Raw genomic sequence first — 60,948 nt, 5'->3', positions numbered from 1 at the left:
TAGAAAACGCATCAAGCAGGTAAAACATTATAAATACCAAAATGGCGGATAGCCTACGTAGCCGAATGGTGGTGATACGACGACAGAAGGCCGGGTGCTCCGTCAACGCCGTTCAAGAGCTATCGGCCGTGTCTTATAATAACTAGACACTCAATGACATGCTGAAGATGGACACGAAGATTGGCTTCCTTGCCTTCCCGTTCACTTAAATCTAAATCTTCATTAATCACTTTTTTCATATCCAGGCTTGCGCCTAGTCGTTGAAGATTTACATTAAGTGGACTGGAAGGCAAAGAAGCCGATCTTCGTGTCGACCTTGAGGCACGTATTTAAGAGTCATGCCAAAGACACAGCCACGTGCTCTTGAGCGGTGTCGAACCGGCGCTCTTTCGAGAGTCGTACAATGGTTCTCACCACTCGGCAGTGCGTCAACCTGTCCAGAAACTGGGTACGACGAAAAAAAAACAAAGCCAAAGAAAAAATGTCAAAAGTGAAGGTTATGGCTTGTAAATGGAATCGTTGAAACGTAAACTGAATTGTTTGAACAAAAATAAAGCTTTTGCAGAACCTTAGTATTCAAGTAAGCTAGTTCTCAATCTCGTACGTTATGTAAGTAACCCAGTAAATTGGTTAAAATACACTGTTACAGTTTTACTGCCTACATTGTATTTGCAATAAATGATTTTATGGTTTGCACACAAGTTGAACGTTTGTGTTAGGGCATTTAAACAATCGACTACTCACTTTTTATGATAGGTTTTAACTGGTACTTAAAAGTTTAATAAACATAGACAAAGTTTAATAGCTGTTTCGATTATTGCGGCGTAGGCTACTACAGTACAACGTGAAGCCTATCGTAAGTTTGCACAAGTGTGCCTACTTATTAGAAACAATTTTTTTTATGATGTACAAATAAACTACAAGTCAACACTTCACAACACAAATACATTACAACTTTTATTTTCAAAACTGCTTTAAAGTTGCATAAATACAATGCTTCTCTTTGTGTAATACTCGATTTGTGTTTCAAAGCAGATAGTATTGTGTGGTGTTCAGATTCTGGTTTGCATTGTTCCACTTTGAACGCTGAACTTTAAACGCAGGCTGTAGCCTACGTATAGTCGGAAAACATGGGAAAAAGTTAAAAAAATTATCAAAGTTCAATTTGAAATTGATTATTTGTATTTATAATTTCTTACTAGGTTTGCAAAGAAACAACTTTTTTGTGCATTGAGTTTTGAGTTATAGCCTTGGAACAACAAAAAATTTGACGAATTGAAATTCTCCTTGTAGAAATGAGACCTCGAAGAATTCTGTATCTGAAATGTATATGCTTTAAAATTAGTTGCAGATGCAGGTAGAACAAGAAGTGGAAAAAGTGAAACGGTCCGATACTTATGGAAGTTTTAGTTAAAGAAGCCCAAAATTAACCTCGGAAAAAATTCATGAAAGAAACTCGAAAAAAAAACAATTCTGTTTTCAATTATATTATCTTTAAATCAAAGATAGTTATTAGGCTACTCTCTAAACCCTTGACAGCCTGAGCACTTTTTGTAGTATTAATAGTATTTATTGTTTATATTATTTTTAAATGTTGATACGTTTAAAAACGTTTGACATTTATTTTATTTCAGGGATATCAAAAAATTACAACTTTGACCTCAATTTTATTTTGAAAAAAAAAAAGTTAGAAACTTTAAAGTGGAAGTCTAATTAAATCGGGAAAAATTCAGACAAACTTTGAAACAACGTTTTTGGATTTGGCGAAAGGTGAGGTATTATTTGGTTCTTGAATCTTTATCCTCGGACTGACAAAGCCTTGACAGGTTATTCTTAGTAGTTTTGCATACTTGTGGAGGATTTTGACGTCCTGACGCAGGGCCGGTTGCCGAGATTTACAGAGTAAAGTTTCCGATTGTTAAAGTGTTGTTGCCGGGGAATTATTCCACCCATTAGGTGCCGCTGAATGAAGAAATAGAATGCGTTGCTCAAGCGCACACTCCGAGAATGGAACCAGCGCCGCTTGATTTTGAAGTTTCTTCGTTCACGAATTTTTTTTTCGTTCACGAAGTCACACGCTATCTAACCTACCGAGCTATCGAGGCAAACAAGCTACTTGCCATCAAAGCGAGGAAGACTTTCTTCCACAGATTGCTACTGGAGGGGACAATTTTTAGATTTTATTTTTTTTTTGAAAATATTTAGATCATATGAGAAAGATTTATTTGCATGGTCTTTAACAGAGATCCATACTGTCCATAAATATGTGGGTCTTGCAACTGACAGATTACAAATACTGCTTTTAAACAAACTAAAAGATTTCAATCACTCTGCGTTCTGTTTACGAGCGCACAGTTCTAATCAAAGCACTCGGTTTTTATCATTTTCAGAGAACGATCATGCCGCTAAAAGCAAAACTCAATCTATTACACAAAACTACTTTGTTGTAACAAGATAAAGGGCCTGAAGTATATTATAGATGACACTAAAGTAAATCTGCTATAAAGAAACTAATAATGGAGGTTACAACCCCCCCCCCCCCCTTTGGCACGCGTGTGACGTCACGATATTGAGAATGATGCTTTCAGTCTAAAAAAAATTGCCTAATTTTAAACAAAATTGCATTGAAAGAGCGAGTTTTGCCAATACCAAACATTCAAAGATCTCAGCCAGGAATTAGCAACAAGAAAACACAGAGACTTAGCTTTATTTCCGAAAAATGCCGAAGAAAACATGATCTTATCCTTTTGCTATGCTACCGGACAGCACCATGTTACAGGAATATTCGTACCCACATTTTTGTTGAAAATGCTCTCAGAATGCACCAAATTCAAAGTAATTCTTCAAAATGCTTGTCAAAAAGGCAGCCATGAAGCTCACCAGGAGGCAATAGATCGGCTGCCCAACTGTAAATATTTGTTTTTTACTCAAAGCTAGGTGGCTTTTGCCGTTGCGTTGATTGACAGCTTGCGATAAAATGTTAAAAATTTGTGTGATTGAGCTTGAGCATCATGATCACAAACCAGCTCAGTGGCCGATGGGTTTCGCCTTTCGCTTTGCTGCTGGTAGATCTGAGATCGATTCCAGGTCGGGTCATACTAAAAACTTTCAAAACGGTACCAATTGTGTTCTTTTTGTATAACGCAGTAAGGATACGTCGGGTAATAATGTAATGACATTGTAAATCTGCCATAAAATCAAAAATGAGCCCTGTCGCTATAAGACCTTAGCAGTTGTAGAGCGACAATAAATAAACCATAACATTTTTGTTTCAGATGGGGAGCAAAAAATGTTGTTGTGGTGTTAAAGGGTCTTTGCTTACGGTTGGGGTAGTTGGTGCAATTCTTGTCATCCTCGGAGGAATATCTGTGGCAGTGTTTGACATTATTTTCCGGAATGTTCTTGTAAAGGTGGGTGATCATATTTTCGTGATTATGCAAACATTTACATTCAAAAAGCCATATCGTCATTTCCCTTGTGATGTGATCGGCTACAATGGAACTAAATGACACGATACGCTCTTCTACCAGAAAGTCTTTCAGGTGATAACCTGCACGTATTCCGACGTTTCGTCAATCAGACACGACTGTCTTCTTTAGGGGGGCTAGATCAAATAATGACGATCCATCTGGCATGGCAAAACACAGGATCGTATTGCTGTAAAACAACTAAACATTCAGAGCAACATGGTCCTGTATTACGGGTAAACTTTAGCTGACCCTGCCCCTTAAAGAAGTCAGTCATTTGATTGACAAAAAGTTAGAATATAAGCAAATCACCACCCGAAACAGTTTGTGATAGTTTAGCTCACTTCACACCAGAAGAACGTAGCTGCTCGGTGGCTGAGTGGTTATTGCCTTTGACTCTTGAGCTGGTAGTTCTGAAATCGATTCCAGGTCTGATCAAACCGAAGACTTCAAAAAACGGTACCAATTGTGTTCTTTCTTGCATAACGCAGTGAGAATAAATCGGGTATAATGTGGTGATATCGCAAAGCCGATATAAATTAAAAATCGAGCCATGTCGCTAAAAGACCTTAGCAGTCGTAAAGATACAATAAATAAAACCATAACATTATTACTATTACCAGAAGAATGTATCATGATCATTGAACTAAATGTCTGGTGAACAGCCTCATTTAATTTTTAACAACAGAGTTACGTTTGTATCAGCGTTTTAGGTGGTTCATCCTTGGCAAGTTTTCAGGGATCATAAAAATGGGTCGCATTTGGCCCTGACTTCCTTAAATAATTGCACAGGTTTTCGCATAGTTGTTTTTGCGAATCTCTACAACTCCTAAATAAGCCCACGTTTTCAACTTTGTATCTTTGTTGTACAGTAGGTATTTGGTGACTTTCGCACACACCAGTGAGAGCAAGCATAGGTAATTTTAAAAGTATGACATATCTTAATAAAGACACGTCGTTCATATGACATCAGTAAGAAAAAAATAAAAAGGATAAGTGATAAAAAGTCTCAGGTGTTGTTTGGTAGCAAAAATACGATGTTTTTATGTTTCAGGAAGGGACTATAAAAGAAGGAACGATCATGTATGATCAGTGGATTGAGGTAACAACACCAACTTATTTGTCTTATTATTTCTACAATGTCACAAATCCAGAAGAATTCCTGAATCAAGAACCGGGTAAATACGTTCCTCCAAATCTCCAAGAGCTCGGTCCATACACTTTCCGGTTAGTAAAGTATTAAATATCGGGTCAAAAAGCCACTTATTTTTGCATTGATTCAACGTTGGCAAACGTAAAATCAATGCAAAAATGACTGACTTGTTGGCTGGGTTTGAATGTACCAGAAAGAGACCACTCTCGATTTTAAATATCTAACAGGCAAAAGAAAAGCATTCTTTTTGCATCTAAAGGTTGTTATATGCGAACCCGTTCTTCTGCCATTTCTATCTTGTTTTTGTATTCTTTTTGTTGTGTTGATCAGGGATATGTGTTGATTGGTTGCTTCCAAGTTTTGCATTGCCTCTAACCTGTTACCTTGTTTGTTTTTTTACATTCACCCATAGTCTGCAGGCGTTGAATTACATGCTAAAAAGGACTGTCTTCTGTGCAAGGGATTATACTAGAACTAACTTAGCTCACAAGGTAGCACAAATAATTGCATTCAGTTAACAAACGTTTTCAACACGCTTTCACAGGCAATATCTTGCTAAGGATGAAGTTGAATTTTTGACCCATCTTGACCCCGAAGAAGTTTTTTACAGACAAAAGACGACTTTGTACTATGAACCTTCGCTGTCTAAAGGCAGCTTGGAGGACAATATTACAACCATCAATATCATTGGCGCAGTAAGAAATTTGTAATATTTATATAAGTTAATTCTTTTGACTTCAAAGGACGATTTCCCCAATTTGCAAGTGTCAAAAGGAACGATTACCAAGGGTTATTGAGCAATATTTGTTACCAGCAGGCCGATATTCCTTAATTGCCTGAGTGAAAATATTTAATAAAAATATTTATTATTGTTGACAAATAAAACCTAACAATCAAACGGCATTTAACATAATAACATGAAAATAAACTAAAAATTACAAACGTTTTCGGCCATACTCATTTTCGTAATTTTTAGTTCATTTTCATGTTACTATGCCGTCGGGTTGTTATGTTTTATTTGTCTATGGTTAAAAAAAATCACCTCTCTACCAAAATTGTATTATTTATTCTTGCTGTACAATTGCTAAGGTCTTTTTGTGACAGCTCTCTTTGTCAAATTTTTGTCAAACTTATGATGTCACTACATTGTTACCCTGCCCATCCTCGCTGCGTTATGTAAGACAGTCCTCCATCGATACCATGTTAAAGTCAAGTGGTCCGACCTGGAATCGAACTCAGACCTACCCACCAAACCATGACCAACACTCCTTGATGAAGATTATATGGCCCATAACCGTATTGCTTGTTGAAATAACTTACGTGTAGCAGCTGAACGTAATGCGTTGGAGAAGCAAAAACCCAGCTAGCAAATTTATTTTATTTTAACGTCGTTTCAACGGTTAATGAAGTTGAAACAATACAAAATAAAGAGCAACATGGCAGTAGCTAGGACTTGGAAATTTGAGCCAAAAGTTTAAAAAGAGAAGATTGCTGGTTGGTTTCTTGCAGAAGCGATTCGACCAGAATTGCATTGATCATGAACACGATCACCAGTTTTTCAACCAGCTCAGTGGTCGAGTGATTATTGTTTTCGGTTCTAGTGCTGGTAGGTCTGGGTTCGATTTCAGGTCGGGTTATAATAAATACTTTAAAAACGGTATCCATTGTGTTCTTCGGTGCATAAAGGTGTGAGGATAAGTCCAATAATAATGTGATGACATACAATTAAAATTTAGATATATGTCGCCAAAAGACCTTAGCAGTTTTAAAGCGACAATAAATAAGCCACAACCAGTTTTGCTCGAACTGAGTACGAATGGTAGAAGTGGAATGTACTACAGTTCCCAGAACTAAGCCATGAAATGAGGAAAAATTCAGACGAATATTTTATAGCTTCACTGACATTTCGTACTATGTGGAGATACGTATCTTCAGAGCAGGCAACACGATAACAAAACAAGGTTATGATGGAGATCTTCTTTGGTGTCATAATAGCAATTGTTATTTATGGTGCAGAGCGTTGTCAGAATTCTGGAATATCAACTGGAAAAACTTAATCGAACTATTTCAAGACCAATATACAGACAAATCAATCAGCTGTATACGAATACTGGCACAGAGCTGCTCTTTACACAATCTGTCAACGACCTTCTGTTTGGATTTGAGGATGCTTTGTATGAGAGAATAGTGGATCTATTTGCTGGTCTTGGCGTTATCATACCTCCAACTTTCGGGTTATTTACTACAGTAAGTACATATAGGCTACAATATTGTAGTTTCTATCTATCTTTAATAACAGTTTGAACCCAACTTGACCAGATTGCCATAATAAAGTACATACAATGATCCCTGGAAAAGATACCCATACACAATTTAAATTTTTTTTCTATTAGCTTACATAAGCTTATATCACCGGTTCGACACCGCTCAAGAGCATGCGGCTGTGTCTTGACAGGGCACTTAAAGGCATGCCTGAAGGTGGATACGAAGATTGGCTTCCTTGCCTTCCCGCCCACTTAATTTAAATCTTCAACCACAGTGTGTAAGCCTGGATACGACACAAAAAAAAGCTTATATAATACGGGAAGGGTATACCCATCACAGGCATGTGTTCTTCCCAGCGCTTTCCAAAGCAAACAATTTGAGCGTAGCTATTTAGAGGAGCAGCCGAGTACATTATTACCGTGAATGAGGGGTTCTCAAATCTTGGGTCGCCGCTTAAATTTGTGTCAGGATTAAATTTGGGCCACTAGCCTTTCATTCCAAGAGATTCGTAGGGGAACTACAAGGGAGGCAAGAGAACTTTCAATCATTTCAGCATAAAAAAAAAATTAGCCGCAGTAAAAACGACTTAAAACACTCCCCTAGACCCATTTCCTCAATGCAGAATGCTAAGTGGGAACGCAATTTACAGCAATTATTTAAAAAATTTTTTGAAAGCTCGACAGGGTGCATCCAATCTCCTTCTAATAGCAAAAATATGGTGAATGATTCTTGTCGCATAACCTTAATGTACCCTGTTTTAAACCCCTGCTTTCACTAACCTTGAGACTAACCAGAAACTCTAGCCTTAAATGGGTAGCTTATGTTGAAAGCTGAATAGGTTTTGTGAAGTCATCATTTTAATGGCAGCTACTTTACAACCATAGAAGAGGCATGCTACACATGTCATCACCAAAAAACTTTCAAAAGTTTTAAGTCCATTTGTTTGCTTTGCAAACTGAGTGTACTTTCAAATTTTAGCAATAAAACGTTTTCAAAGCCCACATAAACTTTAAGAGTTATTTTACGCTGTTTTACGAGGTATGTTTTACAGACAAACACATCGGCCGGTTGGTTCACCTACCAAGCATACACTGGATACAAACGACCGGATTTGATAAACATTTTGACTCGTTACGAAAACTTGACGTAAGCATGAATTGTTTCCTTGACCAGTATGAACCGGTTCTATCGGGATCTTAAACCACAGCTTTTGAGATTGTTTCATTAATCGGTTGCATCATGCGTCACAGTATCAACTGATCAACATACAGATGGAACTACAAAACGCGTCAATTGACGCATTTGCTTCCCAACAATTTCCCAGCTGTCACTATTTTCTGCCAAAATCTTTTTATAAGATTGTATTGCTATACACTCTATTTAAGCAAGAACTGACTCGTGTGAAAATAAACTTCTTTGCACTGTATTTAAGTCATCTCACATGGATGTGACTTTTGAGAAATCCATATTAAAATTCTGAGTTTCATCCTACAATATTTTTCCTAACTTAAGTAGTTATGCAGCCTATACACGACCATGAAGTATCAGGTAGATTTAATTGTCGAATGATTCATTTTGCAATAACAGAAACAATGAACATAGCTTTTCTGTTTATTCAGTATACTGTAGCCTATGACAAGGGGACTTTGAAAAGTGTTGATATGTGATTTGAATGATTGTCCCAAGAAATTCTTTGTCATTAAAGCAAGTATTTAAATTCAAACGTCGCATCAAGACATACTGTAGTTGAATATATAGCGTTGCAGTCAAAAACTCTGAGCTCCATCCAAGTATCCCATACATGTCCAATGACAGCGAAATGCTACTTCCGCCTGTTGCAATGTAACTTTAAGCTATGTCTGTAAAATGTAGCTCGTTTCGAAACTTTCCGAACATGCTTAACCAAAGGTCGAAACGAAGATTGGCTTCCTTGCATTCCCATTCACTTAATTTACAACTTCAGCCATCGGGTATGAGCCACAATACAAACAAGTGACATAATTAGCAAGGGTCTATTAAATGGGGCTTCACACTACGTGGTTAGACGTCATGCATTATGTACTTGGACGTTTTTTTATTGTTTTGCAGTAAACTGGATTATTGGAGCACAGAAGAATGCAACATGATCAACGGAACAGGTTAGTAGGCTACTACGTACTTTCAAATATGATAGTGATTGCACAGAAATAATTCACGTAATGTGCATCAAACAACCTATTAAAACAATTCATTTCTCTACCTTATAGACATTAGTTAGTTGTAATTCAATTGTCCGTAAATGTGTTTATTTGCTACATCAAAAAAGTGGGTAAGCTTTTTTGTGCCCTTTCCATTCGATTGAGGTTGATTTAAAGCAGAGGTGACGAACCTGCGGCCCGCGGGCCGCATGCGGCCCGTCAAAAAAATTTGTGCGGCCCGCAAAACAATTTGACAATCGCTCATGCATTAAAGACAAAAGACATCTCAAAGCTGTTTTGATGATGATGATGATGTTCGCCCTTTGTTTCCGAAGATGGTCAATGAGACTGAGATCAAACTTTTTTAGTGTGGGCTTTAGTCAGTGAAGGCTACATGAGTGCGGAGATGGCTGATGAGGCCTATCTGTGCGGTGAAGCTTCTACTGCAGGATGGACATTGGAAGGATGGTTGGCTAGGACCAGGGTTGTTTGATTTATGCCTTTACTGGTACACCTTTCTTTTGCTACAGGTCGAGGCTGACAGATGAAAATTCTAATGTGCACTTGAGAGTTGCCACATCGTCTGTTTGACTTAATATTGAACGCTCAGTCAAGCAAAAAAGTTTCCAAAAATCCCACTTAGCAAAACAAATTAATGCTTCAATGTTATTTTTCTATATTTTATGCTTCAATGCTACATTAGATAGCTTTAGCTGTACGATTCGCATTGGCTTTTGTTTGTGGTTTGAAAAAGAAATTTCATTAACTGATTTGTTGTTTCGGAGCATAATGGTCGAAACATTTCGTCAACTTGAGCAAAAAAGATAGAGCCAAACAAAAAAGAAATCATACTCATATGAAAGCAAACGCTTAAACTTGAAAATTAAACTTAGAAAAACAAACTATCTTCAGTGCAAATACTGTTGCTCTATCTTTTTTGCTCAAGTTAATTTGTTTTTATTTTTACTGTTGTATGTTTCGATTCTGCGTAAGATAATTTCAACTGTGTGGGTTTTATTACTTTCATTTGTCGTTTGCTACTTTTCATGAATAATATCTTGAGTCGCTTCTAAAAGATTTCATAGCAGGTTATGATTAAAAAGTTGTGTGGCCCGATAAGTCATGTGTAATTGACAAAGTGGCCTGCGACCGCAAAAAGGTTCGTCACCCCTGATTTAAAGTCACTAAACTTGAATGTAAAACAAAACTGCTTCATAAATCAATATAATACCAAAGTCTGCATTTTTATAAAAGAATCAAAGGGGGTTTAGGAAGTACTTTTGAACTCGTGCTCGGGATCTTCAAGGGTTTGGAAACCTTTATGGGGCTGGGATTAAATAAAAACACTCGATTCTTCTCTCTTTTTGCTGAAGTGAGCTTCCGAGAGAGAAAGCTGTTTTTTAGAAGGTATTTTTTAGAGGTGCCTGTTTTTTTAAGTGCATAATTATATTGACTTAATAATCATATAGTTTCATTAGTGTTATTTGAATTATTCTTTCTTTTCAAACAAGTTCAGTAATTGTACAAAGCCAGAGTAGAAAGCTTCTAGTGGACAATTTTGCTTTAGTGTTATCCCTCTGCAAATTATTTGTTTTGCCTCTTCTATTTGCGTCTCTGTAACAGTAGTCTATTATAACAAACCGCTAACCATGCCATTCTTGAGTGTTAAGTTTAAGCTGACAGGACAACAAATTTCATGCATGATAGAATTACTATTGGAAGAAACTTTCCTGACTTCGCTTGCCAGCCCCGCCCTGAAATTAAAAAACAGATATTCGACAAAATAAACACAGCTTATTTTAATTAAAACAGGCATGCTTTGATAATACGCACATTGTCATTAAAGACTGTTGGCGTTAGAAGGAAATCACGTACAAAATAATTCAATATTAAATGTCTGAAATTAACACTTAAATTTTAGTGAATACTTGAGACGTCTAATTGGAGGCTTTTGAAAATTTGGTTCGTCTTTGAGGATTTTTAGAAAATCATTGCATGAAACCACTCTCTCGTCACAAAAACGTTTACCAAAACCACTTGCTTTTGTATGCTTTATTGTGATTGTGTATAGACCAATACAACTTTGTAATTTACATGATCATCCTGATTTGAAGTGGCGTATTGCGCTTGAAAGCTATGAACATGCGCATGAATAGAATGAGAAGTGCGACCCGACCTAGAATCGGACAAAACTTACCTGTGCTTTGTTATCTTTAAGCTTAAGACAAAGATTCTTTGCTTTTAATTGATAGGTCCAGGTTCGATTGTAGGTTAATGATTTGCGAAAAGTTTCGCAATAATCATTCCGGTTGTGTGAAGAGAGGGGCGTTCTTCCCGGCTATCAGCACAAGGCTGAGCACTCGCTAGTACAGCGAGCAGCTGCGATTCGCTAACCATAACGGTGTAGCTTCCACACAAGCCATTCAGACTTTCCAATCAACGATATGTTTCTCGGCAGCCGATTTGTAGCAAGAATTGACAGCGATAGACACCGTTATGGTTAGCGAATCGCAGCTGCTCGCTGTACTATAGCGAGTGCTCAGCCTTGTGCTGATAGCCGGGAAGAACGCCCCTCTCTTCACATGTCCTCTGCCCTGGCGCCTGCTGGTTTTGTTGGCTCTTTCTTTGTTTCCACAAAGATAAGAGTTAAACTGACTCTGTGCCTCTGGTTTCGATCGCTAGCCTCCCCGACCCAGCTGGGCGCTGCCTCAACGTCTGGCCAGTGCACATCCGTGCTCGCCGAATGAAAGCTTACTCTTCTCCAGTGAGTATTAATTACACTCCCACCTATATATATATTTTTTTGATTACAGTATATTGATTCATCGAGCCTCTGCTCCACATTTTTATTGAATATTCGTCTGCCACGAGAGCCAAATTATCCTTAAATGGTTCGACTCTCTTCCTCGTGGGAGACCCCAATTTTATCCGCTCTGCCTACTGGCAGACCGGGTATAAGAGTCAAAGTACCTGCGCGAGGACGCGTGAAGGAGACGTGGGCGCTGCCCGGCGGTCAATTACTGCCGGTTCCAGCGTCCACACGCGACGGGTCGCCCGGTCCGTCGCAGGGCTTCTTTCTGGGCTATGCAGAAAGAGCCTGTCTCCCTGGCCCGCTCCGCCATTCTAAATTTGCGGACGGGCCATATAGTGTTTCGATCCACACTCTCCCTCCACAGGTACCTCGACTCCCCAGCCTGGGCCCTCGCGACCTAAACTGGTGGACTTAACCCTCCGGGTGCATCGTCACCCCATAAATCACGCCGCTCCCCGCCGCCGCGGGGTGTGGCAGGCCGGTTTCCTAAAGTCTTCGACCTGGCTATGTTTGTTTGTACTCTCTCACCGTGTCAATCTTTTGTACCGTGAGCTACTGATGCGAATAAAACAGTTCAACACTAGTGGTGCGATACTGACGAGCCCAGCCTCATGGGCGAAACACGGTGTCTATCGCTGTCAATTCTTGCTACAAATCGGCTGCCGAGAAACAAATCATTCCGGTTGTTGTATCATCGCAGATATGATGCAAAATATAAAAACTGTAGTCGGTAAAAGACCTTACCGGTTACAGAGCGACAAGAAATTTAAAGATAGCCAAACTTAAGTGACAGATCATGATAAAAATTAACACTAACCAGCAGTTGGATATACTAAAGTCCATTGACTTAACTTATCACGGGAAGCTGGGTATGGTTGTCTTAAATAGCCTAATCATTGCGTTTTCCTACAGATGGTACTACCACCCCTCCGTTCATGAAAAAGGAAGATAGAGTATATTTTTTCATTGATGATGTTTGCAGGTGAGATTAAAGAGTCAGATTTAATATTTATTGGAGTATTTTTTTTACAAAGTAACATGCTAAGACAAATTAGATTATGCAAGATTTTAAATTTTCTCACGGCCACGCCCACTAATAATTGAAAAGAATTTTGTGCTAAGAATGTCCTCTCAAAGTGAACTAAAATAGCTTAGATATATTAAAACCGAAATACTGTAGCCTACTAACACAGTAAAAAAGAAACATTAAATTTTTGATTGTTTATTCACTTCATGCTTTGCAAAATTTTCACTTTCTAAAGATAGTTGACTCCAATTATTTTATTCTATAATGTTGTATTAAAAAGTGAACAAGACTCTCTATAACCTACGATATGTTACGCAATAGTACAACACATGATCATGAACGACCAACTAATGAGCCAGCTATATGGCACAGTAACGCATATTCGTCCGTTTGAAAAAAAATTGGAAACAAACTGTAAAAGCTAAATCTTCAACTTCATCAATCGAAAGAGTTGTTGGCTTTTTGCTGCTTGACGAAGTTGCACAAGACAGATTACCGCGGATAGAATAATAAATCATTGGATAAGACCAAGTCAAGTTAATCTATTGCTTCAATAGCGCCACGTATAAACAAACAAGTAGAGAAAATGTAAAGTAAAAACAATGCATTGTAAGTTACAGCTGTTGCTTAGATTATGGCGCAATTAGAATGGTAGCGAAAGATCATAAACGATCATCTAGTATTCTAGTCAGTCACCACCCATAACAATAAATTTCACTACACATTCATACACACTGGTGTGCAGAGGTAGACATACTACTTCATTAAATAAAAAGGTTTAGCCACTGATATTAAAAAACAGCTGCTGTTAGTTTAAATCTCCATCCTCAGACTGAAAAAGCCGATAAAGATTCAAACCAGCAATAAAATACTTCAAATTGTCAGATCTGGTCACATTATGCCAGAACATGTCACCTGCAATGTAGTTCGTAATTTGAGTTTGTAACTATTTAGACCAAATATGTTCAATGTAATGATACAGAGACTCATATTTTCTATTCCGGCTTCTCGGTGTTAGGCTACCTAGAATTGCACGTTAGCCTATACAGTAAGTTTTAATTTTATAAACCCACCTCTGGACCGAACGATTTTAGGCTTATTAAGCGGTGAGCCCATTAAGCGGGATGCATTTCTGCCAATCCTATGAATAGAAGCAATGCCGGACCGGACCACGATAGGCTTTATAACCGGGTGGGCCCATTAACCGTGGGCTTAATAACCGTGGACTACTAAATCCATCCACTGTTTAGATCTCTTTATGCCACTTATCAAGAGGAGGTGGAAGTAAAACGTGTTCCGGGTTGGAGTTACTCCGTTCCTCCTGAAGTGTTTCAAGCTCCCACCATAAACCTTGATAATGAATGTTTTTGTGCCTATCCAGATCAACCACTGTGCCAACACAGTGGAGCTATCCTAATTGAATCATGCTCAGCAGGTTTGTCTTGTACCAACCCAGGCAACAAAATCCATCATTTGTAGCTTGGTTTGGTTTTGAATCTTTATCCTCAGACTGACAAAACCTTGATAGGTTATTCCTGGTAGTTTCGCATACTTGTAGAGGTTCTTGACGCAGGACCGGTTACCGAGATTGATAGAGTGAAGTTTCCGTTTGTTGAAATATTTTTGCCAGAGAACTATTCCATTCACTAGATGCCGCTGAATGGAAAGCAGTCCTGAAATGCGTTGCTCAAGCGCACAACCCGAGAGTCGAACCCGCGCCGCGTGATCTTTGAATCGGGCGCTTAACCACTGAGCTAACGGGCGGATGATTCAACGTCTGCAGACGTTGAATCAACGAATAAAAATAATAGATTTTGTTGTGAAGATTCAATGGGTAGAGCAGTGGTTCCCAACCTTTTTTTGGCTGTTACCCTAATCTCCACCCTGAAGTGAGCCAATTACCCCCACGATCAATTTTCAAAAACAAAAATGTTTATTGCTATGTATTTCAAAGGGCTAACTATGACAATCAAAATGCAATGCAATACTGAATACAAGATAACAATGCGTGGTAAACATTCAATGCGAAGGTCAGGCCTGGACTTCAGGCGCCAGCTTTGTGATCCTGGGCTTTGTGGTAGGCTACTGAGGACAATTCTTGTGTCGCTTTCGACATCCTGGCGATTGCGATTCTTTGTCTTCCTTCCCAAGACAGTTAAAAATCCTTGTTCACAGCGATACGTTGTTGAAAAAGATGTCAGGATATTTAATGCCCGTGTTCTTGCCTTGAATTCTTGCCTTGAATTAAAAGATTGCCTTTGTTCGATTCACCAAAGATATCAGCCAGGTAGCACAGCTGGGAAATCCACTGTTGGTTAGAGAAGTATTCAGTCAAGTCGGACTTCTTTTCTATCAGAAAAACATGGACAGCCTCACCAAGTTCGACCAGGCGGGTTATCCTTTGCCATGAGACAGCCATCGTACTTCTGTGTGGTACAGTAATACTTCGTATATTTCTCCCATCTTCTTGCACAGTTCCTTGTAAAGACGACTGTTCCATTCCTTCGCGTTTATAAAGTTTACAACCTCCGGTCTCGTTACCCGCCGAAAACAGGCAAATTAACCCCCGGGGGTAATTTACCCCCAGGTTGGGAAACACTGGGGTAGAGAGATCATGTAAAGAAATCTTGTTTTTTAATTAATTTGAACATATATTTCACAAAATTAAAATGCCGTTTTTCTTCATCTTTAATGTTCATGTTGTTGCATGAAAAAAGGTTACGAGTTGTTTCAATAGTTGTGTGAATGCAGTGAAGCTTTCGGTGCTGCAGACATGCAGTTTTTGCTTCTCATTTGAAACTCAAATTTAAGTCCAGATATTCTGTATTTTGTTATTACCTAACTGTAGAGGAAAATTATGAGATAGCGCAGCGGATGGGATGGCGCAGCGGATGAGAACTTTATCTTCTCATCCCCCGATGCTTGAATCAAGTATGGGACTCACCTTTACCTAGAGGAAAATTGAGCTTCATAATTGTATGACTCATCCAGTCTCACCAATGACTCCAAAACCATGATTATTACTGATTACTGAACATCTAATTCCAGAATTATTGTGTTTGGCAGGGGCACCGATTCTAGTTAGCTCTCCCCACTTCTTACACGGTGATGGGTTTTGGTTTAACCATACTACTGGCTTGTCCGAGCCTACTATCGAAGAACATGGAGCCAACTTGGTTTATGAACCGGTACGTTGAAGTTTCTAGCAAGCAGCCTCTATGGTATATATTTCTGATATTTCGTCACGTTTAGACTGTGACAACGTCTAAGTAGGCTACACGATCTCAAATACGACACATCCTAAATTCGATTTCTAAAAATTCGACTAATTTATAAAATCGAAATAAAAATAAAAATGTTGGGCGCTTAAAATTAAAAAAAAAACTGCACCTTACACCTTTAATGGGAAGATATGAGCAATCCAAATTAAAGTAACAGTGAGTTCAATATAAGTTCGCACACATCACTAAGCAGGGCAGATCCAGTAAGTAGCTAAAGGAGGAAATCATTTCAATAAAACACAATGATGTGTAAGTCTACATTAATCCGATCTTGCAAATACACCGTGAATGCAAATACTTGTTTATGTTTTAGGGGAGGCGATTGTTCCAATCCCCCCTCCCCCCGGATCTGCTACTGCGTCTAGGCTATATCAAATCAGTTCTTTAGGCAACCGACTGACCAACAAGTGTGCAGGAGCTTGTGTTGATATAGGCTTATGCTTAATCATGATGGTGCTCAGCTGTTGAGGTTTTAGTTTTCAAAGAGCATTTGCAAAATTAAATCTGTTTACCTTCATTTAGAACACAGGTACTGCGATCAAGGTAGACAAAAGATTACAAATCAGCATTCTCTTGTTCAACAATCCAAATATTGAGTGAGTTGTCTTATTCGTAAGGCTAGAGTTTTGAACTTGTGTCGTCAATAAACGTTTGACTGTTTTTTTTTCGATTATTTTTTTATGTAGAGCGCTATGTCTTGCAAAACATAAGTATCACTTGCAAGTTGCAAGATCAAGCGGCGCTGGTTCGACCCTTGGGGTGTACGCGTGAGCAACAAATTTTAAGGGCCGTTTTTTCATTCAGCGGCACCTAACGGATGGAATAATTCCCCGGCAACAATACTTCAACAATCGGAAACTTCACTCTGTCAATATCGGTGACCGAGCCTGCGTCAGTGATTCAAAGCCTCTACAAGTATGCGAAAGATTAAGCTCTCAAAGAAGCTTTTTCAGTCGAAGAAAAAGATTAAATTAAATTAAACCAACCACATGTTGTCAATAGGCCTGTGGCAGCTACTCTACCTCTTATCATGTAGGCCTACGTTGATCTTCCTCTCATACATATCCATCTTCTGCTTTTTCCTCTATTTCACCATAACTTATAACCCTGTTGTAACAAAATGAAAAAAATTATCATTTTTCTTTGCTATTCCTTAAAACCTCTGATCACATCTTTTAGCAATGCCAAAGACTGTTTCCGATTCGTTAATGCCGTTTTCTTTTGTTTCAATTAAACATCTTTCATCCACAATTTGTCGTTCGGGTGATAAATGTGTGGTGATAAACATGCATTGATAAAGATGGCAAAGCTAGACCTACTCGTTTCACGAATCTGTGCTTCAAGTTCTTTGATTTATTTAGCGTTAATTTTACAATTGGGTTGCATAGCTTTACACTTTAATATTCCGTACAAGCTACACTTGCATGAAAATAACAATGCCAACCCGATTTGAAAATATTTATGTTCCGTAGACCTGCACAGAGGAACAATAAGTCCATATAGCATATCTACAGTATTGACAAGGCCGTCTAGGAGTTTCTTTAGGAACCGCGTCCGAGATCACTTTAACGACTCGGAATTTTTTTCATGGGTTTTTTTGGGGGGCCTAAGTACGAAGAAAACATATCGTGTTTTGAGTTCCATTGTTTTCTTTAGAGGCTTCTTGTTTTGGGGGGCCAGCGTTTTTCATTCGTACCTTTCTCAAATTGTTCTCTCAACGGCCCTGTCAAGGTAGATTGCCACATAACTATTTTCCAGCTATTTTAGTCTAAATCTTCAGAGCCTTCCTCTCAGCTCGTTTTTTTCATGAGCTTTTAATGGGTATAGTCTGCACCCTGCTATAAACATTATAACTTATATTGCAAACATTTGGCGTTGGCCGTTAGGTTACAAAAGTTTACTGATTCCATTTTGTCATTCACAGCATTCTGAAGGACATTGAACAGGACATCGCTTTTCCGGTGGTTTGGTTGAATGAAAGTGCTGTTTTAGGCGAATCTGATGCTGATCTTTTATACAGGTAAAAAATTCAATTCTTATAGATTACTTTTTTTATAAAATTATTAATTAAAATTATAATTATTTTTTTCTATTTCCAGTCTTCTTGTCAAGCCTGCCGAGACTTTCGCCACTGTTCAAATCGTGTTTTGCGTCGTCGGAGCGTTTATTCTCCTTACAGCAGCACTTTCTGCTTATAGGTTAACACGAAAGCATGAATCGTCATCAAAGGTGAGTTAATATAAATTAACTTTCATGTAATTCCATCATAATTTATTGCAAAGGAAATCAGAGCAAGTGGCAGGTGAAGCAAAAACAATGAGACATGAAAATGATCAACTTTGGAATTATTTGAAGCTTTGCTTCATTTTGTTAATTCAACAATCGAGGGTTGGAACTTGGAAGCAATGAGGCGCAAGCGTACTTCGTACGTAGGCTACTATTAACAATGCAATTTTATATGTGTTCGTACTTTTAGCAGCGATTGATGCGGTGTATCGATATCACATCATTACAACTGGTTTAAAAAGTTTCATTCCATTTTATTAGAAATTTACTGACAGCAATTTCAATTTAAAACAAGTCTTGTTCGTGTAATCGTGTAACTTAGGCTACCATAGCCTACCGCCCTACACCAATAAACTAACCAATAAAGATTTAAAATTTCTTCCTCTTGGTCGTACATAGCTTTGTGCACGGGAGTTCAAGGTTTAAATTAAGTGAGGAGAAGCCAAGGTAGTCAATACGTGTGTTCGTCTTCAAGAATGCGATTGTGTATTTGACCAAAAAGAGCTACCTGCTCTGGACTGGTGTCGAACCAATCACCTTCCGAGTATGGTGCGTAGGTTTTTTTTCAACCGACGCTTTTCATCAGTAAAAGAACCCGGACATTAAATAAAGCTTTTAAATTGTTTTTCAACTTGTATTTCAGTTTGAAGTAAGCGAAGCGCCATTGTCGAAACAAAGTTATGTCAACTCTGCCACATTTTGAAACCTCTATCCAGCCTTCAGGTGGGTTGGTATACATCTTAGTTGTCAAAATTTAAGCTCAAGTTCAATCGTCTGTCATTCTGACGAATGTAACTTTTTTTCCTAAGCTGGAAATTTGATAGACGAAAAGGGTGAATTTACTTTTCTGATCTTATGATCACGTGCAAGTGCAAACGTTATTGCATGATAGGCTACAAAAAAGCAATTAGAAATTTTACAATCGTTAAAATGCCTATTTTAAAGTTACATAAGCAAAAGAGCAAATATTTTATCAACTAAATTTATTTTACAAGTTTGTGGCCTAGTCTCTTAATAGTTTTTGTACAGGAGACGTGGTTGTAAATGTTTCCCCGTTGTAATAAGCATCTCATAAAACAAATAAATGCACTTCAACTAAATACATTTTGGAAAACTTTGCTGTTTATTTCCAACTGAAACCTAACAGCGGATAGGCCGGGCCTACCTAAAATTACTCGAACTCAATTTCTTGTTACCAAATGATGTTTAAATCAACAATGTAACCATTAGTTTTGACAAAATGTCCTTTTTTGATGTAGTTTTGACATCAGCTTCTAGGTTTAGTTTTGGAGTAAAGATTATAACTTAGTTTTGTTAGGCCTAACCGTTGAGACTATGTATCTGTTGCAGATGATACGACAATGCATCGGCGCGGAGTCCTCTTCATTTCCTTTGACCTCACTGGCTAAAGCCGCAACTTCAATATCAGCTGAAGAACTTTGTTGTGAAACAAGGATACATCACAATTTTAAATCAACATTTTGGAAATTTTTAAACAGTGCACAATGCACTAAATAAATGCACTTTCGAAAACCTTCAAAGTCGAGCAGCATCACGATTTCTAACACTGCTTCTTTTTTTAAACAAGAATTGTTTGCTTAATTTTGACAATCTTCACTCTCGGACTGATCTTCTTTGAGAGCTTATTCTTGGCAGTTTCAATTCACATAGGCAACTTGTAATGGCTTTACTGCAACCATCGAGACAGGTCCGGTCACCAAGATGGACAAAGTGAAGTTTCAGCTTGTTGTTGAAGTGTTCTCTGTGAAATATTCCATCGACTAAACAAGGTGAATAGTGAATAGCCTCTGACTACATGGAACTGATGGAAGGGATAGTAACTGTTCACAAATAACGTCTTGTAACTTCACAAGCGTAAGATAATAGATGCAGGCTATAATCAGGGGCGCCGGAACGATTTTTGACCGGGGGGGCAAGATTACGAAAAAAGGGCACTTTTGTTTACTAAAAGGCCAATTTTTTTTCAAGTTTTAAGATAAGACATAGCGATAATGCTAATCTATCAGCTCACTATGTATTGAGTAATGATAGCCTACAAGTGTCCGGTATACAAAGAAGGGCATCATGCTATTTTATAATGATGTAACCTACTGTCAAGCCTTAAAGCAGCCTGCGGCCATGGCCGCTAAGTAGTGCTTGAATGAACCGCCGGTGCTACCTCCTCAATCGGCCAAGTTTGGCCGCCGGTCTCTCCTAGCCAATTATTTAATTTCGCAATACAATGATCGTGGATTAACTGTCGAAAACATGCAGTATCAAAGAGTGACGCAAAGTTAGATCAGCGCGTCATAATCGCCACTGTTGCATTGTGTGGGGAATATTTGTTATTGATAGAATATCCATCTGCGATCGCCAGCGCTGTAAGTCTTGTTTGTAATTCCCGACAATTATTTTAACAAAGTCTTAATCCGAATTGCTAATTTACATCGGCTGGCAATATTGTCGTTTTTATGTCGATTCGATGTTGTCGGACATTGAACCGTTGTTAAAAAGGAGAACAAAGTTAGTTGACATCAATGGGAAAACATTTTTTGATCATATTTTGCAAAAATTATGCTTCTTTTAGTAATGTACATCATTGAAATAGCTAAAACCGCAATTGCTAAGGCGACAGGATCAGATGTCAGTAGATGAAACAGAAAAAATATTTCGCACTTGCTAGTGCATCGTCAGTTCTGATAAAGGGCAGTTAAAGCCTACAAGTAATGTTTTAATCATTAATCAGCCACATTGGAGACACTCGTGCGAGTGTCGTTTGAATAGTAGGCTACTGAATTACAATCCCGATAAAGCAGTTATTGCGTGGTGCAGCGATTCTATTGTAGGACGTCGCCCAGGCCCAGACTTCAACAACGTTAAGTGATCATTTTAGCATTGTTGCAAGTTTAATTCTGTTTACTTGTGCTATCGTTATTTTTATTTTGTATTTTGGCCTCCAAGCACGCAAATTTGGCTGCCGAGAATGAGCTCCCGTTAGGCCACGATGGCTGTCGAAAAAAAAACGAGTTTTAAGACCTGTACTGTGTTGCAAAATTTTGTGCCGTAAATATTATTTTGAGGCAAAAATGAAAGATTATAATTAGGCTAAAAGCGAATAGCAGAAATTGTTATATTGCAAAATGTGCAGTAGCTTACATGACTTTAAAAGGGCACCATTGCCCCCCTGCCCCTCCATCTGCAGAAAATTTGAGGGCAGCTGCCCCCCCGCTTCCGGCGCCCCTGGCTATAATTGTTTGTGCTTGAGCTACCTTGAATAGCTGACTGGAATTTCAGCTGTTGATAGGAAAGTACCAAGCGTCGCTGTTTTATGGGAAACCTCTAACGATATAGTGTTAGCAAACAAGAGAATTATTGCTCCATAACTCATAAAAAAAGTCATAAAACGATCTCACACAAAAGCTTTAGCAAACCATATAACAACCGTTACCGTAGTACTTTGAAGTTTATCGCTTTCCAAAGAGGCATCCAATGCGTCCTATTGCAAACAAACGTCAATTTATTGCACATTTACTGTTTTATTACGTGCACTGTTTTGACAGCTTAAAATAACAGAATCTGTATTCTTCCCAGACGTTGAATCAATGTAATACGCGTTGATTTCCAAGCCGAGCAGCCTACCACACTCGAGCTATGTTTTAAGCTAAAAGTTGTAAAATATACTGTTTTTAAAGTTTATTTTTGCTATGGTCGGTGTATCTTGCGCGTTCAAATTATAAAAATGTTTTGCGCTTTGTTATTGAATTGTCGGGATGATATCAGCAACACCCGCTTCCGTCAGTTCCGCAACCCCCAAAAACTTAACAATTTTACGTTGATGCAACGTTTCCAATAAGCGAAATAATTTCCCAGGCAGAAAAATCCGTCATTTTTACATTGATTTAACGTTTGCAAATTTTGAATCCATATAAAAATGACAAATTTTTCAGTTGGGTCCCAGTACCTGAGCGCGCGTCACATGGCATTTCATCATGACAAGTATGTGGCTGAACAGTGAATGCGCCAGCACGAAGGGACAGTGGGAAACATATGCCCAGAGCACGCGGCTATGCCTTGCAAGACACTGGCACGCTTGAGGGTGAACAAGTACATTCGCTTCCGACCACAAGATTGGCGTATTTTATTTGTGGCCGCTTTAAAACTGTTTGGGGTGATTTGATGACGTATGTTTTATTTTCCTACTGTATCTTTAAATCTCCACATTACAGGTATTACTCGAATTTTCCTCTACGGGAGACCTTGTTTGGTTACGCTTTAAAAGCCTAAGGTATGAGCTGACCTGGAATCGAGTCGGACCTAATAGATGCACAGGGTTGCCATGGGAGAAAATTAGACTACATTTTCAAGACTCACCCAAGCTAACAACAATTTTCACCTTGTAAAAGAAAGAAACTTTTCCCAAGATTGATTTTTGTTGCACTTGCGGTTGGTTGTGAGCATCCTCGGTTACTTGGTGAATGTTTGTTCGTTCATGTATCAGATAGTGGAACCTGCGATGCTGTTGGCTCAAGTAGAGCTGACACTTCACAACTTTGGCAAGCGGCTCCAAATTTGGGATTTCGTGTTGGCTGGTGCTTGTGTTGACGAAACAGGATCGTGAGGGGCACTTACAATGCGAAGTCTGTTCGATAACTTTACTGGGAACAGTTAATAGAATATGCGATGTAAGAAAATATATTTAGGTCAAAAATTGCGAAGAATCACATGCGAAAGCAGAGAGGCACGTTTACAAGATTGGCAAATGAGAGCTGGCATATTACTGCAAATAGATGGTAAAATCTCATCGAAAACAAATTATTGTTTTGCTCCAATTTAATAAAACAAGAAAACGAGGGAGGCCGATGTTGAAGAAATACTGCATAAGAAATGTTTAGCATTGATTTAGGTAAAACTTCATTAAATTATTATTAAACAATTGGCAAACTAACATCGCTCGATGGTTGTGATACAAAAGCTGGAATTAATAAAAAAACGAATTTTTTTCCGGATTTAACGGATTTTTCCGCACCCCTTCCGATATAACTCTTACCACACAGAGAAGCAATTACACATTCGAACAGCACCTTTTAAAAGAAATATGTTCTAAACTCATTGCTGTGGTTAAAAACAAAATTAACACTGTTAAAGATTTAATAGTGATGGTTTCCAGATTTCATTTTTCATTCGGTGCCAAGCGTAACTTGTGAGGCAATCCTGCACCATCCGGATGATGGTGGATTCAGGAAGAGTTGCTGACAGGAATATTTCCTGGCGCTGGAGAAACTTCTGAAACGGCCTGCAACAAGAAGGTGTCATGAGTGCCACATATCCAGGAATGAGAGCATTGCAGTTGTATATGCTTAAAAGCATACTGTGTTTTGTTTTTCATATCCAGACTTTAGCCTGGCAGTTGATTAAGGGTCTCACCAAAGACACAGTCCTGTGCTCTTAAATGATACCGTCGCCGTTTTGAGTGCTGCACCAGGATCTTCACCACTCGGCTATCCAGTTGACAGGACGGAGTAGTTATAATCGGTCGTTTTTACATTAGTTTAACGTTTGCAGACGTTAAATACACGCAAAAAACGATTAATTTTTCTACCTTGCAAGCCGTTAAATGCTTTTCACAGGAAAAATGACAGGTTTCGTTACATAAATACAGCTTTCACACTATAGTATAGATTGTTAGGCAGAAAAATCTTATACCGCAATATCATCGGAAAGTGTCTCCTTCGGAAGCACCCTTGTTTGCTTTATCAGACCCGTCATTGAAGCGTGGTTTGACGGATGGTCGGAGAGCTGCAGTTTGTCACTGGAAACTGATGGCACCGCAATGGAGTACTAGAAAACAACAAAAAATTAGGAAGTGCTAGGTCAGATAATTGGAAAGACAGAATCACATCAAGAACGTGTACTGCACACTGCAGCCGGATGGTTTCCAAGACCAACACCTTTCCAATCACTGTTAAAAACTCGCTTCTTGCATTAACCAGTGGTTTTCAGCGTTTTCGAAGTCGCAAACAAACCTTAGAATAATTGGCAAGTGAAAGTCCAAGGATTGGATGCACAACAGTGGACCATGCACCGAAAAAGAAAACCTGCTGATTAAGCAATTTTGCAAACTACCCTTTTCGCCGCATACCCTAACCATAATCCACTGATTAGAATCAGCGATTACTGATCTAAAAGACAATGTACGCACAAACTGATTTTCGATGACATAACCAGACGATTAGCTTAATCAGCCCGCTTGAAAGATCCACTGTTGGTGCATTCAACCTTTTGTACAGTGGGCACCCGGATGATAGTAATCACTGGTCTTATTGTAGAACTTGACATGTACCAGAGCAGTCATAAAGCAGCCTAGTTTTATCAGCCACATTCACCCTTTGCTCTCGTCAAAAACAAAACTTGAAAACCGTGATTCTGAGTTACAAGTTGCACATTAATGAGAGCACTTGCACTGAGCTGGGAAATCAAAAATTTTCAAGACTACAAGTCCGAGCGCAGGTTGAAGTTAAGCTAGACTTACTCTACCAACCTGGCAAGGTGTTTGATCATCATCGGAATCATCCCCATCCTGTTGATACCGGACGCATCTCTTCTTCCTCCTGCAACAAAGGAGGAGTTAAAATAGAAGCGAGACACAAAGCGACCACACAACCTCGGTACTGCGACCATGTTTGCATTCAGACTTCACGCCCGGCAGTTGAAGTTTGCTATTAGGCGGACGGGAAGGCAAGGAAGCAAATCTTCATGTCCGCCACCAAACATGTCAGAAAGTGTGATGAAGACACAGTCGCGTGCCCGGTAGGTTTCGAACTAGGGTCCTCTCGACCGTCGTACAGGCGCCAGTAACAATCGATTAAGTAGCTGACGTTGTGCCCTAATATGTGACGGCGTCAAGGTCATAAGAAACAGCCGGTCCATTTGGTGGACGTCGCAGGGTAAGAAATATTTATCGAGTAGAGTGAGCCAATACAAAGCAATCAGTGCACGCAGCATCCACGTTTAACGGATATTTAACACGTACCCAGATAGCAAAATCCGCCATTTTTACATTGATTCAAGGTCTGCAGACGTTACTAGTTCATCATAAAAATTTGATTGCAAGTCCGCTGGCAAAAGTGAAGAGCTGAACATCTAGTCTTATAGTTAATCTAAGACCGCATCAGTTATCATACATGTTCCAAAGGGGTTCACTTAGCCAGTCCTTGTTGCATTGGTAAGATATCACACAGATTACCAATGCGACCATAACCTTAAGGATTAGTTAAATGAAAACTTTTTGAATTTTTAACCAAATTAATTTAGCAGCCTAGGAAACAATTACCGGCAGGGGGCGCACCAGGACTGTTGTTCCTCCAATCCAAAAACGGCTCGACACTTCTTCACGTTCTGTGCTGTCTCCACAACATAGATTCGTTCAGTGGACAGAGTCGTGTGATGGAAATATACAAAAATCTTAGTTAGTTACACATATCTCGAATAGATGCATCGTATGTTGCGGGCAAGCAATGTCAGAATAAAGTAACGTGAGTCACAGAGGATTCTTACATGGCTCAAGTGTGTACAACTCGGATAGGAGTGAAAAGCTGATGCAAACCTGAGCGCAGTAAACAAGACAATTTACTGAACATTCAGGACCACAACAACAAAAGTATTTCGATTCGACACAAACGTCCCATGTTTTTTCCTACAGCCGGATGATTTTTCCTATCCCAGGTAACAAGAGCAGGGTTGTTGACAGGATAATCTGGGCCCGGTGCCAATGAGATTCCCGGGGCCTAAATCAAACATTTCTAAGAAAAACGCACTATATCCAAAGAATATGCGGTATTTTTTTCAAGTTCCTGGAACCCTTGGGAAGGTCACGGGCCCTTAAAATCATACCGGGTCAAAAGCACCGCCTGGGCCTCCCTGTCAACGCTACTGGGCAAGGAACACATAAGTGCCAATCACCACCAAGTCGCTACAGTCCCAGTTCAGCCATTGATGGCACTGTGCAAGCTGAATGCGCCTCATCAGTGGCTGCTGATATAGAGGCATTGCTAACCTTTGGAGTATAAGAGGTAATGAGGTAATCTTTCAAGCGCCGACTTGCCGCCGAGAGACAAGGCCGTGAACTGAATTGCTTGGTGCTGGCAGTTAAACTTTTCATTACGCACATTGCCCGGCTCCAAGAATGCTCTGCCAGTAGTAAACCCAGAGCAATGGGTTAGGGATGAAACAAACTAGAAAATCACCTGACCGGAAGAAATAGGTAGCAGCCGAAACAAACAGAAAGAGGCATTAGCAGTTACACGAACCATTTCAACACCTATAAGCAGACTGAATGACAGGGATGTGGAACTGAAGTCTGGCAAAGTTTAAGGTTTTCTTTGTCAGCTCTTATTCAATTGTGGAAATGAATATTTTTGGCCATCCTCCACGACTCTGTGAAGCAATGATTAATTATGTGAGTTCACCGTGATCTAATCACCTGGACATTCATGTGCCTTTTCTTTCTTCCTTCTCTTTCGTTTACCCTGCAAAAGAAAAGTGTGGAGTGAGTTTAAGATGGAGTGTGAGCTATTCTACAGAGAGGGGAACATCTGTCCATCCATCTAACAAAATCCATTCTTTTTACACAGGCATACGTACAAAGGAAAACGGATGAATTTGCTAGCTGGTTGTCTTCGAAAAATATATTGCTGCAGTTACGACTAAAATGATCGATGGTTCACAACATCGCCATAGTTATTATCGCGCAAACATGTAACCAAAAAGATTAGGATTGTTAAGAGTTTCATATACCACAGCGTACTCAAGCAAGACTCAGGGGCGTAACAGAATTTGGGATTCACAAACGGGGGCACTAGTACTTTGTTAGGGATAAGGGAGTAAATTTTAAAAGGTGCGAAGTTTCTTGGTTGAAAGGTAAAAAATTGGTGAGGGTTTTATTAGAGATATTCATTTCACAACTTTTAAAAAATTTAACGCTGAAATTTGTTCGGTAGATTCCTAGCCAAAGAAAAATCAAAACCAACAGGAAAACACCTGAGAACCATTGATCTATGAAAACATTTAAAAACAAATTCTCTCACATAGTTTTCTCTAGCGCTCCATCCGGGAAACAGCTCCATGTGGGCTTGGCGTTCTTTCTGAGCCATCTCGTAATATTTTTGTTGCTCTGTCCGGTCTAAGTTGTGCCACTAAAAGAAGGATAGTATGAAATATTGCAAGAAGTAACTTCCAAAAAAAAAAAGAAAGAAAAACTTTGACAATATCAAGGAAATTACGAGAATACAAAGCATGTCAGAAGTACTAATGTAAAAAAAAAACTCAAATAGAGTGAGCTCAAAAGGAAGGTCACAGCTGATCAATCTGTTGAAGAAGATTGGGATTTGAGTGAACACAAAAGTTGGTGAGGTGGGAGTGTGTAAAGTTATAAATACTTCTCACAGCCACAATGAAGCCGTATTTCAAGGCGACGTTGTTAATCGCAAATTTTAGAACAATTAAGTTCATTTATTTTTTAAAGACCTTACAAAGCAATCACCAATCACAAAAGTTTCTCAGCAAATGAGACCAAATTTCCAGGCAAAAGGAAACTCTTGAAAAACATTCCGAATTGTACCATTCCGAAATGATGAAAAGCGGATAATATTACAACACCATTATATAACGCTTAATGTCGGCTGCATAGCCGAGTAGTGAGAGCACTGGAACGGCAATCGAAAGAGCGCCGGTTCGACACCGCTCAAGAGCATGCGGCTGTGTCTTTGGCAGGGCACTTAAAGGCATGCCTGAAGGTGGACACGAAGATTGGCTTCCTTGCTTTCCCGTCCACTTAATCTAAATCTTCAACCAACAGGTGTAAGCCTGGATACGACAACGCTTAATGAACGTATACAATAGATACAACTGAAGTTTCACCTTTCGGCCAAGGATCTGATTGATCGCGGCACTTTCTTTCAATGTACACTCGGATACCACCTGTGCACGCTGCTCCTTCATGAAGATCATGAAGGCATTCAGTGGCTTCTTCACGTAAGGATGCTTCGATTTATGTGGCTTCGTAGACACAGAGTTGACTGTCCTGTACAGTGTGCAATGAAGTCCGTAAAATGAATCCACTAAGTAACACAGTTCAGTGACATACGATTACGAGGGTGGAAAAAATATATTTATAATCTTACTTTTTAATTACGAGTGGTTTCTCTTTAAAGTCAGGTCTGTTGATCACGTGACTAGGCAGATGGCATTCCGGATGCCCTCGCTTCCTATAAATTTCATCCGAGTGTGGGGAGACATAGGGCATGCTTCTGATTGCCCCTGGAGCAGACGAAAAATTATGAAGGGGGTAGGGGTAACGCAACACCCCAGCCAATGCACTAGCTGTGCAAAGTGAATGCAAGGGATTTGGAGGCCTGTGAGAAAATAGGTTTCAAAATATGTAACAAGACAAGCCAATGATGAAGGTGACTGCTACACACAACTAAACATGCACTAGTGGAAACACCGATTTTGCTGATGCGAATAGTAAATTAACAAACATTATGTGCTTTCACTATGTCATTGTTGGTGTTGTTCATTAGTTCAAAAAGTAATACTAGGCTATTCTATTAGTCAATATCTTCATGATCAAAAATTAACTGGTTGTCCTTCGTTTGCAGACAGAGAAATGAATGTTTGTGGTCAAATGTCATCTGGAACAACCTCATCGATATATTCTATTGGGTTATAGGCAAATTGTTCGTAAGCAATTGTTCGTAAAACAATTGTTCGTAAACTGTTTTTCGTAAAATGAAATCCGTAAAACAATTCTTCGTAAAGCATTTCTTCGTATACATCAAATTTTAACTGCATGCACGAAAAAATGCTTTAGGAAGAATTGTTTTACGAAGAATTAATTTTACGAACAATTGTTTTACGAACAATTGCTTTACGAACAATTGCTTACGAACAATTTGTCGGACACCGTTCTGTTGTCCTAACCCTGACTATATTACCATGCTGCTAATGGATTAGGAGATATTTGACCAGCATGTCCAGGAAAGGCACACATGGATGGGATGTCATAGTGGGCACCTGTTAATAGAGTTGTCATTATAAAGATATTCCGCCTCTCGTGTGACGATGGTTTTGTAACTCAGTTTGCATTGAAAAGGATTTCAATAAGCAAAAGTTATAAAGCAGTTTATCCACAAAAATCCCAAATCAGTCAACATTTTGTCATGCTGTCAAAGAGCCGATACCTTGTTTTCGGTTGACGTCGACTGACGGTGTCCCACCGTATAGCAATGAGTTCATGTAGGATGAGTAAGGCGTTTGTAACTGAAACAAAAGACACCTTTCTGCTGACACAGTCAACATAGTTAATTACATTATTACATACACACAAGTTGATGCTTGTAATAATGTAATATAGTAAAAAATAGTTGTTTGGAGAAGTAACACAATTGCTGTTTGATTAGGTTTTTATTAAATAATATAAATATTTGTATATAAAGAAACTGACTTTTTGTTACACCTGTGATGATGGTGAAGTAGTGTACCATCTTGTAACTCAGAATTACGCATAACCGAAGCATTGTCATAGATAGTTGTGGACTCAAGTGCCAAATTGTGAAAATCAACATTTTGTGAGAATTCTACTGTGACTGTCAAAGTATTTGCATGGGACAATTAGACATTGCGAAAAACTGAATATGTTACAGTAACACATGAGTATGTTCACTGTTCAGTATATAATACTGATTTAGCACTAGGTTTCAACTTTCCAATTATATTTTTTAAGGGTGTAAAGAACTAGGCTTCCAAGTTTTACTTACTGATGGAAGTAGAAAGCTATTCTGAAACAGTGTGTGACCTAGTCTGGGTAACATGGATTCTACATCGTGCTGAGGATATTCAAAGTTATGTACCGCATCTCTTGTGTCTTTGCAATGATCTTGAAAAAGTATTGAATATAATGTTAACAGCGGTAACAACTGACAAGCACACAAAAAGCTTTTAACAATATTTTCTAAAAAAAAGGAAAAAACAACATAACCCCATGAAAAAATTGTTGCCGCATGTAGTGCTGAAATTGAATGATGAGAAGAGATATATTATATAGGGTTTGGCAGTTGGCACTGATTGAAATCATATATTCAGACACTAAATTGTAAATATATCAGTGATTATCTTCTTCTTGCTTATGAGGCAGCAATTCAGGCAACATCTCCCTTCTCCCAATTGTAACCAGAGTAATGTCTTCATATCAGAGTCTATGAGATCCACATGTTCTGCAGGTCGAAACACTGGACAGTGATTAATGATGTGCTGTTTGACAGTCACCACAAACATAGGCTGGTGAGTCACACAATCCCCAGGTAAACATATTGTGCTTGAAGCGACCAACACCAGTACGGAGGCGATTCAGAGTCACCCAGGATTCTTTTCTTAGCAAGTCTGAGCCAAGTGATTATGAAAGGTCATAACGTAAAAAGATCAACGGAGGTTCTGCATTCAAGAAATATCCAAATTCGGACACAAACAATGAAAACAAAGATTGTTGAACACAAAATACATAATTGTTGCTTCATAAATAAAATCCTCACACTGTGCAGTGCCAATAAGCTTTCTTTCACCTAGCATTGTAGCAACACAAAAGTTAAAAAAACTTTTGTAATGGTTAGAAAATGAACTAGGAAACTAATCAACTGACACTATTATAGACTACGACACATACTAACAATAATCATGAAGGTACAATGCACTAAACTGAACTTTTAAAAACACTTGGAGAAAATTGTGATGAAAAAGGCAAGAATTTAGAAATAGCCAAATTTTGAAAACATTTTTGCCTTATAAAAGCTAGGCTACAACACTAATTCCAAAAAATAATAAATATAGATATATAGTTTAGGAATACAGGAAATATGCCTTGCTGAAAAATTATGCAGTAGAATTGAAATTTCAAATTGCCATGCAAAACGGGGAATACCGATAAATCCCAAAAATCCTGTACGGTACCTTGATCAAAATCATGTTTATCTTTATTTCTGTGTGAGCTCGTTTGGTTCTGAAAATACGTATAAAAGTTAAATGTCATTGGAACTAAAATGTTAAAAAATATTAAGAAAACAGGTAAGAGTTCTTGAACTTTTTAACATGACACACTGACAAACAAACCCAACCATGCTTTATCATTATCACAGTTGTAATTTATTGATTCACCCAGCCGACATCAAAGAAAATATATATACACTAATGCTGTAATGCAATATACTGAACTTCATTGCCAGGAGGAATATATGGATAATGTGTGAAGAACTTATTATTGTAAAACATATTGTTACAGTGAAATGTTTAAATTGTTGCATGCTTAAAAATGGGTGCAACCTAGTTCGTACCCTGAACACTTTGTAGGCTACCCTGAAAAGATCAAGAGAAAAAATTCAACAAAGCCAAAGTCGCTGTTCGGAGTTTCCGCAAACAAACAAACTGAAAAGATCAATAGAAAAAATTAGAACAAAGCCGAAGTCGCTGATTGCAGTTTCCATTTTTCTGCAAACATTTTAAAACGGTTAGGGTTAGGAAAAAATTGAGAGAAAAAGTTAAAAAAAAGCCGAAGTCGCTGATCTCAGTTTCCGCAAACATTTTAAAAGGGTTAGGGTTTAGGGTTAGGAAAAGATTGAGAGAAAAAATTTAAAAAAGCCAAAGTTGCTGATCGGAGTTTCCGCAAACAAACAAACTGAAAAGATCGATAGAAAAAATTAGAACAAAGCCGAAGACGCTGATCGCAGTTTCCGTTTTTCTGCAAACATTTTAAAAGGGTTAGGAAAAGATCGAGAGAAAATTTAAAGCCGAAGTCGCTGATCTCAGTTTCCGCAAACATTTAAAGGGGTTAGAGTTGGGAAAAGATCGAGAAAAAAAATTTAAAAAAGCCGAAGTTGCTGATCGAAGTTTGCACAAACAAACAAATTGAAAAGATCGAGAGAAAAAATTAGAACAAAGCCTAAGTCATTGATTGCAGTTTCTGTTTTTTTGCAGTTTCTGCAAACATTTTAAAATTTCCGGTAATGATCCTAAGAGTTTGCCGAAGTTGCTGATAGCAATTTCCGCAAACATTTTAAAAGGATTAGGGTTGAGATAAAAAAAAAAAGAGATCAAAGTGTCCGCAAGGCTGTAGTCTCCGCAAACATTTTAAAATTTCTGGTAATGATCCTGAGAGTTTTTGTTTGCAGAAACTGCGATCAGCAACTTTCTTAATTTTTTCTCTCGATCTTTTCAGGGTACGAACTGCTCACGGTAGGAACTAGGTTGCAACCCTTAAAAATGGCACCGCAACTAACTTTCACGTCAGTTTCTGTTGTTACTGAAATATATATATAGATTTTTAAAATGGGCTTAAGAATGGTAGCCTACTGATTCTTTGGAAACATTATTGTAAGTTGAGTTCTGTTTAAAGTTAAACTTCTTGTCATAAAGCTATTGAGGTGAATTAATGACTATTAACACCTATGTGCGTATTGTTATAAGATAATATGATAGTAAAATAGCACTGTTATTGCTCCAAGTGCAAGTTAGAAGGTTGTTGCAACAGGCAAGCAACCGGTACCGTATATCAACAAGAATAAAAAAGCTGCAGTTGTATTTATTGTTGGTACCGTATAACTTGGAAAATTTTGGAAAAAATACTTACATTATCATATAATCGATCATTGTCATTTTCAGATACTAGATCTCCTTTGATATCATTTAGATCTTTGCTGTCCTGCCAACCATCACTACCATCTATGGCTTCATCATGATAAGTTTTTGGTTCATCATTTGCAGCTTCATCTGAATTAAGTTGTGGCATTCTTTAAAATCATGGCAAGCATGCTCTATCCATGAAAAAGTATCAAGTCGAATTATTCAATTTCTCAGCTCCAGTGCTGCTATGCTGGTACGTGCTCTGCAAAACAATCTTTTGTAGTATCCACAGACGTGGCGAAATGAACTACAGACCTCCACCCATAATATAGTATTTAAATAAGCACTTTCTGACGATCTGGCAAAGGGTGAAACAGGCTGTAAGGGTTACTTTGATAATAGTAATTTATTTACTTATTCTGACTGTATAGCCTACTCAGTTTGTTTCTTAGCCCTTCCAACCAGGGTTACCAGCCAGGGTTGCCAGATAGCCAAAATAAAAAAAGCCAAACTTGCCTAAAAAAAAAGCCAAATCTGCTACAAACTCTAACAAACCTATGTTTTTTCCTTAAAAGACACAAAGCTACCTATAAACTAGCTTATAAGAAACAAAAGCAGTTGCGACAAGACACTAAAAGACAAAAATAACAGTTTAACAATATTCTAAAGCGACTGGGTCTGTAGCGAATAGACAAACATAGCAGTCATCTAGTCAAAAAAGTTAAATGAGATCATCGTCTTCTTGCAGCAGCCACAAAAGACCTTCTTCGTTTACTGAACCTTCGTCAACTTTGTCAGTTTGATACATGTTCTTTGATGTAAACAAAGATAGCATCCTTGGTGTTACTTTAAAGTGTTTATGGCATTGCTTTGAGGAATGCAAATGCGGTTTTATTCTCAGCAATGAGTCCAACATTTGCAACCGCATTCTATTTCTCTCCTTTGTTTTGGTCAAGTCAAAGTGACGGTAGAAATAATCCCTTCTACAACTACATTGGAGATTGGCATGGTTAACCTTTTTCTAGACCTCTGCTATGTTTGGCATAGGCCTATTGTTTTTTTTGTGGTTGTGGTGGTCAGAAATAAAAGCAAACTGAACTGAACTGTTAAACAAGAAAAAGCATATGTGGCCAAGTTTGCAAATCCATGTGTACCTGCAGAATTTGTATATGTTTTGACAACAATCCAAAAATCTGCTGTATCTTTTGGGATTTTTCCAGCAAATAAGCTACTTCAGTTTCAGATGACCAACCAGTCAATAAAGCCTATCTTCCTGTATTGTTGCTCTATTTTATAAGAAACTTTTATACCAAGTCACTAAAGCTGAAAAAACAAAACTATTTTAAAACTTTACTGTTAAAGCACAAAAATAACCTGAAAAAAACCTGGAACATTTTAAATCAATTATTAGGTAAAGCCAGATGCAATGAACAGTCCCATCTTGTTAAAGGTGATGAAGTACTTATACAGAATATTGATAAGGCTAACTACTTCAATGAATATTTCTCTTCAATAGCATCAAATCTGGTGGATAAAATTCCTAATACAAGTACCAAATTTTCAGATTATCTTTCAAATCCTATCAGTGAATCCATTTTTTTGCGCCCCACTTCTGCTGATGAAGTCAAACAAATTCTTTCTTCTTTTCAATCCAAACTTAGTTGTGGAATAGATGAAATACCAACAAAGATATTAAAAGTTGTACCACAAAACATAATTATAGCACTGACCCACATCTTCAATTTATCCTTAACTAACGGTGAATTTATAATGGCATTTAAAACATCTAAAATAATACCCATATTCAAAAAAGGCAAAACTGAAGACTGTAGTAATTACCGCCCCATCAGTCTATTATCTTCCTTTTCTAAAATACTTGAAAAAATAATGTACAACAGAGTGTATAATTTTCTTGAAAACCATAACTTTTTCTACCCCCAACAATTTGGGTTCAGACAAAATCATTCAACTAACCTCGCAGTTTTGCATCTTGTCAGTAAAATTTCAAATGCATTTGAAAAAAAAGAAACCACCCTTGGTATATTTTTAGACCTGTCTAAAGCATTTGACACAATTGATCACAAAATTTTGTTAAACAAGCTTTACTATTATGGTATCAGGGGGGCAGCCCATGACTGGCTCAGTAGTTACCTACTAAACCGATTTCAAGTAGTAGAAATATCTCAATCAATGTCTACTAAACGCAAAATATGTTTCGGAGTCCCCCAGGGTTCAATTCTAGGACCTTTACTGTTTTTGATATATATAAATGATTTCTGTAACAGCTTACAACACTCTGAATCTGTAATGTTTGCTGATGACTCCAATTTGTTTTTATGTGGTAACAGTATCCCCGAGCTTTATGAACTGGCCAATATGGAAATGTTAAATGTAACAGACTGGCTAGCAGCAAATAGGCTGTCGTTAAATGTAAATAAAACTAAGCACATTTTATTCAACAATAATAATAATATAAAGTGTTTTAACTTCACCCATACATTATCTGTGTACAATCAACCCATTGAACGTCTTAACACTGTTAGTTTCCTAGGTATTTTACTGAATGAAAATTTGTCATGGAAATCTCATATGATTCACTTGCTACAAAAACTGCGACGAAATTTCGGAATAATCTGCAAGATTAAACCTTACTTAAACACTGCGAATTTGATTTCTCTCTATCATTCTCTCATTGAAAGCAATCTAAGATATTGCATTAGTGCTTGGAAGCATGGTCATGTTACCATTGTAAACAAACTGCAAAAAATTTGCAACAAATTCATAAAAATGATCACTAAGCATGAACCACAATACAATGTCGACAGTTTTTTCACAATTGATAACCTTTATACCATCGAAACTGGCAAATTCATGTTTAAACTAAAACATAATCAACTGCCTAAAAACTTTAACTCACTATTTCAACTTAATAGCAACTTGCATCACATATCAACTAGAAGTAGCAATCGATTTTTTCTCCCCTATTACTCGAAAAAGTTAACCCAACAATCCATCCAATTTAGTGGAGTTAAAGTCTGGAACGATCTCCCTAAACACATTACTGAAATCGAAACCTTTTCATTATTCAGCAGCAAGCTGAAAACCCATCTGCAAACAAAAACTCAAACCGATTAGCATACGTCCATTGTATAATAGATACCACTTTTGTACATTTAATCTTTCAAGTACTACTGTTTGACACCTAGTATCTGAGCTTATTACAACTGTCAATGTCGTACATCTGCCATCACCACCTTAAACTGTTCAGTTTCAATAGGCTGCAATTAGATGCTAATATGTTACCAATGCAATACGCCTTTAATTAGCCGAACCACGTATAATATACTTGTTCACAGAACCTTATAACTCTCTGTTACTTTGTTGTGTAGATTTATTTGACAAGAGTACTTCAACAATGAAGCTGTAGGCCTATCACTCTCCAGAAGTTTGGTTGGAAATTCATTTCAAGAAACTCCATCCCGCTCCGATACCGAAGTCACCCGCATCCCATCTAGACCATTTTCATAATTATCATCTTCACTACATTTTTCATCATTCATGATCATCAGTGTAATATCATGCTCAAATAATAAGTTAATTAATCTAAATTCCTGTACCCATCAGTTATCAATTCCTATTCAATATCACACCACTGTCGTTGCTGCGAACACTCTATTTTACTTAAAACGATGTACTGTACATAGTATTTTGTATATGTAATATGTTTAATATGTAAATAATATGTAATATGTTTAATATGTAATAATATGCCGTATGTTCATTGTTTATTCTTGAATGCTCGTGTTGTTGATTTTTTTTTTTTATATTGGTTGTAAGGTTCAGTCGTCCCCGCATGGTTTCATCAACTGGCACACCTCCAGTTGCTTTAGGTATGTGGAGCCAACTGGTTCTTCCAACTAATTCATCTACTTTAAACTGTTAGGTTTGGTGGCCGTGCTTAATTTACTTTCGTGTACGCAACCTTTAAATTTGCATCGCATGCACGTTTTAAACTTTTGTAGTTTTGCCACCTTTTCCTTTTGTTGGTTTTGTTCCCGTTCACTATTTGTAACTTTATCATTGCTGTTATTTTCCGACAAAGAAAAAATAAATTGAATTGAATTTCCTGAACATTATCACCTTGGAGAAATCTCATTGGCAACTGATCAAAAAGGACTCGAGCAGTTTGGGCACGAGTTTGGGAAAGGACTTTAGATAAGTGCAAAGCACTTAAGCCTTGAAAAATCATCGTCATCCCATCACAGCATGTTACGCTAGTTCAGTTCAGTTCTAGTATTTATTGAATTGGCACTTCAAGGTATTCAAGGCAAATTTTTCTTTTTTTGTGATAGTTTCATCTCTTCTTAACATAATACTCATAACATTTTTGAATGAAACAAAAAAAGCCTAAAAAAGCCAAATTTCATTTGGATTTTTTTTTAAAACAAAAAAATCCAAAGTGGTTCAAAAAAAGCCTAAATTTTCAAATTTGGCTTTAAAAAATCCTAACTGGCAACTGTGCCAGATACTCAAGCTATAGTAAGGCCAAATTCATTATAAAATAAGGCCAAAAAAAGGCCAAATTTTTTATTTACTTTTATTAAGGCTAAATAAACGCTAACAACTTAATTAAAATATTTTTTTGTAAATGCTATTTAACGATCAAGCATAACAGAAAATAATTTAACACTGTCAGAGCATAATGACTGGTTCGTTTGGTACAATATTTTTGTGCATTTCCACCCCGCTCTTCCTCTTTCATAATAGTCTATTCCAATATGTGTGACGTCATTATTTTTTCCGGTTGACCAACAGGGCGTCTTGTGCAAGAGCACCTATATTTGTACCGTATACTAGTGATGCAAGCCGCGCCGCGTACGCGGCCGCTTTTGACTTTTTCGCCGCGTGCCGCGCCGCGCCGCGTGGAAGGTTGAAATGACAAAGCCGCGCCGCGCCGCGCCGCTTGCCGCGTAAACTTTCAAGAAATTAATTTTTCGTAAACGTAAACTTTCAAGAAATTAAACTTTCGTAAACGTAAACTTTCAACTTTTCAAGATTCAGCTATGAAACTTCAAATTTAAATTGGAAACACGGATCAGTTATTTTTCCCTTCGGAAACCCTAAGATGGAAAGCTATGCAAATGCAAATTGCAAATGGCTTGCAGTTGACAGGGTTTTAGGGCTTGCTTGTCAGGGAAGCTGTACGAATGTTTTTGGTTAGTAGCCTAGCTGATAAGCTCAGTTACCAGGCTATAGGCCTAGCGCAACTACCGCATTATTTACTATATCAGTTAGCCCAGTGAGTTCAGGCTATAAGTTTTACTCTTGTGTGTGTAGTTCATATAGCCACTGGCATTATAATTGCATTATTGCTTACAAAAAGTGTTCAAAAGTCCTGATACTGGATCCAGGAACATTCTATTTGTCTTAGTTTGTATTATGTCTTAGAACTTAGATGCATTGCTGATAAGAGAATATGATCTGGTTAGCCTGGCCAATTAGTGCACAACTGTATTGGTACTAGGTTACCAGTTATATGCCATGGATGCTTTTTCCTACAATTGACTTTCTAAACAATAACTCGTTAAAATATTTTTTTTTAATTTTGTAATTTGCGGTGTGCGGTGCGGTGCAGTGTCAAAGTTCCAGATAAATTGCGGTGTGCGGTGCGGTGCGCGGATAGATGAGTCAGTTGCGGTGCGGTGTGCGGATAAAAATTTTGGGTTCGCTGCATCTCTACCGTATACTATTTTTCGCAGCAGACAAAATAAAAGGTCTCTCTCTCTTTCTCTCTCTCGTTTGCATAATCTGTTTAAAAAGCAATAACTATAGTAGCAGAAAAACTAGAAACCATTATCACTTTAATTCATCATCAGTATGCCTTACTTACTGTATACTTACTCATTTTCAATACTTGGAGAATAGGCTATACCTTAACCTTTCAAACAAAATGATTAAAATTAAACTGTTTCTGATAAAATTGTTTCTTTAACCGGTCAAAATTTGCAGCCATAAAAAGGGCCAAATAAGGCCAGATTTTCTGGCCTTATTTGCATCAATTTTTTTAAGCCAACTGCAATTTAAAAAGGCCAGATTTTTGGAATTTGGCCTAAAAAAAAGGCCATCTGGCAACTCTTCTTCCAACTTCAAAGTTCCAAAAATCAATCAATCATTTTATTTTTCGTCATTAACGCGTCCGGAACGAAAAAGATACTAACTACAAAAATCGATATAAACCTACCAGCACGTTAACAAACGGGAAAAGGTGGCAAAACCTTGAAAGGTTTAAAACGTGCCTAAATGAAAAATTATGTAGTAGGCTATATACGTCATATGATGCGTCTTTGCCTGGTGTAATTTAAACGCCATGTGATGTGCCTTTCTCCTTTGTTCTGCCGTTTCATTTTGCATTTCGTTTTTCAATTCAGTGTTTAGATCAGTTATTCATTTTCATTGTAGATATGATAAGTAGTTGTTTTTTGTTACTTGATAAGGGCTAACGTGTGTATGGCCGAAAACGTTTGTAGCTTATAGTTTGTTCAATTTTTAATCGATTATGTTAAATGCCGTGTGGTTGCTTGGTTGTATATGTCTGTGGTTGAAGAAAGTGACCTCTTTACCAAAATTGTAAGGCTATATATCGGTAGGCACTTTTACGTATTGCACTGCCCGAAGAGGCAACCGCAACCATGCGTATCGTATATGACATTACTGGTGTTTTAGTCACAACTTTTCTCATAAACTCCATTGTTTGCAGTCACTACGATTCTTCTTGCACTCAGTTCAGTTGAAGAAGAAAAAATAGTATTAGCAGAGGGTGGGAATCGAACCCATGCAATCGAAATTATTACTCCTCTGCCCTAACCATTAGACAACGTTGGTTGTGGCGATGCATGCAGTTAAATTTCTTTGTATCAAAATCTTTCGATAAAGACGACCAGTTAATCACGTGTTGAGTCATGTCACGCATGATAGCGCTACCAACGTCAACGATGTCGTATGTCACGCATGGTTGTGGTTACCTTTTCGGGCAGTGCAATACGTAAAAGTGTCTACCCTATATATCAGTAGTTAGCACACAAAAGCCCAGTGTTTCCAAATTTTCAGTCTATCTTTTGGCCCTGATGTGCTTTGGAATTAAATATGCCTTCATTCACAATTTACTGTCCCAAACAGCGTACAAGTTTTTCCAAATTTTAACAGAATTATTCGTCGACGTGTGAGCCTCTGGGGCTGAGGGCCTACTTTTTTACTACCCCAGATTCACAATGTTGAAAGGAAGGCTACTGGACTGGAAGGCTAATAAAGAGCAGCCAGTCTTTGGTTACATCATCCAACACGCGCAGACCTTCCACTCTGTTAGGTGGCTTGAACATGGTACAGTCATTGATGATGTGGTCTGCGGTCTGTTCCTCGGAACCACATTCACAAGAGGAGAAAGAGGCCATTCTTCATTGGTGTATAGTAGAGCGGAAAAGCCGGACCCCGTAGGCCTACCGGTACGAAGACAGTTGAGGCCCACACATGCCTATCTTTATAGTTTCAGGCTGATGAGGCGTGTGTCGGCGTCGGGGATGAACGAGTAGAGTCTGGTGGTACTTGACTTCCATTCAGAATTCCATTTATGGTCCGTCCAAGTAGCCGCAAAGATGTCTTGTTCATCAGTTTCGTTGATCAGAAGTTGGACGGCTGCCACAAATGAGTGTCTTGATTTCAGTCGTCGTGGGTGCTTATTTGGGGGAGCAGAGATCTTGTAGTGGAGAAGATGGTTAAGCTCTAATGTCCATCGGCCGAGAGACTGAAAATAGTAATCTGGCAATAGCCTAGGCCTACTGATTAATTATTTTGCCAATGATTTTTAAGCGCTGTTTTATGCATATTCTAAACCAGCGGTTCTTAAACTGGGGGGCGCGCCCCCCTTGGGGGGCGCGAAAGGTACACAAGGGGAGCGTGAGCGATGCCAAACTATGTGACTAAACGCATGTGACTAAGTGGATTTATTGCCAGGATAAAGCAAAAAAGTCCCAATGCCATTGGATCTCACTGCGTGATTCACCGTGAGGCTATGGCCTCCAGGACTCTACCAGCTGCAATGAAAGATAAGCTTACAGTAATCATACGAGCCGTCAACTTCGTTAAAACCAGTGCTGTCAATACGAGACTGTTTGCCAAGCTGTGCAAGGATATGGATTCGAACCATGAGACTCTGCTCTTCCATACATCTGTTCGTTGGTTATCGAAAGGTAATATGTTAGCCCGCGTGTATGAAATGAGAGATGAACTGATGCTATTTTTGGAAGCTCATGGGAAGCAAGATCTCCTTCTGCCATTTTCATCAGAGAAGTTTCAGCTGGAGTTGGCATACCTCGTGGACATTTTCAAGGCCCTCAATAACTTAAATCTGCTCTTGCAGGGCAGAAATAGGCTACTAACCGGATTAATAGCTATGATTCCATTCGAGCATTTGTGGCAAAGCTGGGGTTGTGGCACCGCCGAATACAAATAGGAAATGCAGCTTCATTTCCCAACCTAGATACTGCACTTGACAAAAAGCAACTTGAACTGGAAGGTGAGCTTAAGGCTGAAGTGGAGGCTCACCTTCAGCTTTTGAAACAAGAATTCGAACACTATTTCACAGACTTGGGTGACACCGACCTTCCAGAATGGAAGATGACAAGAGATCCCTTTCGTGTTAACGAGGACATTCTTCCCGACGGTTTGCAAGAGGAATTCTTGGAAATAAAGTGTAACTCCAATGCAAAAGACGATTATGAAGCAATGCCACTAACTGATTTTTGGGTTAAATATTTGCACATAACAAGGGAGTGGGTAGCGTGGCGATACGCACACTTCTTCCGTTTTTGTCCACTTATCTGTGCGAAAGTGGCTTTTCTACACTTTTGAACATAAAAACAAAACATCGAAACAAACTCATTGATTGTGAAGCGGATCTGAGGTGTGCATTATCAGCTATAAAGCCTCGAATTAAACTTTTGGTTTCCAAAAAACAATTACATCCCTCACATTGATGAAAGCTAAATATAAATTCCTGTAGTCATTACACATAAATGTTTGCTAATTTTGTAGTTTGGTGGGGCGCAAGTTTGGATGGCACGTCAAAGGGGGGCGCGGCTCAAAAAGTTTAAGAACCCCTGTTCTAAACCATTTCGTTTTGCTATCTTTTTCTTTTGTTGTTGCCAAACTCGTATGTTTACTTTGAAATTTTCTCCATGTTCACGCTAGCAAGGAAAAAAAATGAATTGAATAGTATAGGCTATATGCAATGAGGATAACAGAGATTTGAACAGCGCCAAATATCGGAAGTTGTTCAAACCAATCACATGTCAAAGCTTACATCAATTTTTTTGCGGTTGGACTTCGACCAAAACTAGAGTACCTAGGCTACTTTTCACTTGCCACAGTCAAAAACAACAATTAAACAGTTAGGCTACCGGTACTGCATTTTCATGATCCCTTCTTGTCTATTAAGCTACCGAACCATTTTTTAACTTTTACGTCCAAAAAAAGAGTTTGCATTTTTTACAAGATCTCTTGAATTCTTGTTACAATGCTTGTTTAGAGCAACCTTCGGTACCAAACTGTGGTGTTTCTTTCCGATTAGCCTATGTTTGTGAGATGCGTTAGGCTACTTCTGTCAGCCACTGAGGATGATGTCAATGGATTCACTGCTTTTCCGTTCATCACGCCTCGATTTCGTACTACCGTAAGCTAATAAATGTTCAACTTCACTTAGTAACCTACACAAGCTTCTTTAATATAAGATATAATGGTGTGAGCCTACTAGGATAAGGACTAGCCTAGCCGCCGGGTAGGAGCTTTATTTTATATCTTCCAAAAATATGTTTCAATACCGTACTATTAAAACGTTTTAATATCATTGTAATTAATGTTGCATGACGTTTGCCCCTTCCTCCAACGTTTGCTTTAAAAAATTTATTTTTAGTTACGGAAGCCTACTGTAGACCTACGTCATTGCACTAAACAATCTACAACAGGGCTACTCAACTGGTGGACCGCGGTTCGAATCCGGACCTTCTGGGTGTTGAAGGTGGACCTTGGGCTTCTGGAAGAATAACCTCATTGCCACATTTTAGGGCCTTTTAAACAGATTTCCATTAGGGAAAAGCATTTTTTGTGATTATCCAAGGAGCTGGAGGCTTAGCCCCAAGACCCCCTCAACGCTTTGCCGTCTTCTCTGATGTGCGATCCACACAGCTATAGCCTACTACAAAGAAACACAATACATTTTTTCCTTTTTTATTTCTTTGTTTGTGTCAGACAAAAACCCAAGTCGTGTTACATAGGCAACTACCTGAAAAGTGTTTCGGTGCTCGTAGGCTAGGCTACTGGTTGTTTAATTTTCGTGGTTGCATATAAAATATTCACCGGCCGCGAACTGATTTCATCCGGCCCGGCACCTGCTGCGGAAATAACAGCTGCACTACAACTGTTAAGGAAAAAAGTTACCAAACTTGACCACTTGAAGGTGATTCTTATGGTTGGGTGCTGCACCTCTAAGCCAAAATAATGTTGATGATATTATGAAAGAAAAACGATAATTTCAACAATCTCACTAATTCTGGCAAATAGCAATATTAGTTGCCTATGCCTATCACAAATTATTTGAAGTTCTATAATTTATTATAGATTCTAAAACTAAAATAAGAATTGTTTTTATAATAATACATTTTCTATAATACCGGTAATAGGAAAACTGCCAGACACTGTTATAAATTCTGTACATGTGCTTCTCTTGACATTAGCAACCGTCTTTGGCTTTACAGAGACTTTTTTGTTAAAATTGTTCGTTCTTATAGTTCGTTGTTGTATGTTGAATTTGTACATTTTTCCACCAGGAAGCCTACATGTTGGTGTTCTGTTTTTATCATTAGGCCACCACAAATGGGGACAGCCTAGGCCAAATTTGGAAAGATGTAATGTTTTTTCAAGAGCACGATGCCCTGTAGTGTCCTATCACAGCAGGGAATAACTTTTCCAGCAGCTTTTCGATTTTCATTACAACTTTGCTACTCCACCGCTGACTTTGTTGTTTATTGTGCTCAATTCTAGTCAATGGAGATTCTAAATAGGCTAGTTGTATATCTTTTCGCAATTTGCATCCGCCCGCAGCTGTTAATCTCGCAGCAATCCGGCCCTCAGACAAAAAACGTTTGGTGACCCCTGGACTAAGACAATCACTTAATAACAAGCTTAATAAATTCTATCAGTTTTGCGTTTGGTCTACCAGCTTCGAACCACCGACGCAGCCCCGGTCTGCGAGCTTAATAGAGTAAAGTTTCCGATTGTTGTTAAAGTGTTATTGTCTGACAATTATTTTCATTCAATTGATTTTTTTTATTTGCGCCCATTGCGATAACACACTACAGTAGGCTATACTGCGATCACAGATGCGATACAACAGACGACAGGAAGCAGCGAAGTGACATATAGTCTTCGAGTCAGCTGCTCCCTTTATTTTGGCTTGCCATTAAGTGTCTTTGCCGAGACACAGCCGCTTGCTCTGGAGCGGTGTCGAACCCACGGCTACGCAGCCGACAATTGATTGATAGTGGAAATCTTCATCCTTGGACCGAGATTCTTTTAATGAAATTTCAAAACTCTGATCGAGGTGTTCCGACTTTCTTCATACACTATAGCCCAGGCTCTATGGAAGGCACATTTCAGAAATTTTTAAGGGGCACTATAGCACTCTGTTATTTAAATCCCCATCTGAAAACGCAAGTGACTATTGTGTCGATTAATAAAATGTGATAGAGCGAAGAGAGCACAAAAATTTGTGCAAATTGAAAAAAAAAAAGGCTATAGGTTACATGTTCCTTTTCTTATTTGTGGGAGGCACGTAGCAAGGGGCGGGACAATCGTAACTGGAATAGAGGCTATGCTCAGTTCAGTTCAGTTGTTTTTTTATTTCTAACCATCATATCAAAACAATACACATCAACATAGCAAAGGTCAAGAAAAAGGTAGAAGCGACAAAACGCGAACGTTAAAACGTGCTTGTGATCGAAGTAAGTTATTGAGTTGAAAAAAATTTGGCACGGTCGCAACACCTTCAGAAAAATTTAAGATATAAAGGGAAAAAAAAAAAAAAAAAATGTTACAAAACAAATAAACATATATAGGCTATAACTTTATTAGCCTACATAACTTTAGCTGATATATTGAAGATTTGTATGGACAGTTGCTATGAAGATCGGCCATGGTGCGTTATCAAGAGTGCTGATGGTCGTAAGGGAAACACGTCTTGATGCGTTTAGCTCATAGCAAAGAGCAAGCAAAGAAGCAAGCAAAGAGCAAGGATAAGAAAGTTAGGCCTTAATTGATTAGTAGCTTACTTTGAGCGTGTTTTTAACATATAGGCTACTAGACAAAAACCTAGGCTACATGTTTAAGGGGACATGACGATTTCCTATTTAAAATTGAAAACTATAAAGTAATGTAGGCTACCCAATCAGAAAACTACATTTCAAACCGAGAAAAACATAGGCTACTCTACAAAACTTTACGCAATGTAGGCCAATTAGAAAGAGATGATTCTTTTATTTGCCTTTCAAGTAGTTAAAGTAGGAGTCAAGAAAGAACACAAGTAGACTACACAAAAACAATAATACTTCAATAGAAAGGTCTGGCAGATCTGGCCTACTAATGTGGGCCTACAAAAATAATAATAATAAGTAAATGGTAAACTGCGTTTTTCTGCACTATCAGCTTTAAAAATAGATCAACATAGGTTATTAAGCAAAATTTTTCCATGACTTTTTAACACGGTTACAGACTGTCCAACCTTTTTGGCCAAAGGGCCACATGTAGTTTACGAATGGTTGTGCGGGCCACTTGAGTATTTACTGCTAATTTGTAATCTTAAAAATGACTGTCTGATAATTTCTAATTAAATCCCTCACACCTAAATTCTAATCTTAGAAATGTGTTTGTACATTTTATGGGTTATAGGCCTATAAGAAGAGTGAAGTTGGTTTTAAAGTGGTTTAAGGTTTTTAGTTGAAAGCAAGCCAGCAGCAAAGCGTAAAAAATGTCAAATTGGCAATTGACCCTCCTGATGTTGCCGGAACAGCGGAGTTGCGCGTCCCGTAATGTATTGTCCGGCTGTCCCTAGGTTCATCTACAAAAAACTTGCTCGCACAAGTAAGTGCTGTCGAATAATGATGTCACGAAAACTGCCAATCTATGAATCCTCTGATCTTTTTCTTAAGAAACAATTTTTTTTGTAAAATTCTAGCAATAGAAAGTTTTGAACTTCTCTCGCTAAAAGCAAGAAATATTGCTGATTGACTAATCTTGAAGCACCAGTACTAGCCTATTGTGTGGAAAAGGGTGGACGTAACAATGTGGAAAATGCAATGCGTAACAATGTGCAATCACTGTGATACAATAAAATTAACTTGAACAGTTGCGCACCTCATGCACTCGGGATTATAGAGTAATAGAGAGAGAAAGCAAACAATAAATGTCAATATATCGGAATGTAAGTTCGCCATAAATTACGTTGGCGATTGAGTTGATTATATAATATCTGTCATTTCGAAAAATATCACGCGGGCCACATGTGGCCCGCGGGCCACGGGTTGAACGCTCCTGTATTAGCAAAAGCAAGTTGCAATGAAGCAAAGATTGCCAGTTTGTATTGATTCGAGACACACTGACTTTGTGCGCAAACTCCAAACCACTGTCAATAAAATGGCTGATTACTCAGAAGTTTAATAGTTCGAGTATCATGAGTATGGCAATTGCACACTCAAAGGTGATAAGATTGTTTGAGCCTTTAAAGGCAATAGCGTTGGCAAGGGAGTCCAGTACTTTTGGACCTGAGATGATATTAGGAGCCCGTAACCGTTCCAAAAGACCCGGTAACTTGAAAAAACCACGTTGTATTTGTTAGATAAGGTGCATTTTGCTTAGAAGAGTCTAAATTTGAGGCCCGAGAGTCTCACTGATATCGGGCCCAAATTATTATCTCAAGAACTCAGATGCAAAACAGTTTAAAACTGGCAATAGGTGGTCACAACGGTAAACCATAATCTCTTTGTGGGAAATTTGGAACATAAAGTTCCCGGATCCGTTCGTCTGTATGCAATGACCGAAAGAAACACTCTTCTGAAAACGTCTATTCAAGAATTGTATTTCAGTAAAAATAGCCCCAAGGCTGTCGAAGAATGGAAGAACACCGTTCCCACTAAAAACTTGTCACTACAATACAAATTACTGAGATATAGACGGAAATTTCGTCTAGTTGGTATAAGCACAAACAAAACCGTTTTAATATGCGACCGACTTTTCAAGCAACAATTTTAAGAATGACGAGAATAGATTGCAATCTTCCAAACGCACGTAACCATCTTCTGTGACGTCATAATGATAGGCATTATGAAGCTATTCAAGCCCCTGTTCAATCTGGCTTACACCATATCTCGTAATTCAAGATTTAACGATGATGTTATGCTTCAACAGGTGTGACAAAGGTGATGCAATCTTTGCTTATTTTTTAGTAATATTCCATTACGTCAGACGCCAAGATTCAGTAGACCTGAACGGTTTTATGTGACGTTTGATTTGTACATATATTGTCCGTAACCAGAGGTGGGCAGTAGCGGGCTACTTTTTTGGTAAAAGTAGCAGTAGCGGCGCCATTTTTTTTCCAAAGTAGCGGTAGCGGGAGAGGCGCTACTTTTTTCAGTCGCACTCCCGCTACCCGCTACTTTTTAATTTAAATTGAAAAAAATGCTTGCTTTTTTTTGCAATACTAGCGTGGTCAAGCAGCTATATAATCGGCTTGGTTGCAAAGTTTCGGTCTTTTCCAGCTGACGTCAACTTCTTCGACAAATATCTCCGTGTGATGAAGCCTATCTGCCAGGCTTTAGACATTCTACAGAGCGAGTCGAAGACGTATTACGGAGTCTTGTTTCCAATTATTACAATTTGCGGGAAGAATTTGACCGAGATCAGTGATATTGTGATCTGTGAAGAGTTGAAAGTGAAAGTCCTTGAAGGGGTGAAGAAACGATTCAACAAGTGCTTCAACGACATGAAATGCGTTATGGCATCATGTCTTCACCCCTCCTTCAAGACGTCGTGGCTACAATTTCTGCACTACGTTTCCACGGATGGTGCTGACGCGCTGCGAAAAAAAGTCAAGACAGATGTAATTCGACTGTTGCGGAAAACATCAAGCCAGGTTGATACCGAGAAGAGTGACACCAACACCAGTCATGACTCCGAGGATGTATTTTTTGGAGTGTTTGCGCCATCCCGTGAAACGTCGGTGCAGAAGGAAGCAGCAATTGTGGACGCCTTTTTTTCTGGCAAGAGCAAGTCCTTGAGCTTTTCGAATGCTGTACCAAGTTAAAACATCTGTTCATTAAATACAACACCCCCATTCCTTCCAGTGCTGCGGTGGAGAGACTTTTTTCTGTTGGAAAAGATGTGCTTAAGCGAAAGCGGGAAGGACTTAGTGAATCTCATTTTGAAATGCTCGTGTTTTTGAAAGATGTGTAACAATAAATTTCCCTTAGAATGTGTTTTCTATAACGACGTTAAAATGATAGCGTAAACGAATGATAACATTCGTTTTCAAGGTCATTTTTGCGTCACTAGGGACTTGAAGAGTGTTTCCTAGTGTCATTTTAGACAAAAGTAGCAGAAGAAGTAGCTGTAGCGCGCTACTTTGGTCTGAGAAGCGGTAGAGGGTAGCGCGCTACTTTTGTAAATTGGTAGCGCGCGCTACTTTGGCCCAAGTAGCGGTAGCGGGTAGCGCGCTACTTTAAAAGTAGCGGGTGCCCACCTCTGTCCGCAACAATAGGCTACATCGGATTTGAGCATGATTTTATGCAATTTTAGGCTAAAATCCTGGTGAGAGAGTCAATGCAAAATCCCCTAGAAAGTCCAGTGGGAAATCCCTTGTAGTTTCATAACGCACCAGGGCGTCACGACACAACATTTAGAAACCTCTGCGTTAGAGGATGAAGAGCTTCATCATAATGTTTCACAAGTTAGTAAGTTTCGTAGGCTATTGTGATGAAAGCTATATAGTAACTTAGCAAACTTTAAGGAGAGGCAGGCCCGGATGTAAGGGGGACCATAGTGTGCAGGTGCCCCGGGCCCCCATTTTAAAGGGCCCCCGACGTGGGAAAAATGTGATTTTGTGTTATTATTTCTTTTTTTCAGGTTTTGAAGTTTCTGCAAAATGCTTTGCAGTGCTGGATTAATGCTTCTGTTGACGTATAGGTGACTTAAGCCCAAAAACATTTTGTGCACGGGGCCCCCAATCTAAAAGTGCTCCGGGCCCCCCATCAGCTAAATCCGCCCCTAAGGAGAGGATCCAACCAGGTAATGCTTTTGTAGCGTGGAACTAGATAATTTTAAAGGCCCGGAACTTTTCCAAATAGCCTGGAAACTTAAAGAAAGCCCAGTATAGATTTTGAATATTGTGCGTGAGCATCCAATCAATTTTGTCTGTTAACAACTCGTGATTTTGAAGAAAAACCACCAATGTTTCGCCAATGGTTTCCTGTTTTCCTTTCATTTTTATTCTTTTTTTTTTTTTTCTGAAACAGCGTTGCCTTTTGGAATGTTTTCAATTTGGGGGGTTCAGGATCTTGTTGGTACTGGGATTCAATTGTCTTCTTTACGGCCTGGCCCTTTGTACCGAATAACTGACTTTTCCATGCAGTGTGATGAAAATGTGTTTTTGCTCATACTGAACTTTTTTTGAAGAAAGGATTTGGATTGATGCAAGATAAAAGTTCATCGCTGCTTTTTCCTTTGTTGTTGCAATTAGATGGTTTGGTGAAAGATACATTTTGTTTGTGAAAATTCCATGACTGTAAGTCTTTCCTGACTATCAAGTCGGCTCGGCTTAAGGTCATTGTCTCATTTATAGAAGAATCCATAGCGTTCGAGTCTCCTGTTAAAACTTTGCTCATGTGGTCATCCAACTTCCGAGAGAAAGATAAATTGCCTCCGTTTTGAGAAATCCGATTACGAAACCGTGGAATGGTTGTAAAGACTGGTGCTGACTCTTCATGGTACAAGTGATGCCCAGGAACGTGAATCAGTGGTTCATTTGAGCCCAATGGTAACTGATCATGCTCTGATGATGGCAGATGCCTGTCTTCGGGCGACAATACCATTCTTTCTCTTGATCGATTGGCTGTATTAGTTTTCAGTCCTATTGCATAACTTGGCTGGCCTTCGTTTTCAGGTGATGTGATATCGGAGAAGTGGTTTTCTTTTTGCCTGAAAACAAATTGTTGCATTTTAAAATAACCGACGAAGAGTTCTGTTCATCCACTCAAGCGCACAACCCGAGAGTCGAACCAGCGCTGCTTGATCTTGAAGCTTTTTCTTTCACGAAATCTTTCACGAAATCACTAACCAACTGAGCTATCGGTAGGTGATAAGGTGACAAGTAGAGCAATTTTTTTATGACTTAAAAAATCAAAAACTAATACTTTATTTTTTGAAATATATAACAAGGTATATTTTTTTACTTTTTAAAATAAATTATTTGTGAACAGGTGTGTCGTCAGAGGAAAGGCCGAAAGGAGATGATTGCCCCTGACTACGACCCTGTTCACAAATTATTTAAATTTCAATGTCTACAGGAGCTGCTTGAACTACATCTACGCAGTTACTAGAGTTCAATCTTTGCATTTTAAAGTAAAAACTAAAAGTCATACTTTATGACCTCAAACACAAAATATTACTTTATAACTTCTAGAGCTCATAACGTAGTTCTTTCACTGTTATCAGTTTCACAACCTTCTGTACAACCAAAAAAAATATGGCTTTTACTGGTTTTAGTAGGCTAATAAGTGAGAACATTTGAAACAAATAAACAAGTCCGTTTTGCCACAAGGCTACTGAAGAAAACATTTCACCCCGTTAGCTAAGTGGTTACGCAACCGGCTCAAGATCACGCGGCGCAAGTTCGACTCTGGGTGTGCGCTTGGACTGCTCTCGGCACCTAGTGAATGGAATAATTCCCCGGCAACAACACTTCAACAATCGGAAACTTCACTCTGCCAATCTCGGTAATCGACCCTGCGTTAAGAGCCTCCACAAGTATGCGAAACTACCAGGAATAACTTATCAAGGCTTTGTCAGTCCGAGGATAAAGATTCAAAACCAAACCATTTCTTACGTCAAAATTTTCTGTCGTTTTAAAGTGGAATTAAAAGGAAACAGTTGCGGTTTGTTCCTAATACTCCGTTCAGGTTTCGTCGGTTCCGGAACTTGCTCCACATCTTCGGTGATCAAAGTGTCGTCTCGCTCAGTATCATTTGCACTTAAAAATATTGATGCGTTATTGAAGACAGGAAATCTGTCGTTTTTACATTGATTCAACGTCTGCAGACGTCAAATCAATCTAAAAATATGCATCAATGCAAAAATGACGGATTTTGCTGCCTTGGCAGTTCAAGGTACCTGTCAGTGAACATCAGCAACGTTTGAAACTTTGTGACGTCACCATGAATGAACAATCGTAGTAATAATGATCCAATCATTGTTACTACATACAGGGGCGCCGAAACGATTTTTGACTGAGGGGGCAAGATTACGAAAAAAGGGCACTTTTGTTTACTAAAAGGCCAATTTTTTTTCAAGTTTTAAGATGAGATATAGCGATAATGCTCATCTATCAGCTCACTATTGAGTAATGATAGCCTACAAGTGTCCGGTATACAAAGAAGGGCATCATGCTATGTTATAATGATGTAACCTACTTTCAAGCCTTAAAGCAGCCTGCTGCCATGGCCGCTAAGTAGTGCTTGAATGACCGCCGGTGCTACCTCCTCAATCGGCCAAGTTTGGTCGCCGGTCTCTTCTAGCCAATTATTTAATTTCGCAATAGAATGATCGTGGATTAACTGTCGAAACTATGTAGTATCAAAGAGTGACGCAAAATTAGGTCAGCGCGTCATAATCTCCACTGTTGCATTGTGCGGGAATATTTGTTATTGATGGAATATATCCATCTGCGATCACCAGCGCTGTCAGTCTTGTTTGTAATTCCCGACGTTTATTTTAACAAAGTCTTAATTCAAAGTGCTAATTTACGTCGGCTGGCAATATTGTCGTTTTTATGTCGATTCGATGTTGTCGGACATTGAATCATTGTTAAAAAGGAGAACTAAGTTAGTTGATATCCGGGGGGGAAAACATGTTTTGATCATATTTTGCAAAAATTATGCTTCTTTTAGTAATGTCCTTCACATCATTGAAATACTTATTTTATTATCTTGCCGTCATCGTCAACACATGTCGAACGTTGTTTTTCGTTGCTAAAAAGAATTCTGGGGAGTGGCGAACTTCTTTAAAATCAGCCACATTGGAGACACTCGTGCGAGTGTCGTTGGATGGTCCCGCAGTACTGGATTACAATCCCGATAAAGCAGTTATTGCCTGGTGCAACGATTCTATTGTAGGACGTCGCCCAGGCCCAGACTTCAACAACGCTAAGTGATCATTTTAGCATTGTTGCAAGTTTAATTCTATTTACTTTTTCTATAGTTATTTTTATTTTGGCCTCCAAGCACGCAGATTTGGTCGCCGAGAAGGAGCTCCCGGTAGGCTACGATGGCTGCCGAAAAAAAACGAGTTTTAAGGCCTGTACTGTGTTGCAAAATTTTGTGCCGTAAATATTATTTTGAGGCAAAAATGAAAGATTATAATTAGGCAAAAAGCGAATAGCAGAAATTGTTATATTGCAAAATGTGCAGTAGCTTACATGAGTTTAAAAGGGCACCATTGCCCCCCCTGCCCCTCCATCTGCAGAAAAATTGAGGGCAGGGGGCATCCGCCCCCTTGCCCCCCTCCCCCCCCCGCTTCTGGCGCCCCTGACTACATATCAAGGAACTGGGGTTAAGGTTCATAGCCTCTCTGGCTGCGCTGATGGTCAAAAAAATTATTAAAGCTTGTATGATTAAGGGTTTGTATACCAGTAAGTAGATAAGCATAAATATGGCCTTGCAGCTTTGTTGAATTATATTTTACACAGACAGTAGTGTGAGCGTTTATAAAGTTAACAGCTGGACAAATTAACAGTGTTTGAAAGTTGTAAAATAAGTAGTTTTCCTTCAAGCTACAAAGCATTGTTATTTAACTGATTTTGGTGTTTTATTCAAATTAAAGAAAACACTTTTGAAGGTCTTTTCTTACTTTTCGATGCCTGTTGAATTCTCACAGCACACTTCGTCCAGTAGTTGGCGCAAAAGTTCTTTCTTGCTAAGAACAACCCTTATATTGTATTCGCTGTTTTTGTCCTTTTGTTTCATGCTCGGTGTCTGTACGAAAAGTCAATATGAAATAAGGCCGCAAAAACAAATGAGAGAAGCAATTTATTACCCTTTTGTTCAGAAAAATTCAAATATTCAAAACAAGATCTAAAATAAGAGTACCCAATGAATTAAATAATATGAGATGTTCTACTGGTGCAAATTAAGCTAAACTATCACTAGATGTATACACATACAGTGACAATCTGCTTTTATTCCGACGTTTCGCCAATCAGACACGACTGACTTCTTCAGGGGGCTAGACAGTAGGTAAGAAGTCAGTCGTGTCTGATTGACGAAACGTCGGAATAAAAGCAGATTGTCACTGTATACATCTTGTGATAGTTTAGCTTAATTTGCACCAGTAGAACATCTCATATTATTTAATTTAATGCCTGTTGAACAGCCTCATTCAATTTTCAGCACCCAATGAAATATAGAAATAGATGCTTATGTCTCTCAACCTCTGTTCTGGTTCATCGATATCCTTGAGGATGAAAATTCGTAGGGTTACAAGAACGAACGATTCAACATAACAAATAAGCAGAATCAACCAAGTTTGAAAACATTTATACTTTATTGATGAAGCTTTTGGCCCCGTAAAAGTGGCTTCTTCAGTGTCTTATTCAAATAGAATCATTTGAAATAGGATAGGTGTCTTAATTTGCGGCCCGAGTATGTCTTTGGTAGCGTGCCAGAATTATCCTCTAAACGGCCCTAGTCGATATTGTCGGTGTTTCAAAGTTTATAGTTCCCCGAAAATCCTTCGGCCACTGGCTAAGCGACAGTCAACAACTTATGGTCACAAAAAAATCTCTCCCGACGTCTCCAGACGCTGAATCAATGTAAAAACAACTAATTTGCTATCTGGGTTTTTCTACTACAACGTGTACTGTAGACTAGAGCGAATAAACTATTTACATTTTCACTTCTTGGTGGGTAAGGTTTTCCTTTCATGACATGGACGACTATTTCAATTGCAGCAATCAGGCAGGCGATTAGAATCCCAGCCACCAACACGAAGAATATTCCCATAAAGTTCTGAAATATACACGGATGAATTTGTAAAACTTTATTTGCAACAAAAATAGCAAATCATGACTATGGCTGCTAATCCATTGCTGTTGCTTCCAATGTCAAACTGTGGCAAAGTATTTAAATTACAAAAAAAAAGATATAAAAGAAAACGATAAAGCTCAAGAGGAAATATACGCTCATGGCTGTAAATAAATGTATACATTTGGATATCATACTTGATGCATTAGAAGTCCATTTTTCGGCTACTATCAAAAAATTTTTTTTTGTTAGAAAAAATAGATTTGTTTGTTACGGGTGTTTTAAATTCATTCTTGGTGTATTGCAAGTCGATTTTGTGGCTAGTGGAAAAACCTACATTTTTTTTATAACAAAAGTACATTTATTTGTTACAAGATTTAAGTCATTTTATCATGAAGCATTACGTCCAATGTCAACTCTGCTCCTCTGGGGGATGAAGCCTCATTACTGAGAGTACACTTTCCAACCATTGGCCACCATTTTTTTCGCATTTTGTCCATGTCACCATTTTCTTGAAGAGCTAAAATTCTGCAATATTAATAGCAAACATGTTTTACTGTAATCATTCGATTTCATCAATCGTCTATCCTAGCCATGCCGTTTTGGTTCTAAAGCCTGGATTAGGCAATTGAGCTTAATGCCGTTAACACTATAAAAAGTGCTTGATACAAAGCAAAAAAGCCCATCAGAACGAATTGCATCAAATACAGTTGCTATTGCTAGTCACTAAAAAATTTTAGAGCTTGTTTCACCTTAATTGGGAAGAATCTTCTGATGATCCCAATTAGGATGAAACAAGCTATAAAGGTTTTTAGGCGACTAGTAACTATATTTGATATCTTTTTTCTGGTATCACGACAAATTCAAAGCAGACAATTCAAAGCCGATGATTCAAAGACGAAGGGTTAAGGTTAGGGTTACTATAGGGTTAGTGTCTTTATCTTTATCGGAAATAAAATATCGGCTTTGAATTGACCGCTTTGAATCATCGGCTTTAAATTGACGCATAATCCTTTTTCTTTTAAAAAATTGTTAAAACATGTCACACAATTTCTTAAGACTTGTTTTCTAAAGTTTCTAAAAAATAAAACCGTTTTATCGTAGTACCCTTTGAATAATTGATACATCAACAACAAAGAGTTTTTGTTTTTGATAAATTTAATCAAACATTTTTCACAATTATTGAAACTTCATAGCTCTGCTGTTACCAAACTTACCCATGAGACAGCTCATCCCTATATTGGCTGCCATGCTGAAGAGCAAATCCATATCCTTTGTCGTAGATCGAGTCACTTACTGTCGTGATAGCGCATGCTTTATGGCGTATCACTTCGTGCTCTGAATTGAATTCATTATTTTAACTTCGTGAGTTGCAGCTTTTGCTAATAGTAAAACATTTATAAAATGCCATCAGTAGTGGGGCTAAATGCTTAACAACAGGTTCCCTCATATGCTGGATGTCATGTTGCCTGGATATGTACCGTAGATAACTATACATAACTGCAGACAGGACTCCACTGTTTCGACCTTAAGGTCTCTTTAGTGCAGTAAATCGTACACTGTAAAGGAACGCCTTACTACAAAATAAGTAATGCAGTGTGGGATTTTTCCATTTTGTGGTACGCAAGGAACCACATTTGGGTACTTTTATACACCCATCTTACCAAAGTGCTCAAACTGCCGAAGCGGTGAGCTATGCGCAATGCAACAGCAATTGGGACTATACAATGTATACATATGTATTTTAAAAAGCAACAGTGAGAAAATTATTACAATTATAAGAACAGGTTCGCGCGAACCGGAGCCAACTGACTAAATTTCATTACCGACATACCATAGTTAAGAAGAGTGGCATTAAACAAATTTATAGCCTATTTTTGATCTTTCCTGGCTTCTCAAGCACATTTATATCGTTCCTTGACTTTGCTTAGTGACAAAAGTTTTGGATTGAAAAAACGAGAAAACCAGAAAGCTATTTGTCGTGCCCAACGTCGAGATTGTTATTTCGTGGCTCGATAAAACTCAGCCACGTGCTTTAAGCGAGTATCGAACCCAACTCCTCAAGCTTTGAAAAAATGTTCCTATTTTTGAAAGCATACCTACTGCTCACACAAAATAAGTAATATTTGTAGACTTTATTGTGAAGAACAACAATCTGCACCAGCGATCCTACTTGCATTGAGAATAAATCCAGAAAATGTGGAAGACTTCGTTGTTCTTACCAATCACTGCAACATCCCACAAAAAGGCAAAGTTTTCAGAAGCGGCTTTTTTAAATCCTTCTCGTGCTTCTGCTAATCGATTGTTGGAACCGTTGATCATCTTCGCCATCATCTTGTATTGAGATCCTTCGTCGTATGCTTCTTGTCCTTTTCTCTAGAAAAAACAGGATCACGCTCTTGTTTCCATCAGGAGTGTTAAAAAGTCAAACAACGACATTTTTTCACCTAAGGGCACTTCCAGTAACGTTGGCGGGGGGTATTTTTGACCAAGAGCCAGAATCTGAAAAGGGCCTGTGCCAGCCAAGAAAACATCGTGTATTCTATGGAGTCCTATCGTTTAGCGTGAGGAGTTATCATTGCTACTGGGCCTAAATTGTCTTATGTACGGCCCTATAATAGCACATTACACAGCACCTGGTTGCTGTTTAAATATAGTATGCAGCCCTGGGAGACATGAAAAAGCCATCATGTTGATTCTATACACGTTGAGCACTAACATTTAAGAAAATAAAAATAAGCTGTTTGGTATTTTAAAAGCCTCTTAATGCGTAGTAAATACTTATCAAATATCTCTAGATCGTATATGTTTCAAGCATTAGCATAATTGGGGAGACCCATGCCTATTGATCGCATTAAAAGTTTGATGGCTTTGAGTTTTTAGTTAGCAGACAAAATGCCCATCAATAAACTGAATTTATAGCTAGCCTAGTAGCCTATAGGTTCGATACTTCGTGAAATTACACAAACAAAAGATAAAAATAACATTAACATTACGAGAACTGTGTAGTTTTAACCCTTCAGGCGTGGTAAAAAAAGTTCATTAAAGTTTTCCAAATCTCAAACACATCAGAATAAACATCAAGTGCTTACCATTATGTAGTCATAAATACTTGTGTCGGTAACCGTACCATACTGAATGTTCTGCTGTCGGGCGAGGTCGTTAAATGATCGAATGGGCGAATCCATTCTCTGCACTGTCAGAAACGCAGCGAGATTGGCCGTGTAGGATGACACAACGATGAGTGTGAATAGCCACCAGAATCCAATGACGACCTGCACAGGGAAGGTTGTCCTTCGCAGTTCCAACCCTAAGTCAAATCATGGAATAATTGACATAAACACATATGAGTTGCCTCGTTTCCCATGGATTGGCTTTGAATCTTTATCTTCAGACTGACAAAGCCTTTGATAGGTTGTTTCTGGCTGTTTTGCGTTCTTCAAAGCCTCTACGCCTACAAGTATACGAAACTTCCAGGAATAACCTATTAAAGGCTTTCTCAGACCGAAGGTGAAGATTCAAAACCAAACCATTACCCATCAGGCTTGTGAAATAATAATGACAGGGCAAGCTTACCAGCACCCGTGGCTCAGTGGTTATCGCCTTCGGCTCTAGTGCTGGTAGTCCTGGGTTCGATTCCAGGTCGGGTCATACCAAAGACTTTAAAAAGGGTACCGATTGTGTTCTTTCTTGCATAACGCAGTGAGAATAAATCGGGTGATAATCCGGTGACATATCACCCTCTTCCAATCTGCCTTGAGCCAGCATGGAAGCAGTACGGCTCATAAAATCACATGGAACCCTGTCAAGTAACCCATGTTGATGCGCAATCTGCTGCAAGCTGAGATAGCGAATGATTATTAAGCTTACCTTGCTGCATCAAGGAGCTGTAAGCAAACCACAGCACTTCTCCAACTGTACAGTTGCTTTGATTTTCTGCATTCGCTTTATTACGGTTTGGATTAATCTAAAACATGTCTAAACGTAAACACACTAACGTCAACGTAACGTAACGTAAACATATTTTTAACTTGTTGCAGCGTGCAATCTTAACTTTCTACTTGCTCAAAACGTGCAAAAGTTAGTTTTTAAAAATATCTTCGTTTTGTAACTGCAACAAATACGACATTAAGGAGTGTGAAACTAAAGATATGTGAAAATAGGGGAATAAAAATAGGGGTGTGAAATTCCGACACCAGCGGGTTTAGAGCTGCAGTTTCTCCAACCCCTCACAATAAAGATCTGTTAACAGTTAACTTATAAAAATGTTTCAAAACTAAAAAAAAAAATTTGGGGTGCTGGATTTCAATATGAGGTTCAGAAAAGGTTTTAAGTGACTTTTAGACTAACAGGTTTTTAAGATTTTAAAGAGATTGTTATCCAAAAAAGAATCAGATGGCATCTACATAAAGATGTTGTATAACGAAAAAGTAACATTCCGTTCGCTGGACATCTTACCTGATTAAGAAAAAAGATGAAAACCACAACAAGTACCAGTGAGGATGAAATACAAAACCTGTAAAGGCAAAATAAAAAGATTAGTTTTAATTTATCTCATTTAATTCAATAATTATCTTGAATAATAAAAAGAAAATACCAAAAATTGAATAAATTTTACCACTGATAGTTGATTTACGGTGCAGAACCTTTTTCGCCATCCACAACTGAAAATATTTTAAACAAAACAATATTGTTTTCAAATGGTTAATCTCATTGAAAATAGAAACAAACGGCCAATGGAACATTTAACTTGGTACAAACACTTTCAAGATGCCTTAGATGACTATAAGTTTTTTAGTTATTTTTTATAGCAGTTAATGTTATCATTTTATTTATTGTCGCTCTACAACAGCTATGGTCTTTTCTTTTGGCGACAGGGCTCATTTTTTATTTTTGTGTCAGGTTTACGATGTCATTACATTATTACTTGACTAATTCTCACTGCGTTATACAAGAAAGAGCACAATCGATACAGTTGTTACCGTAATGTCTACGGTGCGACCCGACCTGGAATCGATCTAACATCTACCAGCACCAGAGGCAAAGGCGAAACCAATCAGCCACTGAGCTGGTCTTTTTATACCGGTTATGAGACAAGGGTCACAATTTTTGCAATTATCTTGTTAAGAGGTCCTTATTCAGGTCCTTATTCAAATAAAGACCTTCTGATGATCCTTCTTTAGGTGAAACAGGCTGTCAAGGGTTTAGATAGTAATAACAATATAATATAAATATATATTTCCAGAATAAATTGTAGCAAATGCAAAACAAAGTGCTCAATGCAGGTAGCTGAGCTGATAATTACAAAAAAACTAAACTGACTAAGTCATGCGCTACCTGAGGTTTCATGCTAGACACAAGTAGCACTTATTCAAATAGAATACATTTGAACAAGTTTTGAACAACACTTATTCTATTTTAATAAGTGCTACGCCTGATGATTGCATCTAGCATGAAGTCTTAGGTAGCGCATGACTTGGCCAGCTCAGTTTCTTTTTGTAATATAGATATATAAATATAGAAAACTTTGATAGAAATTCTCTCTGGTTTATTTTATTGTGCAACATATATGCCTATTATTAAATATAAATTATAAATTGATAATAACCAATATTCATAATCATACCAGTGACAATATAATTAATATCAATTACTAATATTTTGAATAAAATTAACAATTGGTTTACAATTAAGAAATATTAAACAATATTAATATTATTGCTAATCATTTAATTAATATCGTATTTTAAATTATGATTGAAACAATGATTAATTATAAATATATTGTAAAATGAAATCGTACCAAACACTGTTGTGGAAAGGTTCTACAAATGAGAACAGATTAGAAGTTAGCTGAGAGCGTTTGATAACAATTCCCACTGAATAGTCCATGTACCTCTTTGCAAAATCAACAACAACTTCTCTGTCGGGAGTTATGGTCATGGCTGCTACAGCTAAGTCTGCTTTCTAACAATAAAAGATTAATGCTTTTGAGATTGATTAAGATTGTATGATAGTGTCATTGGTGACGTCTGACTGCTTTTACAGATTTAATTACTTCAAAAATTATCAGCAAGGTCTTTATGTTGATTACACGGTCCGATCTGCTTGTTTGTCACTTTTAGATGTTTTGGCTACTATAGATAAATTTGTTGCCCATAAAATAAATTGAATTGAAAATTATATTCATTAAGTACTTTAATTACATCGCAACGCATTAAGCAAAAACTAGTTTAATTTAATACAAAAATAGCAGTAAGCCTATGCATGCGTGCACATCAGGGATATCACATCTGGTATCCCTGACTCACATTAAGACTCTTTCAGCAAAATAGCAAAATTAATTATTGGTTTGTTTGTTTGGTTGATTGACAAAATAACAATGGACACCTTTTTCACATTAAGTAAATTCTATGCGAAAAATTCT

At 38.2% G+C, this 60,948-nt stretch overlaps 2 protein-coding genes across 2 annotated transcripts; one reads left to right on the top strand and one right to left on the bottom strand.

Annotated features, from left to right (window-relative positions):
- The first annotated feature begins 403 nt into the window (after positions 1–403).
- LOC145769194 (platelet glycoprotein 4-like) lies at positions 404–22,700 on the top strand. The gene is made up of 15 exons (XM_082580783.1): positions 404–448; positions 3,276–3,410; positions 4,522–4,694; positions 5,165–5,315; positions 6,637–6,867; positions 7,937–8,031; positions 8,974–9,023; positions 12,787–12,856; positions 14,152–14,336; positions 15,968–16,089; positions 16,705–16,778; positions 18,107–18,202; positions 18,282–18,411; positions 19,112–19,191; positions 19,819–22,700. The coding sequence occupies exons 1-14, from the start codon at positions 404–406 to the stop codon at positions 19,169–19,171; spliced, it is 1,617 nt and encodes a 538-aa protein (XP_082436909.1). The 3' UTR covers positions 19,172–19,191; positions 19,819–22,700.
- A 451-nt stretch (positions 22,701–23,151) lies between these two features.
- On the bottom strand, positions 23,152–34,442 carry LOC145769533 (transcription factor 7-like 2). The gene is made up of 14 exons (XM_082581183.1): positions 34,287–34,442; positions 33,140–33,394; positions 31,468–31,516; positions 30,282–30,400; positions 29,706–29,784; positions 29,460–29,538; positions 28,647–28,877; positions 28,384–28,546; positions 27,552–27,659; positions 26,948–26,993; positions 25,799–25,868; positions 25,007–25,076; positions 24,172–24,306; positions 23,152–23,761 (listed from the first exon to the last, which is right to left on the bottom strand). The coding sequence occupies exons 2-14, from the start codon at positions 33,296–33,298 to the stop codon at positions 23,705–23,707; spliced, it is 1,365 nt and encodes a 454-aa protein (XP_082437309.1). The 5' UTR covers positions 33,299–33,394; positions 34,287–34,442; the 3' UTR covers positions 23,152–23,704.
- Between the last annotated feature and the right edge of the window lie 26,506 nt (positions 34,443–60,948).

Source organism: Aplidium turbinatum, chromosome 4 (genome assembly GCF_918807975.1).
Source record: "Aplidium turbinatum chromosome 4, kaAplTurb1.1, whole genome shotgun sequence".
Classification (NCBI taxonomy): Eukaryota; Metazoa; Chordata; class Ascidiacea; order Aplousobranchia; family Polyclinidae; genus Aplidium; species Aplidium turbinatum.
This window is presented reverse-complemented; position numbering and strand designations above follow the sequence as displayed.

Bases quoted from the DNA above. Each gene is read 5' to 3' on its own strand.
- LOC145769194 (XM_082580783.1), top strand. From the start codon at position 404: ATGGTTCTCACCACTCGGCAGTGCGTCAACCTGTCCAGAAACTGG. The intron at 4,695-5,164 runs GTTAGTAAAGTA...ACGCTTTCACAG, and splicing joins CTCGGTCCATACACTTTCCG to GCAATATCTTGCTAAGGATG. The intron at 9,024-12,786 runs GTTAGTAGGCTA...GTTTTCCTACAG, and splicing joins CAACATGATCAACGGAACAG to ATGGTACTACCACCCCTCCG.
- LOC145769533 (XM_082581183.1), bottom strand. From the start codon at position 33,298: ATGCCACAACTTAATTCAGATGAAGCTGCAAATGATGAACCAAAAACT. The intron at 30,401-31,467 runs GTACCGTACAGG...TACTTTTTCAAG, and splicing joins TAAACATGATTTTGATCAAG to ATCATTGCAAAGACACAAGA. The intron at 24,307-25,006 runs GTTGGTAGAGTA...GTTGTTTTCTAG, and splicing joins ATGATCAAACACCTTGCCAG to TACTCCATTGCGGTGCCATC.